Source organism: Sinohyriopsis cumingii, chromosome 6 (genome assembly GCF_028554795.1).
Source record: "Sinohyriopsis cumingii isolate HCF-2022 chromosome 6, ASM2855479v2, whole genome shotgun sequence".
Classification (NCBI taxonomy): Eukaryota; Metazoa; Mollusca; class Bivalvia; order Unionida; family Unionidae; genus Sinohyriopsis; species Sinohyriopsis cumingii.
In genome coordinates this window covers 43,811,649-43,883,737 of record NC_142966.1, presented here as the reverse complement: position 1 = coordinate 43,883,737, position 72,089 = coordinate 43,811,649, and the positions used below count along the sequence as shown (strand labels likewise).

Sequence of the window (72,089 nt, the reverse complement as noted above, 5' to 3'; positions counted from 1 at the left end):
CTTGTTGCATCAACATATAGCTTGTTGTACCCGTCACTCTGTGCATCAAAATATACTTTGTTGTACCCGCCATGCAGTGTACTGAAATATACTTTGTTGCACCTGTCGTTCAGTCTATTGAAATGTACACTCTTGTACCTGTCGTTCAGTCTATTGAAATGAACTTTGTTGTACCTGCCACTCAGTCTATTGAAATGTACACTCTTGTACCTGACACTTAGTCTATTGAAATGTACTTTGTTGTACCTGCCACTAAGTCTATTGAAATGTACACTGTTGTACCTGCCACTCAATCTATTGAAATGTACTTTGTTGTACCTGTCGTTCAGTCTATTGAAATGTACTTTGTTGTACCTGCCACTCAGTCTATTGAAATGTACACTCTTGTACCTGACACTTAGTCTATTGAAATGTACTTTGTTGTACCTGCCACTCAATCTATTGAAATGTACACTGTTGTACCTGCCACTCAATCTATTGAAATGTACATTGTTGTACCTGCCACTCAATCTATTGAAATGCACACTGTTGTACCTGACACTTAGTCTATTGAAATGTACTTTGTTGCACCTTTCACTCAATCTGTTGAAATGTACACTCTTGTACCTGACACTTAGTCTATTGAAATGTACTTTGTTGTACCTGACACTCAATCTATTGAAATGTACACTGTTGTACCTGCCACTCAATCTATTGAAATGTACACTGTTGTACCTGCCACTCAATCTATTGAAATGTACATTGTTGTACCTGCCACTCAATCTATTGAAATGCACACTGTTGTACCTGACACTTAGTCTATTGAAATGTACTTTGTTGCACCTTTCACTCAATCTGTTGAAATGTACACTCTTGTACCTGACACTTAGTCTATTGAAATGTACTTTGTTGTACCTGCCACTCAATCTATTGAAATGTACACTGTTGTACCTGCCACTCAATCTATTGAAATGTACACTGTTGTACCTGCCACTCAATCTATTGAAATGTACATTGTTGTACCTGCCACTCAATCTATTGAAATGTACACTGTTGTACCTGACACTTAGTCTATTGAAATGTACTTTGTTGTACCTTTCACTCAATCTGTTGAAATGTACCATGTTGTAAATTATGGAGGGGATTACCGCCATAGTTACATGCGTGTTTTTCCTAATCTTCCTCGATGCATTGTTGTAAATGGCTGCTTGCAAGTGCCACTTTCATAATTCTATCAATGTATATTGTATTTTCATTGATGCAAATTAGACGTGGCAGTTTGCAAGTGCTACTTTCCTTCTGCATTATTGTAAATGACTGCGTGTAAGTGCTACATTTATAAATCTAGTCATAAATTTTTTATTTTTCATTTATCCAAGCTGTAAATGGTTGCTTACAAGTTTTTCGATCTACTTTCCTTCTGCGTCATTGTATCTTGCGATTTGCCAACTACTGAATTGATTCTGTAGTTTGTCGTATGACAAATGCTATGTCAGTTATTACAGGTTTTGTATATTCTGTTTATAAACTTTACAATTACATCATTACAACTGCTGTTTTCATACAGATTTAGCATTGCAACAATGTAAATACTAAGTTTAATCAGTATCGTCTTTATTGTCCAACTCGTGTCGCCATCTTTTGTCATAATGTAAGACTAGAGATGAGCATGACATTATGACAACAGACGGCGCTCTAAATTTCTCAAGTTTTTCCTTTACCAGAAATAATGAATGCTCCCCACGGAGCTTTACGACATTCATTTTGTGTCGATAACTCTTTCAGTCCCTTTTTAAAGGTGTACGTTAGCAACACAGTTTTAATCATGTCTAAAACCATATGCTTTCTCGAAGATCTAAGTGATTTATAGCACCTTACGAAAACAAAAAAGGTTTACACTACAGCAGGGTGGTCCATCTTTTTCAACCCTGGTTTTGACGCACTTAAGTATTTACCGCCACCGTTTAAGAAATATACTTCTTAGAGATATCTCTCATTACTTTGGAAACATTATTTATTTTAGTAAGGATCAGAAATGACAATGATATATTCCCTCGTACTCTTCTTAACGAGCTTTCATCAGACGAACCCTGGTTGTAAGGATTGTATTGTACGTTACCCATTTTGAAGCACCTCACAGACGTCTATCTTTTCCTGTGATACTCTTGTACATAAGCTCCCGCGAAAATAATATACTTCAGAGCAACATCAAAAAGAAAAAGTTTATAGGTAAAATGACATTAAAAAAATTAAACATTCCTTAAAGGTGTTCTTATTCTTATCACAATCTTAATTTTGGAACATATTTTGCCGCAAAAACCGAAAAAATCAAACTGTGGAACATCATGATTGTATCATCATAATAATGTTTACTTGCGATTAGAAAGATTAGATTTAGTGTACAATTGTTTTCCAATACTTAATTTGCATTGTTAATGTACAGAACCTCAACCTTTGAATGTATTTATTAAAAAACAAACAAACAAAAAACCAGCTTTAAAACAGGTTTGCATTCTTTAAAACTTTTGTCTCTAAAAGTGGAAATAATCAAGACGTTTTAAAGAATGCAAACCTTAGATCTCTTCGGATATTGATTTCTACCATTTGACAAGTGTGACAAGATCTATGGTACTATAAAACATCAGTTTTAATTTTCGGCAAATAAAAATGATTCAGGATCTTGTGATAAGTCCTATTTACACCAAAATAACCAGCTTAAGAAGTTTTATGGGCTAAACTATGGATTTCCTGTCTATATGACTTAGGAACAACAATTTGATTGCTCACTGACCATTCATCACCAGCAGGTACATCAGATGTCTTCATTTTCTCATAATGATCCCAGCAGCAGAATGAGCGAACCGACCTTTTTGTAGGACGTCCCATTTTGAAAACTAAGACTTCGTACAAAAATGAAAACATAATGTTGATAACGCTAACCTAAAGCCTCTAGCTAACTGAAAGGCTTTTCTTATAGTTAGAATTTACCTGTTACTCTTATTATCATTGTTTTTTAACAAGTATGTATAAATATTTTCATTAGATACGTCTCCATGATGTATGTTCGCCCCTAATGCTGCTATTCACAAAAAATAATTAAATCATTATCAACCAAAGATTTTATAAAGATCTATACGATATCGCGATCGAGGATCATATAAATTTATTGTTATAAATCCGTGTGGGGTAGATTGCGTACGTGATAAGAAGTTTTTAAACTTATTTGTATCCTTTTCCCGGAACACCAGGTCTGATGAATATTTCTTCATGTATGTGTATCAACTCCGTTAAACACAGCAAGAATATTACAATTGTCCCTGATCACTTTAGGTATTTGTGTATACCGTTGATTAACATAAATTATAGCAGTATTTTTATGTCTACCTCGGGAAAATATTCTAGCTGGATTTGATTGCTTTTCTAGCATCATGTCGTCGTGCACAACTAAGTTATTAACAAATCCATCAAGGTCATATACGGACGGTGCTTCATTAATATCGGTAATAAAATCAATAATATCACTTCCATCTTCATTTAACAATTTTGCATTTTCATTAAAATCTTTAAGTACACTATAACATCGCTGGTCATCAACTGATGTTGCACCTAAATATAACTTATTCCATTTTAACCATGTCATTATTAAATTAACTAACAGTTGTGTCTTTCCATTTTCCAGATGGCCCTATTATTATCATTCTGATAGAATTTGGTAGCGCTGAAATATTTTTAACCTGTTCTCGCTTTTTTGTTTCCAAAAATCAATAATGTCCATATTATACAAATGATAAATAAATATGGATTTATATTGTGTAAAATGCATGGTGTCCACCCCTACAAGTGAAGTAACAACAATTATGACAAAAAACAAAACTTACGGGCAAATGTGAACGATGTGGCACAAAACATTTAAGTTTATTTCCTCTGACAAACCAACGGGTAAACCAACAGGCAGCGTTTCAAAGAAAGGGAGGTGATATTACCGCTTCGTTAACAAAGTTACCAGGAACTCCATAGGCTAAGTATCCTGGGGAAAAATACACTCCAGGATATAATTATTGCGGTCCTGGCACCAGACTTGATATCAGACTTGATAATCAAGATCAGCCAAGACCTGGTGAATATCCTGTAAATGCTATTGATCGAGCATGTCATGCTCATGATGTTGCGTATAAAAATAAAGATTTAGAACAGCGACATATTGCAGATGTGAAATTAATTCATGCATTAAATTCCATAAAAATTAAATCTTTCAAAGAATCACTTGCTAATTGGTTGGTAAAATCTGCAATGAAAGGTGAACTAGTTTTGGGAAACGGGGTTTCTCGAGCTGGTAATTAATCATCCGATTATTATAATGGAATCAATTTATTATAGCCCAAAGGGATATTGGAAAGGTAAAGCAGCAATTAGTAAACTTGCTGAAGCAGCAAATGTTACACGTTCTGTATACAATTTGATACATTTAATTTGTTTTGTGCTACTTTCAGGCCACCTCTCCTCCGAAAGTCAATACTCTGAGGCATCAGCTGCTGTAATTTAAATCGAATGATATTTTAAATAAGACGCCCAAACATGCCGTAAAGCGGTATAACCTCTTGTTGCTAGGGTCAGGGGAGTAGTCGTATTGTAAGAAATTGACGTGTCACAGCGCCATATGTTGTTATAATGAGGCATTATTTTATGCTAACTTCCTTAATTCTAACTTGCAATGTGCTTGATGCTACATTGTAGTCATGATTTTGGAAGGTGCAATTTGTGTAACTTGTGATATAGCAAGTTTATAAATGGAATGTTAAAACTTGTATTAGCTAACATAGCATTTGCCATACGACAAACTACATAATCAGTTCAGTAGGTGGCAAATTGCAAGATACAAAGATGCAGAAGGAAAATAGATCTAGGCACTTTCAGGCAGCCATTTACAGCTTGCATCAATGAAGAATAGAACATTCATGACTAGAATTATGAATGTAGCACTTGAAAGCAGCTATTGACAGTAATGCAGAAGAAAAGTAGCACTTGCAAACTGCCACGTACAATCTGCATCAATGAAGAATACAATATACACTGATAGAATTATGAAAGTAGCACTTGCAAGCAGCCATTTACAATAATGCATCAAGGAAGATCAGAAAATACATGCATATAATTATGGCGGTAATCCCTCTCCATAGTACCTGTCACTCAGACTATTCTTATGTTACGTGTTTAGGCTCTAATAAACACTAACAAAGAAAAAGTGAATACTAAAAGCTTTGTAAAATTTAACAAATAATTTATTTCTCTGAAAAAACAATGAAAAAATGAGGATAACAACTTACGGTTTTAAGAATTAAATTGAAAAATAATCCAACAATAATCCAAGAATTATTAAATTATTAGTCCTAGCAATAAAAAGTTCTAATGAATTTGAGTTCGAATCCCGCCGAAAATCAAAAATTGAAGCCGATGATGCATGATATATCTTGATTAGTGCTGTTGTGTCTATATGTTTTTTTTTGTTGTTGTTCCACAGACAATAATATTCTAATAAAGTTCTATTTTTAGGTGTTTTGGACTAAACTAATTTCTGGAAAATAACAAATTCCAGTAAAATAATTACGTTATTTTAACATCTAATGAAATAAAAAAATTAAACTTACAGAAATTAAATTAAATCAAATATAAACGAAATCAAATATACATAACACTAATGAAATATACTTTGTTATACCCATCACTCTATATACTGAAATTTAATTTGTGATACATGTCACATGTTATATCTCGAATCCTTCTGCTATGCCTCATCTGGTACTATGGTAACGGGCAAATGCTTTGTAATTCACTGTACACTAGCAGACATTGTTTGTACAATCTTGGCTTTATTGTAGAAAGTTTTGTGTGTTAAGTATACGGTGATACCATTGTACTGCTTAGTTTACTGTACTTGACATGTGGAACCTTCATCTGGTTGACTGAGGACAAGCGAGCTCCGGATTATACCAATGCAATAAGATCCTCAAAACAGTAAGAATTAATTTTGGTGCTTAATTAGATCCTGATGAAATTTGTGTATATAAACGAAACCTGTCCCTCTTGAAAATATATTCGATATTTATTCCTGACAGCTGTTAATAAAGGAAAGCAGCCATTAAATAACCAATGGTATTGTCCACCTTTGTGATATTAACATTTTTGGATTATTGGCAAGTTAGCAAGAACGCTGTTATCGCGCTCATGAAATATTCATCATAAATTGTGTTTTTGCATGCATTATGCATAAACTTCAATGATAAGAGATATAAAACTTGATTTGTATGCTGAACGTTTTACGAGTAATGTATATATTTCCATTAGCTGCGGCTGATTACCCCTAATACCTATTTTCGTTTCCATTTAAAACGCTTGCTGTCAAAATCTGTTTGCAACAATCACCCAAGATAAGACAATTTATGTGTTTCTTGACCATTTGTTTCATAAACCTACAGTGCACACACTTTGTAAATTAATAAAAACCGAATGTTGACACTGTTTGTAGAGAAGAATTTAAAATATTCAAAACATTAGGGACCAACACTGTTTTGATTGTTTCGGGGGAAACTTATTTTGTGTTGTAAATAATTCGAAAAAAAAAGAGAATTTTGAACAAGAGGAAGTGAGTCCGGCAATTACGATCTTAATTTACGATTTGAGTTGAAAATATCTAGCAGCTATGTTCGACCATCTCGCCCGATTTTCACGATCCACATACACATAAACATCAAATATCCTCAATTATATTCCAGTAAATGAACACTGCCGAGAATTAAAGGATTGACTATAAAGGGCTCCGTCGCCACCATTTTTTCTTGTTATGATCAATGACCATTCTATATAGCTTCTTTTTGTCTGCACCACCATCTCTCTCTCTCTGACACACACACACGCAAACACACACAAATACACATGGTAACGAGCGAATGATTTGTAATTATCAGCTTTATTACAGCGTAATAAGCCAAAAATGAGCTTGATAACGACAGCTATAAGCAACCCGTTGAAATAACTTTTAAAAAATTGCTTTCAGGGTTATTTTGAACTTAATTAAAATCTTTGGATAGATAATGGTTTCCGTTATTAATAAAATAATATGTGACACGAAAAAGAAAGACAGAAATAAAGAAGCAATAAAAGAGGAACAAACTATAATCATTGAGAGAGTAAAATAAAGAAAACTTATTTGTATTTAAAAAATCACTCCAAGATAGGATCAAACCACTGTCTTAATGTTTAATCGTGATATACAGCCAAGCTGTATATGCTTTTACAGCCAAGCTGTATATGCTTTTACAGCACTAAGCTATGTAATAATACGACAGGCGATTTTGTAGATATAGCTGGTATGTTGCTTTGGGGAACAACAATTATGCCCTAAAACTTTCTTTTGCCTTAAGAATTAATTTGTTCATACTTTAAACGTGTTTTTGCTTTCAAAGTAGAGTAAAATTCATAAGTGTACAACACAATCCCTTGACTCAATAAATACCTCTTCAAGAACTACTGTAATCAGTTTTATTTTTACGTTTTAATAGTCAGCTGTAGGCAGACATTCTCTTTTGCAGAGGAGACTGCGAAATTGTTTATTGAAGTAACCCATCATATATTGCATTTGACATTTGATTAATGCTGATTTCGGTACTTATATATCTTGCATGTGTATAAATTCGTATTATTATCTCATAGTCTGATTATGTTTGTCAGTTGATGATTATAAATTCAAACAAAAGTAGAATAAAGTTACAAAACTAATTAAAACAATAAATGATGTTTAAAATGATCAAAAAGTAATGAAAATTATACATGGTAACCATCATTTCTTTCATCATTTCTTATCATTCAGACACCGTTAGTAAAATAATACCATACATGTTTTGTTGTTGCTGTTGTGGGTCGGCTTCCATCGTGCTCAACAGTATTTTAGCTACCTTGAGCCTAATATTCAGAATGCAGCTAAAGAATATTCAAAAACGCGATGAGAACAAAAGGCAAAATAATGCAATTATCCATACCAATGACAGCTTATTTTATTAATGTCAGTTATATTTAAAGAAAATGGGGGAAAAACGACAGTTTTGTGAAACAACAACCTTGTCTTTCCATTTTACTATTCGTTTGGAATGAGCGCAAATGAAATCAGGTATAAAATATGCATATGTGTGATTGGTTTTTGTAAAAAAGTGGCTTCTGTCAAAACAGTTAAAATACTTTCGATTGCGCTGCTAGTTTTCACGGACGACGACATTCGGCAAACGTTCAGGTTTTTGACGAAGAAACGCCCGCCAAAAACGAAGTGCTTATTTCAGAGTTGAATTCTATCATATATATGTATGATACAGTGAAAATGCAGTCATTATGGTAAAAACAACTAATGCTCATGCTGAGATTTAAATTTATCGCTTATTCTGGGTTCCAAATAGGCTCTTATCCAACTTCGTCTATGATGACATAATCGTAAATAATGTAATAACAGTTGTCCCCATGCAATTCTAAACATGTCGAGGAAAATTCTTGTCTGTAAAAAATTCTTCATCTATAAGGCTGGTTATTTCATGAGAATGTTTCTATTTTAAATCAGAGTCATGTTATGTGTTCAACGTAGCGAAAACATCAGTACAGATGTAGTTAAAATACTGGATAGCGTAGATAAAGAACTGGTTTAACTGCTTCTTGACAGTAGATCCGACATTTTTGTAAACTGTAAAGACGAAATTTATTTCAAACGCAAAATCTAAATGTATAAGCAATAAGTTGTTTACCTGAGCTCCAAAACAAGTCTTAATCTTATAGACAGTATAAAATATGTGATCGAATTTTATTTCAATATATAGGTAGTTTTGATTCGATTGGTATTCTCGGTCATTTTTCTGTATCATAACCTATATCCAGCAAACATTAATGAAAGCTAGTCAAATGCATAGCTGATAGATAAATTTTGGATTTAGTTTGTTGCAGAAACGTATCTAAAATATACATTGTTCTTGGTTTAGTGTTACCTTCAGCAGGGAAATGTGAAGTTGCTAATGTCACTGTCATATATAATCATTGTAGCATTACGATTCGTCTTGCTTGGTACATTAGTCATGAAGTGCTATGCATCCATGTTGAGTGGTATATTAGTCATGAAGTGCTATGCATCCATGTTGAGTGGTACATTAGTCATGAAGTGCCATGCATCCATGTTGAGTGGTACATTAGTCATGAAGTGTTATGCATCCATGTTGAGTGGTACATTAGTCATGAAGTGCAATGCATCCATGTTGAGTGGTACATTAGGCATGAAGTGCTATGTATCCATGTTGAGTGGTACATTAGTCATGAAGTGCAATGCATCCATGTTGAGTGGTACATTAGTCATGAAGTGCAATGCATCCATGTTGAGTGGTACATTAGTAATAAAGTACTATGCTCATAAAGTACTATGCATCCATGTTGAGTGGTACATTAGTCATGAAGTGCAATGCATCCATGTTGAGTGGTACATTGGTCATAAAGTACTATGCTCATAAAGTACTATGCATCCATGTTGAGTGGTACATTAGTCATAAAGTACTATGCATCCACGTCGAGTGGTACATTAGTCATGAAGTACTATGCATCCATGTTGATTGGAACATTAGTCATAAAGTACTATGCATCTATGTTGAGTGGTACATTAGTCATGAAGTACTATGCATCCATGTTTAATTTTGTTGTTTTTATAGAACGTCTTTATTTATCGATATCCTCTTTGAATGTTCTAAATATATCAAACATTGCAATATTATTTACTCCCATCTCGGTGTTCAGTTCAGTTTCAAATGTCTCCTTTCTCTCTTTTTTTTTCTCGGGTTTAACCCTATAATGTTAACATTTAATTCATGAGTATTTTCACACGTATCACTTTAACTAAATATGTTTCCATTAGAAGCTTTTGTTAAAGAATTTAATTCATTTTGTATATGTTTTATCCTCTTGTTTCATTCGTTAACGCTAACTTGTAACACACCAATATATTAATTTCACATTAGCGTCGTTGTTTGCATGTCTTTTATTTCTCTCTATCTCGACATTTACCTTGACGTACATTTCTTGTAAGGTAACACCTTTCAACATCCTGATTTTGTCACTCGGATCCGTAATAGGTACAACATATTTTGTTAAAATAACTTTTATAATGATGTCGTTCACATTTATTTTGGTTTAATTGTCTCCTATCGTTTTAGGATATCTCAGATAAATTTCTTTCCTTCTCAGACAGTATGACCATGCAAAATTCTTGGAATTATCTTCTTATTGAAACTAGTATTACTGGTACGAAATTCAATAATTAGTTATTTATGCTCTTGGTTGTTTTGCTGGATTTCGTTTTAGAAATCGTTCTGCAATATTATCAAGAGTCGGGATCGGACGTATCACTTATTACATAGATACATTTTTGAATATCATCCTCTATGCATCTATTTCTGTGTTATCCTTGATTGAAAATGTTGCAATTAAGGGCTGTATGTTGGACATTTCTCTTATTATTCCTTTTACAACTTTATGATGATTCACATCATTAGACAGAGTATAAAATCGCTGTTCAGAGAAGTCCTTTGGTTAAAAAATCTTTTCCTATTGTCGTCAGTCAGTGTTTGCATCTATTGGACTTTGTTTATTCTTATGCTTCTACTCTTTCTACCAGCTGCTAAATTATCTTCTTCTTATTCTCTCAATGTTTTGATAGTTTTAAATTATTATCATATAAATGTTTTACACATTTTCGTATCATCGCTACTTTGTAAAATAATAAATTTAAAATTAAAATATAAATATACAGAATAACAAAATAGAATATTAGCTGCATCAGTTTCATTACTGGATCTCTCTAGTTGTAATGTTGTAGTTATTTAAGTCATTGTTCTTTGACAGATCTACTGATACATATGTTAACACAAGTTTCTATAATGATAAAAAGCTAAGTTCACTAGAATCCCTGAAATATGTTCCTCCCGTTTTTGAATGTGAAAAACATATGTTACAGGGCATATCAAAATATACTGATATGAAAATCAATTTCGTCTTTATTCTTTGTTTTGGTACACTGTCTGGTTATGATACATCGTTGTGATTGCTTACAATAGCCAACAACACTGCATTTGACAAAGTCACAATGATAACTATTAACATGTTTATGTTACAAACGTCTACACACTGTATTAGAATCAGTAGACATCTGAATATATTTATGGCTATTGGATCCTAACGTGGTATGGCTGCAGTTCATTATAATACCCTGTGTAATTATTATTCAGAGTGACGAGACGTTTCTACTTGTGTGTCAGGTACATGATATCAATGTTTTCTTCATTGCAATTAAAACAGTAACGAACTTTTTGACTTTGCACATGTGCATTTTGAGGTTAGTAGAAACCATCAGGATTTAAAACAGACTTTGTTTCAATCTTGTCGTTGATATGACAGAATTCGTGTGAAACATTGTAATAACCAACCACACAGATTTTCTCTGTGTTACTAGGATTAGTAAATATATTTCTTCTCAAGTTATACTTGTATATTAACATAAAGCAGCCAATCTGATTTATGGGTATCAGGAGAGGAGGGGCTGGGCCCTGTGGAGAAGAAAGGTTGACTGGGCCCAATAGTCATAGTAAAAAAGTTAACTTTAAAGTAACTAGTTAAACAAAAGATACCATCCCATGACAGACAACTATATTTATAAACAGCAAGGCTTTCCAAGCTCATAAATAGGTAACCCAGAGCCCTGTATTTCCTTATATTCTTATTTGTATATTCGTTTTACCCCCATCTCAAACAGCTCACATGGCTTCACTGACAAAGCATGCATGTATTTTCATCCTGATGAAAGAATAACTCTCTAAACATATTTCCCCTTACTTCTGAAAGAGTATCATACAAACTAACTTTGACCCTCAAAGAAAACTTATAAAATATAAGGCATTGCTGAGCCCAGATCATCTTGCCTAGCCGTACACTGCAGCAATGTTAGGAAAACTAAGAACTTCGTTAGATAACCCACTAAACTGACCCACACATAAATATGCTTATAAGGTTGTCCTAAGTCACGATCATCAGGACCACACTGCACAATGCGGTACTAAATTAACAAAAGTCCCCGAAACCTAAGAATAAGCATAGATACCATGTTGAAATCACTTCCAAATAAATTAAATTAGACAAACAATGGTGGTTATTAGACCAGTTCATTAGGAACAGATGCACATAGTAGCAACAATTGGATAAATTGTGAACACGTACATTGTTAAAAGGTACTTGTATTTAAAAATATTGGATATTTTCTCCTTGGAAAGACCTCGGTTACAAAAAAACTTCTAGTTTATTCCTAATCTTAACTAACAATAGCCAGAATCATATAATTTTTCCAAATTGATAATAATATATTAGGTAAAGTACAAGACCACATTCACTGTTGGCAAATAAAACCAAATATTTAATCCTGGACCATTTGGAGCCGTTCAGAGATGTCGAAATGCATGCTTCCTGTATCTTTTCCTCCTCTGCCTCTCACGGACATATACGACTGAGAAGCGTGCAGTGCACATATTAAAGCACCCATTCGGATAGTAATTAAATAGTATACCGTGTGTATATTTTCTCAGTTACCGCACACGTTGTAAATTCAAGACAAGTCATTAGTGCCATTAAATTCGACACGTACTTAAAAGGATAGTGGAAAACTAGCACTGTAAAGATGGAGGCTACCATCTTGATTGAAATAGTACAGAACCTCCTGTACCGGGATGAAGAATTTGAGCGTAACCTCTACAACAGAAACCGACCTGGGAAATCACCTCTCTGATAATTGTTAAAGAAGTTGTCAGGGATAACATACATCACATGGATGCGGATGTCTTCAAGATCAAGGGGGCATGCGAGGTGGAGACGAGAGAAAAGGAGATATTAAAGAAGGATAAGTAACTGAATAGGATAAATGTCAGCTTGATTAAAATCTAAGAGAACTTTAGAATAATGGGTCATCCACATTGGATGCGGAAAGACCAACGAAAATTGCGAGAAGGAGGCCATTGAGCCTAATATTAGGCTCGTGAGCTCTACAAAATCATTATGGTTGAAAAGATGTGCTGTGTGCGTTGTCTTACCCGGGTGGTGCAGTGGTCACAAAAGGAGACCGGTAACATAACACCCTACCGTCCTTTAATGTGCCAGCCATGTCACCAGATAAAAGGGATACTAACCCTAATTATCAAACATTTGACTTGTGCATGTATGTGTTTGTGTATGTTTTTTCGAGTATGCTCGTGTAAGTCTATGCTGTTTACAACTAAAACTTAAAATCCCATTTACTCCTTCTCTCGGCTTCGTGATAGTATGTTTGTATGTGTTAGGGTATTTTACTGTGGCTATAAACACTTCCTACCCTTGGGTGTGATATTATATTTGTACGCTTGTGTTTAGGAATGCGTATCATCACTTCTTACACTTATCATTTATATATTAATTAAAACGAAGGTGCTGGATAGTGGAGATGTGTTTGGATAGTGCATGTGATGTGTTGGATTGTAGGATGAGTGTTTGGATAGTAAAAGCGTGTGCTTTGGACAGAAATCGATAAAAGGGTGTTAGATAGAAAGATTAGTGTTTGGAATGTAATCAAAAACGGTTGCTTGATAGTATGTGTGCTGTATTGGACAGTGCGCTTTATTGGATAGTATATGCTGTGTGATGTTCCCGTATGATCCCCAATGTTAATATACAACTACAATTCTTGTTCTATTGCTCCTCAGTAGTGAATGTGGATCCCCTAGCGACATTGGAAATCCCAGTCAAAAAGGTCGTGGGACACTCTGGCGACAAGGAGAATTTAACATGGATATGACTATATCGCGACAAAAAAGAACGGAACTGTCTAGCGACAAGATAAATTGAACATGGGAATAGGGTGAATGTTTATGGACAAGGGGACTTATCATTAATAGAAGGACAAAGACAGATAACACAGACAACAGACATTATGCAAACAACTAGACAACTAACTAAAAAAATTGTTAGGGCAAGAAAAGCAAATCTTTTCGATGCATATGAGTCACTCTTGGGTTCTTCTTCTATTTTCTCCAGTTGTTCCACCAGCTCCTCACTTTCCCAACGATTCATTTCGTCTTCTTCTTCTTCTCATCCTCTGCTATCCAGTCAGTATGGCTAATGGCTCTAAACATTTCTTGCACCTTCATCCAATTCTTATTCAAGTTGTCAAACTCTACTTTCTTCTTTGTTTTCATTTTCATTTCTCTCTTTTCCCCAGGTATTTTTAATTTTCTTTACTTCTTCATCCATTACCTTTTTCTATATTTCTTCGGCTTTCTTTAGTCTGTCCAGTCCCCTTTTGACAAATGACCACTCTGTCAAACTGAAGATATCATCCAAAAACATCTCACTTTGATAACAATATCAAGGGTCTACTTCAACGTTCCGACTCTTACATATTTATAATTGATGAAACCTCTCAACTTCTCTACTTCCTCTTCTATCATCCCTTGTATGTGGTCCCTGGCTACTTTCAATCTGTTCGCAAAGTCCAGGCTGCCTGGGAAAATCCATTCTATTTCAAGTCTTTCTACTACATACTCCGCATCTACCATCCAATACCAACTATCCTTCAAATTGTTGAAGAAGTTTATTTGCCATCTTGGTTTATTCAAGGTTGAATGGCGCAAAGGACGAACGCTTTGACTTTATATTTGTCAAGCACGAACGTGAAGGAAAACATCCCTTACATTCACTTCACATATTATCTACTATCCACACACGGGAAGAAGCAAAAACAAACTACAAATTACTATCCACACAGAGGTGAGGAGCAAAAATAAGCCATAAATTACTAACCACACGGAGGTGAGGTGCAAAAACAAACCACAAATATACTATCCACACACGCGACGAAGACAAACAAATCACAAATATGCTATCTACACAAGCGAAGAAGAAAAACAAACCACAAATATACTATCCGCACACGAGAAGGAGCACACAAAAAAACCCACTAATATACTATCCACACACGGTAAGGAGCAAAGACAAACCCTAATATACTATCTACACAAACTTACGCGAACGCTTACAAACCCCAATAAACTACTATCCACACAAATGTACGTCAGCTCACACACACACACACACACACACACACACACACACACACACACAAAATCACAGTAGTAAAGGAGTGAGTGTTTATAATCACACTCACTTCAGTTGGCAACTTGAATAGTCTCTTTTCTAGAGATTTGAAGAAAAACTAATCACACTTAAACTATCTACACAAGCGAAGAAGAAAAAACTAACCACAAATATACTATCCATACACGAGAAGGGGCACAAAAAAACAAACAAACAAACAACACCCCACTAATATACTATCCACACAAGGGAAGGAGCAAAAACAAACCCTAATATATTATCCGCACAAACTTACGCGAACGCTTACAAGCCCCAATAATCAACTATCGACACAAATGTACGTCAGCTCATACACACACACACACACACACACACACACACACACACACACACACACACACTCACAGTAGTAAAGGAGTGAGTGTTTATCATCACACTCACTTCAATTGGCAACTTGAATAGGGCTGTGTTTTTAAAATTTCAGATATACCTGGTAGTGATTACCTCTCCCAGGCTGAGCCACCCTACCACCCAACATCGCCTGCTGCAGTCAATGTCCCAACTGATCTGAGTGACTGGGAGTGCAGAAGCAGGATGATTAGCCTCAACACCCCAATCTTCAGTTTCTGTGATTCTGATGATTTGTTCCCTCTGTCTTCTTCTTATATGCCATACACCGGGATGATGTTGTTTTTGTTGATGTGGTTGCACTTGCAACTCCTCCTCCCAGTTTTCTATTTGTGATATTGCAACTCTTGTTATTCCCTGTAAAGGCGGTAGTTGTGGTAGTGGATATGGCTGACGTGGCTGTGGTGGTGCTGCTGCCTGTGGATGTATCGTCACCTGAGGCTTGACCTCAAACATAGGTTTTAGCTTGAAGTGAGGTAGGATAATGTCTTCCTTCACTTTCTTCTTTTTCCTCTCCTCCTCTTCTTCTATTCTAGCTTCATCCTCAATTGCCGCAATGGCCAGCTCGTTCAGATGGCGCCTGACATATTCCAAGTACATCTAAAGTTCAAGCAATTTGGTAAGTCTGTTCATTTTCTTTACTTGATGGATCAATGACAGGTAGCCAGATTGTCTGTCTGTCTGTAATTGAATTAAAGTCAATTTCGCCCCTTAATGGCATGCTCGACGCTTTATTCCAGCACAGCTGGATTTTTAATTACTCCTGTGGGAAGGAATTAGTGCCTCATCCCCCAGGTTTTAATGTGTTCAAAGAACACTTTTTAATTATGGCCGTCAGATTGTAGGACTATTGGAGTTCCTAACAACCTGAATGTATGGCTGTCATGAGTGGGAATGAACCCAATACGCTCTCATGAATAAAGGTTGTAGTTAAGCTGCGACTGAACCCACCAGGTGTTAACCTAAGCAGTATGTAACATCCGCTACGATTGGTCGGCAGCGATGACGTCACATTAGGACACCTGTTTTTTTGTTTGTTTTTTTCTGACGGGTGGAAATGGTCCCACATTCCGTCAATGGTACGATGTCCGAGCTAGTTTCAGGAGGAAAAGGTGCTCGGCAAGCAAGCCATGGAAGTTGTGTACTCCCAAAAACGCCAGCCCGTACATATTTCAAATCGAGTCCAGTTGTATAATGGACAAAGAAATACCAATAATATGTAAGCCACCTGTGCAATTATTCAAATCAACAAATTTGAAAAAATGATTCATTCACAAGTTGGAATTTAGTGTACATAGTGTACATTAGATATACCAATTTAATACCAATCAGTAGAATCGAAATTACTCATAAAGTTTGTATCACGCATAAGTAAAATAAGGGAATACATTTTGATGGTGGTAGAAAAACGATCAAATTAGGTTTTTGTTATTAAATAGATATTATCAAATAGGTTCTCGAGCCAAAATGAGAACCAAGATTAATCGACGAAGCAATTGAAAGTAACTCGGAAAAACATCTGTCTCGAGCTCAGGGATGTCTCAGCATTGTCCGGATATGGTCTCCACTGGTACACGGCATGGCATGTCTTTCGCCCGTGGGGTTCAAGCAAAGTCTGACATCTATTCCCAGTCATGATAATTTTTAGTCGCAGTGTCAATACTGCGTCAATAACGCTATCCACCACATAAAGTCCCAGCTCTTATGTCTGTCTAGACCCAACGAGGTCAGTAGGCAGGTTATCGCGAGCGGCTTGCACATGTATATTAGCCACGATTTCTTTCGTTTCTATTTTGATGGTTAGTCATGGCCCACCTGTAGCACGCTTTATCGCTCCTATCTCTTCCTATATTCATATGGTGGTCAGCAGTCCGGACATTTCTTTTGACTTCTCTTCGGGTGTTCATGCAATTTTTCTGGCAGTCCCGGGCATACAATTAGTCCATGTATGGATGGTGGCTCATCATTATCACCTATCTTCGCAGTACATCTCATAGCCGCCACGCGGACGACAGGATAGAGTGCTCCACGATGTTGCCTGGTCGACGTACTCTTTCTGGCGAGCGTTTCCCTTTATAGTTGTAATGCGCAGACGTGAAGGAAAACATACCCTGTTACCAAAACTTACTTGGCCCATATCATTATCCAAAGAAACGTGGAACGCGCTGACTTAAAATAAACACTCATTCATGTTTTAAACTTACAAACATTAATAAAACATTTGATAAGCTAACGAAACTAAGTGCTTGCAGACACACTTCTAATTCTTTTAAAAACTTACTAATATACCATTGGCAATTGAATTGGTATCTCTTTTCTAGAGTATTGGGTAGCCATGAAAATAGCTGGTTTTGTGGACGAGGAGTGATGGCAATCTTGTATTGTCTAAAATTTCGTCCCCGTCTGGCGGTAGGCTTTCCCACAGGCTTCTTCAGAAAGAGAAGGAGAACTCTTTGGTGTCTGCACGGCAGTCAACAAAACTTCTGTCTGGTTACTGCTGCTCTTTCAGCTGTTTCTGAAGTCCGTACTTCTCCGTCCATTCTTCTTTCTCCTTGTTTTTTCCTCTCTGAAGAGCTCTTTTATCAGGTCTTCAGTCACTTTCAACATTCTGACATTCTCTATCTCTTCATTCTTCGGTATCAGGTTTGCCTGACACGATGTAAATTCACGTAAGCTTCGTTCCACTTTGCTAGTCTTGAGCACATTTTCATAGGATGACGAGTCAACAATGGATGGTCAGACTAGAGACTACCCAACTTTATATGGTTCAGCGCAGACGTGATCGAAAACATCCCTACACTGTTTAGAGTCGGAACGCTAGGATAGTTTGATTTGAGGGATAGAGAGAAGTCAAAGAGCATGGTTCATGATAAAAATAGAAAACAAACGACAGACGCAGTTTTCAAAACACAACACTTTTATTCAGAAAACTAACATCCAAAATTAACAATTAGCAATTTTTTAATAAACAATCCAATAAACTAACAAACATTTGTTCTAATAAACTATTTTGGACAAGGTTGACAACGTTGTGAATTGAAGCTAGACTTTCACTGTTGGAAGTCATTGGGTCATTAATGTACACCACGTTTCCTAGCTAAAGACAAAAGATAAACATAATGTTCACAAAAATATCGATCTACTTTCTCATCGTTTCTAGATGAGTGACGATCAAAATAAGTCACTAAATGTTCTAAAGAATATCCAAGACTGCGTTGGTGAAGAAAATACACACAATGTTGTCCATACACCATGGAACCTGTACCTTGTAAAGTCACATTTTTTAATCGTGTTGTCGGAGCATTTCTTTTCATAAAGTCGATGATATCGTCTTCCAAAGGGGGCAATCCATAAGAATCGAAACACTCCACACAACCTTCTTTAGGAAAGTAGACGGCTAGCCAGTGGGTTCCTGGGAGATGACTGACGTCCGTATTGATGACATAAGCTTGATGGTCTTAAGGTTTGCGATGAGGCAGATAATCTTTTGAACACACGACATGATTCCAAGAAGCAGGGTACGAACTGCGGTTCAAAAGGTAATAAGGTTCGTAGATATCCATTTTTGTATTGGTTTTTCTTGTTGTTTTTTTCTCTCACAGGTAATGATAAGTGATCAGTTCAATCCTGACTTTCTGTTTAAAAATGTCTGACAAGTAACCATTTCTTCGTTTTGTCTCTGAACTCTGAGCCAAGAGAGGTTCTATGCGATGGATCTCTAGAGTCACCAATGGAGGCGAGGTATGATCACGCAAGTCTTTATACCACTGATGCAACACGGTTTCGTCCGCGATGAGACTCCAAGCTTCGTCCAGATACTCGTCAAATTTTTCTTCTTGACTCAGCATCATACATTTATCGTGTTGAATTTGACAGGGATGATCGTTTTGACATCCGTAGAAATCTTTCTTATCAATTCCGTAATTGTTTTTGTCACTTGTTTGGCAAAACAGAAGATTTAATATTGTTCTTGTTCTGGCCATCTTGACTTCATGACTATGTCCTTTTCGTCTTTGTCTTGGGGTTCTGCTTCCACGGTCTCCTCCCAATCCAAAGATTCTCCACTATTAAAAGAGGCATAACATTCTTCCAGAGCTTCTAATAGTCTGGAATGACTTCTCTCAAACTGTTGATTTCTATGGTTTTGTCGAATTTAGCATACAAGAGTACATTCACTGTGTGGGGTAGAGGTTTAGCTTAGCAAACGGAAGTTCCACGCGAACCTGACCGGATTTTATAGGGTAGAAATGTCCCTAATCGCTGCCTTGGTCTGGAGTGAAATCAAAAGCCCACAAGGTGTAGCCTGTTGCATAATCTTTGTACGTAATGCCTTCGTATAGGGACAAGTAAGAACTCAAGCAATTCTTCTTGTCACCAAACTTAGGTTCAAAGGGTCTGGTACACAAGGTCTTGCCATCGCGACTAACGTCAATCTTGGATACGTTATAGTGATAAAAGTTGAATGGATTTTCATTCTTGACTCCGTTGAAACCTGTGTTGATCACGATGCCAAGGATTAAACGTTTGGGTAACTGCCCTTGAAACAGATGATATTCGATCATAGAGTGCTGCCCAGTGGGAATGGTGAAAGTTTTCACTTCCACGCGTCGTATCGGATACTTGGCAGTCATTCTGCTCAAAAGTGTGACTAAAGTCGTTTAAGCTTTAGGTAACACTTCAAGACGTCGTACGTAGAGTTTGGCTTCCTCGATTTTGGTTTTATAAGCGTCATCTGTTGCATCCATTAAATGGAAAGCGGTACTGCTGAGATTCAGTCTCATGCGGCCATCCACACCGTTCAGCAAATACTTTTCTTGTAACCACATGTCCAAATGCAAACGATCCATCAGTTCTATACTCTTGTTGTCTATGATTTTGTTTCGTTCTATAAATCCTTTATTGTGGTCTTTCTTTATATCCACTTCAGTGTTGTTAAATAGACCTGGTGTGTCAGGTTTCCATACCACGGAAGCATCCAGATGAGTGTTCTTGGCTTCTTTTCCGAACGTCATGAGATTTTCCAGGTTGGCACGATAATGGTAAATATCCATGCTGCTACTGACCAGTTTGTTATTCAAGTACAAATCCACTGAGCTGAATAAGGAATACATAAAATTGTTGACGGGAGCTACTGGCTCAGTGTCTATAGGATTTCCAGTCGGATCCTGAACTTTGACTTTCAAGTACAAGTAACTGCTATTCAGATCGATGTAATCTTCGGGCGGTCCTTTGATTTCAAGATCGATGGGAAATGATCCTTAGTCATTGACAGAGGCAACGGGATGATATTCGACCCATTGGGATTCTTGCATTGTCATCTTAGTTGGTGACATGGGAAACAGATCCAGTTCCGACTTGGAACAGGCGCAAGACTCTCGGTGCATCATTTTTTTGACTCTATTATTTAATAATCAAAAATGTCTAAGTCTCGGACGGTTCTTCTTTTCTTAGTCTTTCTAGCTTTATGAGTATGAAGGCTTCTGAAGGAGTGTTTTCTTCGTCGTCTCTTTCTGCATTGTCCTTGCTGTCGCGTCAGGGAAGCAGGAAGGCCTGAATCGGCAGCGTCCTGGCCATTTATAGGTGTTTCCCGTCGGCCCAAAATGTTTTTGCCCGTTTGCAGCAAGATATTTTTGCCAGCCTCTCAAGAATGCTTCTTTGAGGTTTTGTTTGTCGATGATGACATTTTGGAGAAATTCTTTGCCTTGCGTCAACGCGGCATCTTTCAATGCGTGCAATCATCGTGTCAACATTGGTTTCAACACCGGGGCCACCGAATGAAAGGCTGATTTCAGCATATCTCCCAAACCATGTCCAAGCTGTTGAGCGACGCCTCCATACACTGGATACGTGGCTTATGAGTCGTTAGAGAATCTTTTTCGAAAATGGAGTTGCAGCGTGACTTTAATTGGTGAAACTCCCTTTTGTCATACATCTCCTTTTATAGCAAAGTTGACATTGTCAAAATACGACTTGTTGACGGGTAAATAGTGAGGATGTACATATTCGCGGTGAACGTGATTGGTGTTTCCACCACCATCATCAGCGTTCATGGCAGAATCCACTTTGAAAGGAATGACACGCAGTAACGGTAAGGAGGTGTGTCCCACCACGTTGTACTCCACTACATCGGAGTACACAAAGATCAAATTCAGTCCTTTGTTCAGTTCTACTGGGGAACAAAAAAACTAAATATAATAATTGTTGTCAGAAAGGACTGTTAATTCTATTTTTCCTCTACTTTCTTACACATCTCCATGTTCCCCTCAGGAAATTACATCAGTAGGCGACGAGCCACTTTATGGTACTCAATAGTTACACTTTTCCTGGCACTGTCCAAAGCTTTAAAAACACGAGATTAAACCTGGTAGCAATCGTGCTCACCAAATTATAGCCTGAGGAAATTAGGATGTTATAGGTCCACTTTTGAGTTTGTGAGTCATATTCTTTATCAACATATTTTACATTGTTATTCAAGTACTTTTGCACTTGCTCGTCATAAACTTCGACCTTAATTTTCTTTGGTGATTTTCAACGATATTTTTGATTTGTGTCGGGTAAATGATTTCCACCAAAGTGACTTCCCAATGGGCTTCGTGATCCAATTGGATGGTTTTAGGCAATTTGGCCGTGTAACAACACAAATTATTGTGGGGAAACACCTCCATGGACCTATCACTGGGTGAGGTTAAATAAAATTGGTTGTTATTGTTCATAATTCCAGAGTTCTGCTGTCCGAGGGGTCACTGGAAGTCAGAGGAATGTCTCCGCCCAAAATGTTGTTGTTGTTGGAGTGGTGACTGCTGGGGTGGGGTGACTGATGTTGGACGCAAGGCTCCCTTTGTTCCCGTTTGAGGAGTATTCAGGGAAGGATTGGGAAGAAGGTAACCGATGCAACTGCTCAGTAGAATGGTCCGCAATTGTTTATCTCCTTGTCGCAAAATAAAATTGGCAACGACATCACCGATGACGCAATACACCACAAAGATTTGGCAGAAAAAGACGATTTGCATTTCACGCACACGTTCTCCACACCACATACACAAGGGTTTCTTTTATAGATCTTGCAGAGAAGAACTGGGTGAAGGAGTAGTGACTGCGGTGGTAGCGGTCGATGTGTTCCGTCAATAATTTCCGGTCCCTGCAGGAAAGCGACAATATTTGCACACGTAAGAACACGTGTCCAAGTATTTTATTTCTTCCCCTTTCTCATTGTCAGCGTGGTACAGTAAACAGGTGGCATTCGTCCGTCCTCCATACAAACTATCCCGCTGGTTCAGTGGGTCCGCCAACTTGTAACTTTCCACTATGCGTTTAAACTCGGGATAGGTTTTCAAACGGTGATCTTATTCGTGTTCCCACATTTCCAATACTTGGTATCCTTGCAGTTCTACCTTTAGCTGTCTTTTACAGGTGGCCTGGTACAAGTTGTCCTTGGTCCGTTGTAAAAACTGATTTTTAGTGCCACCTTGAGGGTAGCAAAGGGGACATCCATGAAATAAGCAACAGTTAAACTCGTACACGATCTGAGGGTTTTATAAGTCTCAGCCATCCACGGAATATGTTCCGATAGTCTTTTCGCCTCCTCCATTGCGGAAGTCCTGAATCCATTTGTCTTCCTTATCGCACAAGTAATGTAGCCAGGGTAGGGCTTTGACTGAGTATTGACGTTTGACAAAGATCGTCGTTTGAGGGCTAATGACAGCCAGTGTTTTTGGGCATGAATCGTTGACGGTACACTAAGGAACACGCTTTGGTAATGGTGCAGGCGTCTTTCAAAGGATCGATCCCTTCATATTCCATGAACAATTCTCGAAATTTTCCACAGCAACGTCGCAAAATGTCCACGTGGGAACGACAATGCTTTAACATTTCTCCCTGAAAGTCGAAGGGGTCCGAGGTGTGAGCCTGGTACCAAACGTAGAAAACTTCTCGTTGTTCGGTACGCATGTTGTCGGGGTCGTAGTAGTGAGCGTCAGGCAAATGGGGGAGAACGGCATAATGGTTGGCATTAGTATTGAAAAAGAGGGAAATAACCTTTGGTCATTTCTGTCGTTCCAAACGTTTTAGGCATTCGACTCAAAGGCATGGCCAAGTACCTCATTGAATCTTTAAACTGTACTTGTCCCACTTGCATGGAAATGATTTTGGCTAAGTCCAAAGTCACTTTAGGACGTTTGGTACTTTGTTCTGTATATTATATGAGAAGAAACTGTCCATCGTATCCCGAGAAATTGTGAGCCATCACCGTGGCATGGCGATGACAATCTCCGTAACGTTCGATGACCTCTTTGTTCCACGTCTCGTGGATGGGGTCTAAGATCCATCGGGCTAAAATGGCTAGCGTGTTTGGTCCCATGAAATATATTTTCACGTCCTCCAGGATTCTTACTGCAGTGAGGCCAATGACTAAAGATAGGCTCTTGGGTGCACTTCTCGCACGCTCGATGAGCCACGGATAAATTAGGAATGCGAATGCCGGTCTCTTGCGTGCATTCGAAATCGATAAAGATGAAATCCTCTTTCTTCCGGTCATCTTTGTTTGGAATGGTATTTTTGAATGTAGCATTGGTGCTCCAAGTCCACCATTTAGTGACAAATGTGACATCGTTTTTTCCCCCGAACATACGTGTGCCTTTGGCACTGTTGGTACTTATACCTTGTCCACAAGTAGGGCACAATCTTAGCAGTTGACAAGCACTTTTCAGCTGTAAACCTCGCGTATTCAGATGCTGTTGGTAACAGGTAGGGTTGACAAAAGTGCTCTGACAAGCAGGGCAAAGCACTCGTTGTTGGCCTTCGTCAAGACATGGGTTAGAGGCCAAACATCTCTCACATTTCGATCCACAACGCTTGTGTTGCTCTCAGTTGTTATAGCCATAGTCACATTACTCACAATAATAACCGTATCCAAAGAATGCAGTGATACTGGTGATGGTATCGAAATGTTCATCGTGATGATAGACCTGAATGTATTTTACGTCTTTGAAATTTTTGCCTCGAAACAATAGAGGACCGCGCACTTCTTGAGGGTGTACTTTCAGTGTGTATCGTGGAGCTATGACATCTTGCAATTTTTGCATTTCAGGAATGCCACAAGGTGTCTTTTTGGATAGCTTCGCTTGCTGTAAGAGGAGTTCTGCTTCACTTCGTTGTTTGGCTCAGTCCGATCGTTGAATAGTTTTCCACGCTCTTTTCCATTCTACCGTGTCGTTCTTGTTGGCATACGTTCGTCCCACCACAATGGCCCTGGCTAAAGATATTTTGTCTTGAGGGTTGTTAAGGTCTTCGATCAATAACACCTTTTCGCGTCCTATCCCTTGGGGAAGGGACACGTGGGTCATGAACATTGTTGCCTTTCCATCGGTGATATGAAACTTGTCGTTGGATTGTTGCACGTGTTGAATCGTGTTGATGACTTTGGAAGGTGTCAATTCTGTAGGGCTACTCATCTCGATCCAAACGGGGGACTTCTGACTGTTATGATGAATGGAAAGTCTCAAGCGATCGTCTTCTTTGGCTTGACATTGCTGTTTCAGTGTGGTTAACAAAGAATCCAACACCTCGGTGATGAAGCCATTTGCCTTCTCCAGTGGTACGTTGGACTTGAAATCTTTAAACGTCTCTGTCTCTCGAATGTGATAGTACTTTTCAAGGTTTACTAATGGTGCTGAACTATGGCTGGGTGTAGACTATCTGGGTCTGGATTCTGGCTCACTCATTTCATCTTCAAAATTAGTGGCATGAATTTGTGCCAAGACTTCAGCTACTGTACGAGGCGATAAATCACGTTTCTGCATCTTACTTTCTTCTCCTTTCTCCACGAATTTACGCGATCGTTTCATCTTAACTGTGAAAAGTCAAATGACTAAACATTACACGCCATGGGTCACTTTGTATCCACGTCAGACCAGCGTATATATAAAGAGTGTTTGACTTCCCTTCCAATATTCATTTCACTCTCAAACCGAGCAGAACGATGGAAGAGCCCACACAGATAGAATTTTTGATTTAAACTTTGCTAGGTGTCATAAGAAAATTTTCTTCAGACAAGCCAACAGCCTCATTTCGAAATAAGTCAAGATACTTGCTATATCTGTAAGAAGAAAGGGCATTGGTCTTCAGAGTGTCCAGACCGTCAAAAAAGGAAGACAGGTGTCAGAAAAGACAAAAGTCAAGATACCTGTTATCATTGTGATGACAAAGAACATTGGTCTTCAGAATGCCCTAAGAAACTACAGAAGCAAGAAGAAGATCGGGGTTCCGAACAAGAAGAAGAAGAGGTACCCTTCCCAAAGGAATAACCCAGACACGTGCAGAAAGAGAAAAAAAGAGAAGACAAAAAAGAGAAGAAAAGAAGACGGGGAGAAAGTGTGGACGAAGAGGAGGAAAACATGTGAACGTGAAGAAATTTAAAAAAACAGAGAGAGTGAACATAGACACAGAAGAAGCATATGAATTTTTTAAAGTCATGTGATGTGAATTGGACTGTAAACTTTGTACCAGAATAGACCAGGCATAGAACATAAGTGTCTCTTGGTTTTGATTTTAATAATCATAATAAGAACATACGCTCAAGAACTCACTCACACACGTACATCATGGGCAAAATAGGGATTTTGAGTTTTAATTGATTTTGGCAAAATGAATACTATCTATTTTCGAGAGATTGGTGGGTGGCCCTGAAAAGGACTGTTGGGTATGTATTTGTTGCAAATACAAACCCAGGAACGGGTCGTAATCATCCTTAACTGCCTTAAGCCTTTGCCACGGCCTAGGCCTACTTCTGGACTGGCTACTGTCGATGATGATTTGGTAGAAACCACTAGGGGTGGTGTCGCAGGTTTGTTTGGCTCGGGAAGGTCTTTTTCTCTTGGGTCGTAGAAAAGAAGTCTGATACATTTGTTTCAGACTCCTTATCTCTGCTAAAATGTCTAAGAGTACCGTCACCGTTTGGCTTTCGTTATTCTCCTTCTCTACTAGAACTTGTTTCTTTTCTGTTGCTTCATCCTGTTGTTTCCTTCTTGCCTCTTCTTCTTCTCGCTGTTGCCGTTGAAGGAGAAAAGCTTGTTCTGCTTCTTTCTGTTGTTGTAAACATTTCTCCAATTCTTCTTTCTGTCTCTGTTTAAAATCGTCGAAGTGTGGTAAAGAAGGAGAAGTTGCGAAGGTACTGGTATCTGGACAAATTCTTGAGAAGAAAGAAAATCGACTAAATGCCAGTTAAAATCGACCTCTTCTGGAAGTAAGCCTGTGTTGACTTTGATAGCCACTGCTATATCATCGCTTCTCGTCTCCATGACTGGTGCACCCCAATTCATTGTCTTCTTTGTTTCCGTCATGTTTGAAAACTGTGTTGCATGGATTGATTGCGCACAGACACTAGCGCATCTATATAGGGAATGTGACGTCACATGTTGCTCCTTTCGGATTGGAAGACTGGTTCCGTGTTGTGACTGAATCTTGTAGCGCATGTTTGGATTGGTGAATAAACTCAATCCGTTTCGATCCGCCCTTCCCCATAAATAAAGGTAGCTCACTAAATTCCCATCACCTGTTCTCGTCACAAGATGTGGATCAACGTAGAAACGTCTACTCTCGTATCGTCAATGCTGTTCCGTACGGACTTACCCATGTATGTGAAAGAATCTTGGACAATTATCCGGATCACCGATACTAGTGTTTGGAAAAGAAGAATGTATGTGAAGAGACAAGGCTGTTTGAAGAGAGTCCTTATCTAAGGACCAGCAGTCAGAATAAGTTTGAGGAAAAGAAGAAGACCTATGCGATGCCCTCTATGTTAAGGGAATAAAGTTAACAAAAACCCAAAGGCCCATTTCATGGCCACTCATATGCCTCGAAAAGATTTGCTTTCTTGCCTCAACAATTGCTTTAGTTAGTTGTCTAGTTGTTTGTATAATGTATGTTGTCTATGTTATCTCTGTCTTTGTCCCTCTATTAATGGTAAGTCCCCTTGTCCATAAGTAGTGAATGGGGATAGCCTAGCCTCAATGGGAATTATCATTACAGGACCCCCTGGGACAATCTAGCCTCAATGGAAATTTAACATGGAGAAAAATCGTGGGACAATCTAGCCTCAAAGGGAATTTAACATGGGAAAAAGTCTTGGGTCACTCTAGCCTCAAGGGGAATTGAACATGGTGAAAAATCGTGGGTCACTCTACGTACAAGGGGGAATTTTAGTTTGTCTAGGGACAAGGGGAATTGAATATGGGATTTTTTTAAAAAAAATTTTTAAATTTAAATTTAAATTTAAATTTAAATTTAAAAAAGGGGTAGGCAATTGAAAGGCTATCTCTTTTCGAGAAATATGGCTGGCCCTGAAAAGGGCCTTTGGGTTTATGTTAATGTATTCATTAACATAAATGGTACCGCATTGGTCTTCTTCTTGTCCTTAGGCTACGTCTTACTGTTGGTCCGTAAATCAGCACTCTTTTCAGGCATCCTTGTCTTTCAACGTAGATCCTACGTATCCACAGGCTGGTGTTTGTCCTGTGGACAACGGTCCACTTGGATCGGACATACATGAGCATGTCCGTCCGGAACATCATGGAAGACACAAGCGCAGAAGATTGCACATCGGTCCACATCTTGAAGCGACGAGAACAAGTGAATCAATGCAGTGAACTGCGCTTATTTATAGGTACAGGAAGGATTGAAACGGATTGAATTCATTCACCAATCCGAACACGCGTTACAAAATTCAGTCAGCTCGCATCCAATCCGAAGAGAGCAGTCTGTGACGTCACGTGGTCTAGATAGATTCGTTAGCGCTTGTGTGCAGTCAATCTATGCGACAGTGATTCAACATGACGGAAACTCAGAAAACGATCCATTGGGGTGCACCAGCAGGGGAGACTGCCCAAGGGAACCCGGACTTACTTTCAGAAGAGGTACATTGGGATTTTGTGGATTTTCTTACCTCGCAAGAATTTGTTCCGGAACCTTCGTTACCTTCTTCATTACCGCAAGTGGAGAATTTTAGACAGAGACAGAAAGAAGAATTGGAGAAATTTATGCAACGACAAAAGGAAGCGGAACAAGCTTTTCTCCTACAGCAACAGCAACAGCAACAAGAAGAGGTAAGAAAAAAACAACAGCAACAACAGCAAGAAGAAGTAGCAGCAAAGAAACAAGAGGGTGAAAATCAAACGGCTACGGTACTGTTGGACATTTTAGCGGGGGTAAGAAGTCTGAAACAAATGTATCAGACTTCTTTATCACGACCGAAGAGAATACGACCTTCCCGAGCTAAACACGCCAACCCTGTGACTAAGCCTGTCGTACCACCCTTAGTGATTTCAACCCAATCATCAGAAGTAGGCCTTGGCCGTGGCAAAGGCTTAAGGCAGTTAAAGTTGATTGGTTAAACTCACCCCTACACCAAAATAAAAAGGCCCATTTCAGGGCCACCCACATTTCTCGAAAAGAAATACAATATCAATTTGCCAATAACTCAAAAATAAACCCCACCCATTTTACCCTTATAGTACGTGTCTGCGTATGAGTGCGTGAGTGTAGCTTCTTATTTTAAAATCAAAACTCAAAGACACTTACCTTATATCATTCATGTATTCTTTTATCCATTTTTTACAATCCAATTCACAGCACAACACTTTGATTAAAAGTTCATTGACTTCTTCTTTCTCCTTGTTTAGTCTCTCTGTTTTTTGAATTTCTTCACCGTTTTTTCCTCATTTTCTTCCCTTCTTCTTTTCTTCTCCTGTTTCTTTGCTTCTTTTAAATAGAATTGTCTTCTTTCTTCCTCTGAAGAATCCCTCTCTTCTTTCGAAGAATCCCTCTCTACTTCTGAAGAATCCTTCTTTTCTTCTGACTCCTCTTGTTTCTTTTTTGGGCAATCTGGAGACCAATGTCCTTTTTCTTTACAATAATAACAGGTATCTTGACTTTTGTCTTTTTTAGCCCCTGTTTTTTTTCTTTTTTGACGGTCTGGACACTCTGAAGACCAATGCCCTTTCTTCTGACAGATATAGCAAGTATCCTGACTCTTATCTCGAAAGGAAGGAGAGTAGTCTGTCCGCTAGTCTGAAGAGAATTTTCTAATGACCCCTCGCAAAGCTCTGACGAAACGTTCGATTTGGCTAGTCTCTTCCATCGTTCTCCTCGGTTTGAGAGTGAAATGAATAGTGAAAGGACAAGACACACCCTTTTTATATACGCTGGTTTGCCATGACTATAAATTAGTCTATGGTGTTTGAACTTGAGTCATTTGACGTTTTGCACTCAAGATGAAACGATCCTATTCATTCGAGAAGAAAGAAGAAGAAGAAAGTAAGAGGCAGAAACGTGATCGAAGAACCAGTGCCTTGTTCAACTTGTCTGCGCACGTTTGTCAGCCCTACCTGTTACCAGCAACATTTGAAAACACAAGGTTCACAGAAGAAATGTGCTTGTCAACTCCTGAGATTCTGCCCTACGTGTGGACAAGGCATACGTACCAATAGTACCAAGGCACACGTATGTCGAGGAAAGAAAAAATGTCACATTTGTCACCACATCGTGGACTTGGAACACGAATGTTACGTGCAAAAATACCAACCCCCACCAGAGGAAGAGGACGGTCACAAGAAGAAAGGCAATTTCATCTTTTTCGATTTCGAATGCATGCAAGAGACCAGCATTCACATTCCTAATTTCTGCGTGGCTCATCGAGCGTGCGAGAAGTGCATTCAAGAACCTATCTTCAGTCATTGCCCTCACTGCAGCAAGATTCCTGGAGGACGTGAAAAAATCTTTCGAGGACCAAACACGTTAGCCGATTTTGCCCAATGGGTCTTAGACCCCATCGACAAGACATGGAGCAAAGAGGACATCGAACGTTACGGAGATTGTCATCGTCATGCCACGGTGATGGCTCACAATTTCTCCGGATACGATGGACAGTTTCTTCTCAGATACTATACGGAACAAGGCACCGAACGTCCTAAGGTCACTTTGAACGGAGCCAAAATCATTTTCATGCAAGTGGGACAAGTACAGTTTAAAGATTCGATGAGTTACTTGGCCATGCCTTTGAGTCGAATGCCTAAAACGTTTGGAATGACAGAAATGGCTAAAGGGTACTTTCCACACTTTTTCAATACGGAAGCCAATCAACATGCCGTTCTACCCCATTTACCTGAGACTCACTATTACGACCCCGACAACATGCGTACCGAACAACGAGAAGCTTTCTACGCTTGGTACCAGGCTCATGCCTCTGACCCCTTCGACTTTCAGGAAGAAATGTTAAAGTATTGTCGTTCCGACGTGGACATTTTACGACGTTGCTGTGGAAAATTTCGAGAACTGTTCATGGAACGCGGAGGGGTCGATCCTTTGAAAGAATCTTGCACCATTGCCAAAGCGTGTTCCTTAGTGTACCGGCAACGATTCATGCCTGAAAACACCGTGGCTGTCATCAGTCCTCAAACGACCCACTATGTCAAGCGTCAATACTCGGTCAAAGCCCTACGTTGGTTACATTACTTGTGCGACAATGAAGACAAATGGATTCAGCATGCCCGCAACGGAGGAGGCGAAAAGACCATCGGAACGTATTCGGTAGATGGCTGGGACTTAGAAAACCCCAAGATCGTGTACGAGTTTAACGGTTGCTTATTTCACGGATGTCCCATCTGTTACCCTGACCGTGACACTAAAAATCAGTTTTTACAACGAACCATGGAAGACTTGTACCAGGACACTTGCCAGCGATGCCTAAAGTTAGAACAGCAAGGATACCAAGTGGTGGAAATTTGGGAACACGAGTACGATCACCGTTTGAAAACCGATCCCGAGTTTAAACGCCTCGTGGAAAGTTACCAGTTCATGGACCCGCTGAACCCGAGGGATAGTTTGTACGATGGTTCACGGTGACGGCACGTCAATTACTCCAAGGAATCATTCAGATTCCTCATCAAACCAAACGCTTTTTTGATCGAAACAAAGTCGCTTTGGTCCAACTGGCCGATCCCCGCATCGACACTCAAACCAAAAAACAAATCATTTTGAAACCTGGAGGGAGCGGTCATCATTCGCTCACTCTTAAGATGGGATCCTATTGCCCCTAAAGTTATACCCAAGACAAAAGTCCAACGAAGCCCCAAGAAGAAAAAGACCAGGTCCCCAAGGAGAACTTCTCCAGTGGCAGGACCCTAATCTGACCTGACACCACCACCACCCGGAAAAAGAAAAGAAGCCCCCAGAAAAAGAAAAAGAAAAGTCCACAGAAAACTAGTCGCAAGAGAGGCACTTCGGCCAGGACGCAACCTTACACTCGCAAACCACGACCTGCCACGGCGGTGACTGCGTCTCCGGCAGCTTCACGTTTGTCCACTTCTCCGTTAATGACACCCAGAACTGAAGAGTACTTGGAGACGTTGATCACACCAAGAACTTCTCCGTTGATGACCCCCAAAAGAACTTCCCCAGTGGCAGGACCTTCCAATTTAGTGGCAGTGGCTGCTGCTCACAAAGTACCTTCTCCCAAAATCAAAGTTCAAGAAAGATCCGGCATGTTACAAAGTTTACTGGATTTGTCCAAGCAAGAACTGGCTCGATTTAGTCCGTTACGTACCCCTGCACGACGTGTCATGCCTGTCCTCAGACTAATACGACGTCAAGACAATCAGTGGCGACGCGTTCCAGTATAAAAAAGGCCTGTGACCAAGTCGGGTATCAGTGTTTTTTTGGTGCTCCTGACGACTCAAAGATGTCACCCTCCAGAAAACCCCAAGGAAAGAAAAGGAAAGGATTGCCACCACGTTTAGCCAAACATGGGGACATGTTATCTGTCCTGTCCAAAGCTTCTCCACCCCTACGAAAAAAACTCATTCAAACAGCCTCCAAAGAGGTCATCGATACCGTGTGCGAATGTTGTTTGAACGTTTTGAAAGGCACGATCCCTTTGTCCAAACACCAGAAACAATGCTTAGGCAAACATCGTCACGTTCTTCGCCAAATGGTTCAAAAGAAAATTCCCATTCGTCAAAAAAAGAAGATGTTAGTGCAACGTGGAGGTATTTTACCTCTCTTGTTAGGCCCCATACTGAAAGGAGTCTTGGGAACCATGTTGGGAGGACTGGTGGGAGCAAGATAAAAAGGCCTCGGAAGTTCCAAGATCTCAGAATCGACCCCTGACAACCCCATGGAAGGACGAAAACTAGCTTTAGTGCCTTGCAAAAGATGGATGGAATACCATCGGTGGCAAGAACAACACACCCCGCATTTACCTCCCAATCCCCATTTGAGCGAGATGTCCCAGTTACAACACGAATTGCAGTCCTTGATGGATCGCCAAGATTTGTCCGAAACAGAAAAATCGCAAAAGTACGGTCAACTCTTGCAACGACTGCAACTCTTTCACCAGAAAGCTTTAGACGAAACAGCTCTACCCACTCTGAAAGATTTTAAGACCTTGATGAAAAGTCCAGCACCATCACCAGTACCACCAGTACCCGTGACCAAGACAGAAAAAGGAGAACAAGAGGAAGGGTTTCAAACTCCACCAGTAAAAGTACGCAAGTTAACAACACCACCTACCTCCAGAATTGGATGGATTAAAAAGATGATGGCCACCCCTTCTTCCTCACAAGAGAAAAAGAAAGTGAAGACAGAAGTGAAGACAGAAGTGAAACAAGAACCGATATCCCCCGCTCAGACATCCTTCTCCTCTTCGACACCTATTGCTGGCCGCACACGCAAAGCATTGCAATCCAAGAAAATACCCCAAGAGAAAAAGAGTAGCATCCTCCAAGAGTGGGTGTCTTATTAACACACCAACCAACACAAAAAAATGGAAAAAGTCTTAGCCAGCATTTACTACGATCCCTCCCATCCTGCAGGTTACGCAGGAGTTCAAAAATTGTATCGTACTGCCAAAACGCGACTGAAAAGTCTCCGTTTACCTCAAGTGCAACGATGGTTACAAGAACACGCTACCTACACTTTACACAAACCCATTCGACGCAAGTTTGCCAGAAGTCGCACCCGAGTGGAAGGCATCGATCATCAATGGCAAGCCGATTTAGCCGATGTCTCTCATTTGGCCAGCTACAATCGTGGCTACAAATATTTGTTTTGTGTCATCGACGTCTTTTCCAAATTTGCCTGGGTGTTGCCCTTGACTTCCAAATCGAGCAGCGAGTTAGTGCGAGCCCTGCAACGGGTGTTGAAACAAAGCGGTCGTCACCCTCTTCGATGGCAAACGGACAAAGGCACCGAATTTCTGAACCAAGCTTTCCAAAAAGAATTAAAGAAACGTGACATTCATTTTTTTACCACCGAGAATCCCGAAACCAAAGCCAGCATCGTGGAACGTTTTCAACGCACTTTGAAAGAACGCATGTGGAAATATTTTACGCATCACCACACTCTGAAGTACATCGACATCTTACCGCACCTGGTGCAAGCGTACAACCAATCTTACCATCGAAGCATCGGACGTGCCCCGCAAGACGTGACTCCCGACAACGAAGTGTTGGTGTTTGAGCGCCTGTTTGGTAGGTCCCCGACGAGGGCTGTCCCCAAGAAAAGTGGAGAGTTGGCCGTAGGAGATTGGGTGCGCATTGGCAAAACCAAACGCACTTTCGACAAAGGTTACTTACCTAACTGGACGACCGAATTGTTTCGTGTCACTGGACGAGTGCATGGCCGTCATCCTGCCGTCTATAAATTGGAAAACATGAACGGAGAAGTGGTCAAAGGAACGTTTTATTTGCCCGAGTTACAACGTGTCACCAAAAAAGAAGACGACGTGTACGACATCGAAAGCATTCTCGAACGCAGAACCCGTAAAGTGGGCAAACGACGTGTCAAAGAAGTCAAAGTACGTTGGAAAGGATATCCACCCAGTTTTGATTCTTGGATCGACGCTTCGCAAGTCATCGACTATAAAAAGAAGTGACCATCATGCCCTTTCACACAGCAGACGCAGCTACGTCGACCACTCCTCCTTCACCTAGTTCTTCTGTGCAAGATTTACAAAAACAACCCTTGTGGGTGTGGTGTGGAGAACGTGTGCCTAAAACGCAAATCGTCTTTTTCTGCCAAATCTTCGTGGTGTATTGTGTCATCGGGGCAGCCATCGCCAATTTGAGTTTGCAACAAGGAGACAAACAATTGTGGACGATTTTATTGAGCAGTTGCATCGGTTACCTGCTTCCTAATCCCTCCCTGAAATTCACCTCGAACGGGAACCCCGGGAACCTTGTGTCCAGTGCCAGTGCCAGTCACCACTTCAATCACAACCAGAACCCCATTTTAGACGGAGACACGCCTCTGACGTCCAGTAACCCCTCGGACAGCCACAGAACTCTGGAATTATGAGTCACCAAAACCAATTTTACTTAACTTTACCCAGTGACAGTTCCATGGAGGTGTTTCCCAAGAACACGTTGTGCTGTTACACGGCCAAATTACCTCAGGCCATCCAGTTAGATCACGAAGCCCATTGGGAAGTGGCTTTAGTAGAAATGATTCACCCGACCCAAGTCTTCAATGTCCTTCGCAATCAAAATTTTTTTGATGTGGAAGTTCATGACGAGCAAATGCAACAGTGGATGGATAGCAATGTCAAATATGACAAGAAAACCCGTACACAAAAGTACACCACCTATCACTTGTTCATTCCCCCAGGCTATTATTTTAGTGGTCAACATTTGGTCAGCACCATAACCTCCAGGTTTAATGTCGTGTTTCTGAAAGCTTTGGAGCATGTCAACAAAAATGTCACCATGGAGTACCACAAAGCAGCTCGTCGCTTCTTGATGAAATTTGAACGGAGTAAAATCCTGTCCATTTTATTTGGTCCTGAATTGTATGACATGTTGGGCGGAGACATGGACATGAGAAAGACCATGATGAAGAAAAACGAATTACCCATCGTTTACGACAACGAGTCTTTTAGCAAGTTATTTCGTGCCCCGGTAGAACTGAACCAAGGACTGAATTTGATGTTCGTGTATTCCGATGTGGTGGAGTACAACGTGGTGGGACACACCTCCGTACCGTTACTGCGTGTCATTCCTTTCAAAGTGGATTCTGCCACGAACACTGACGAGGAAGGTGGAAACACTTACCACGTCCACCGCGAATTTGTCCATCCTCACTATTTGCCTGTCAGTAAGTCGTATTTGGACACGGTCAACATTGCTATAAAAGGAGATCTGGGACAAAATATTCCATTCACCAAAGGAAAAGTCACGGTGAAACTCCATTTTCGAAAACGGTTCTCTCACGACTCTTAAGTCATGTATCCAGTGTACCGAGGGGTTGCTCAACAGCGAGGACACGGCTTAGGAGATATGTTAAAATCGGCCTTTCGTTCGGTGGCCCCGGTGTTGAAACCGATGGTGACACGCGGATTGCACGCCTTGAAAGATGCGGCACTGACGCAAGGCAAAGAATTTCTCCAAAATGTCATCATCGACAAACAAAACCCTAAAGAAGCCTTCATGAGGGCAGGCAAAAATGTCTTGCTGCAAACGGGCAAAGACATTTTAGGCCAACGAGAAACACCTATAAATGCCCTGCACGCTACCGAGTCAGGCATTCAGCAAGGACAAGGTAGAAAGAGACGACGAAGAAAACACCCTTTCACCAGACTTCAAGCTAGAAAGGCCAAGAAAAGAAGAACCGTTCGAGACTTAGACGTTTTCGATTATTGAGAAAAGAGACAAAAAAATGATGCACCGAGAATCTTGCGCTTGTTCCAAGACGGAACTGGATCTGTTTGCCATGCCCCCCACGATGATGACGATGCAAGAATCCCAGTGGGTGGAATTTCACCCCGTCTCCTCACTGACCGATTCCGCTCCCATCGAGTTTGAAATCAAAGGACAACCCGAAGATTACATCGATCTGAATAGCAGTTACTTGTACCTGAAAGTCAAAATTCTAGATAAGACTGGAGGTGCTATAGACGATGAAGCAGTAGCTCCCGTCAACAATTTCATGCATTCCTTGTTCAGTGGAGTGGACTTGTATTTGAATAACAAACTGGTCAGTAGCAGCATGGATACTTACCCTTATCGTGCCTACCTGGAAAATCTCTTGACGTACGGAATAGATGCCAAGAACACTCATCTCAATGCCTGTGTGGTATGGGAAGCTGACGAACCTACCAAGTTTGAAATATTGGAAACTGATGAAAAGAAAGACAACAATGATGGATTTGTAGAACGAAGAAAGAGAATCACGGGAGCCGACACAAGTTTAGAACTGATGGATCGTTTGCATTTGGACATGTGGTTGCAAGAAAAGTATTTGCTGAACGGGGTGGATGTCCGCCTGAGACTGAATCGTAGCAGTGCCGCTTTCCATTTGATGGCTGATAGTGACGGTTACAAAACCAAAATCCTAGAAGCCAGACTCTACGTACGCCGTGTGGAAGTGTTACCTAAAGTGGGAAACGACATCAGTCAGACGTTGAGCAGAACGACCGCCAAGTATCCCATACGACGCGTGGAAGTGAAAACCTTCACCATTCCCAAGGGACAGCGATCCATGATCGAAGATCATCTGTTCCAAGGACAGTTACCCAAACGTTTGATCGTTGGTATCGTCGAGAATACAGCCTTCAACGGAGCTGCCGAAAAAAATCCTTTCTACTTTCAACACTTTGGCGTGTCCAAAATCGAAGTCAGTCGCGATGGCAAGACCTTGTGTACCCGACCTTTCGAACCTGACTTTAAAAAGAAGAATTACTTGAGATCGTACTTGTCCTTGTACGAAGCCACCGGACAGTTAGGAACCAATACCAGTCACGGTATTACGTACGAGGATTATGCAGGAGGCTACGCTTTGTGGGCTTTCGATTTCACTCCAGACCAAGGCAGCGACGAGGGACATTTCCACCCTATAAAATCCGGCCAGATTCGTGTGGAAATTCAGTTTAAAGACCGAGACCCTGATGAAACGGTGAACGTCATCCTGTATGCAGAATTCGATAATACCATAGAAATCAACAGTTTGAGAGAAGTCATCCTAGATTACTAGAAACCATGGAAGACTGTTATCCCTCTTTACCTAGTGGAGAAACTTTTAGTGTTGCATTGTTGTTAAAAAATGGTAGAGTTGTTGTTGTTTAGTGTTAAGTGATTTTTGAATAAAAAATGTTGTGTTTTGAAAAAATTGTTTGATGTTATATTGTTGGATTATTGTTAAAAATGTTAGAGTTGTTGTTTAGTGTTAAGTGATTTTTGAATAAAAAATGTTGTGTTTTGAAAAAAATGCCTTTGTCTTTTGTTTAGCTATAAGAATGTTGGATTGATGCTCTTTCATTTCTTACTATCCCTCTCATGACACTCACTGAACGTTGCGACTCAAAAACCGTGTGGGGGATGTTTTCCTTCACGTCCGCGCTTTGACTTTAAGAACCGGGTTGTTTCCAGTCTAACCATCCATTGTCGACTCATCCTCCTAAGAAGATGTGCTCCAAACTAGCTAAACTCAACGAAGCCTACGTGAATTTGCATAGGGTCAGACACAGTCTGGTACCGAAGCCAGAAGAAATAGAGAATGTGAGAATGTTAAAAATCACTGAAGACCTGATAGAAGAGCTCTTCAGAGAAGAAATGAACAGGGAAAAAGAAGAATGTACAGAGAAGTACAGACTTCAGAGACAGCAGCAACAACAACAACAAGAGCAGCATCAGCAACCTGAAGCTGACAGAGGCTTTGTCGATTGTCGTATCGACACCAAAGAGTTCTTCTTCTCTTTCCGAAGAAGCAGACCTATCGCCAGAAAGTCTATCCTCAGAGGACATCGCATTCTTAGAAACTAAAAAGAATGCCATAGCAAAGAAAAAAAACAGCCCTTTTCAGGGCTACCCAATACTCTAGAAAAGAAATAACAATCGATTTGCCAATGTGTGTAGGTAGAGTAGTGTGAAAATAAACACTAACTCTTTTTTAAAAAAAATGTGAGGGTATGTGTTTGTGTGTTTGTGTTTGTAAGTGGTTAAGTAAGTTGGTATGGATAGTAGATTAAAATGATGTCTTTTTGTTTTGGTGTTTGAGGTGTAAATTTGGGGTTAGATTGGATTGCTTTGCGTATGTGGATAGTCTATTGAAGTGATTTATAAAAAATTTTAAAATAGTGATGGGTAGCATAAAAAGTGAGTGAGTGTTTCTTTTAGGTCGGCGCGTTGTTGTTTTTTGGTCATGATGTAGGTAAGATCAATTTTATGTTTTTAGGGGATGTTTTCCTTCACGTCCGCACTTTCACTATAAATTGAAACTCATTCGGCAATCCAGCTACCCTTGTTGATTGATCAACACCAAAAATGAACACGAGACTGGAGAAACTGTTGGAACTTCATGTGCATCTGGAATATGCCAGGCGCATATTAAATGAACTGGCCGCGGAAGCCATTGTGGAGGAGGGAAGGATAAGAGAGGGGGAGGAAAGAATAAACAAAGAAGAGGAGGAGAGAAGATATAAAGAAGAAGAGGAAAGAAGATACAAAGAAGAGGAGGAGGAGGAAAAGGAGAGAAGAAGAAGAAATTTCAGAATCCCAGAGAGCGAAAATTGGGATTCTGAAGCGACATATCCTGCCTCTGCTCTCTCCCCCAAAAAGGTAAAAAGTAACTGGGGGACAAGATGTGTATGTGGCGCTTGGCCTGGAAGGTGCCACCATTAACCAGGTGTCCATGAAGTTCCAAAAAAAAAAAAAAAAACAGCCCTTTTCAGGGCTACCCAATACTCTAGAAAAGAAATAACGATCGATTTGCCAATGTGTGTAGGTAGAGTAGTGTGATTATAAACACTAACTCTTTTTTAAGATAGTGTGAGGGTATGTGTTTGTGTGTTGGTGCTTGTAAGAGCTCAGGTATGTTTGTGGGAATAGTAGATTATGGGTTTCTTTATTGTTTCTTAGCGTAGGTGAAGAGTATAGTTAGGGTTCTGTAAGCGCTCACGTACGATTGTGTGGATAGTAGATTATGGATTAGTTTATTGTTCTTAGCGTATGTGTTTGTGTGTTTGTGTTTGTGTGTTTGTGTTTGTGTGTTTGTGTTTGTGTTTGTACCCCCTCACGTACGATTGTGTGAATAGTAGATTATGGATTTGTTTATTGTTCTTAGCGTATGTGCAGAGTATAGTTTGGGTTTTGTAAGCGCTCACGTAAGATTGTGTGGATAGTAGATTATGGATTTTGTTTATTGTTTCTTAGCGTATGTGGAGAGTATAGTTTGGGTTTTTATTATATGAAATGAGAAAGTATAGTTTGGGTTTTATTATATGAAATGAAAAAGTAGGGGGATGTTTTCCTTCACGTTCGCGCGTTGTTTGGTCATGATCTAGGTAAGATCAATTTTACGTTTTAGGGGGATGTTTTCCTTCACGTACGCGCTTTAAGTATAAGAATCCACAGTATTCGTCGTTCAAACCATTCTGCAAAGAATAAAAAAAGAAGATGGCTTCTAACCAAATGGACAAAATACAAACATTACAAGACGTTTTAGACAACTTAGGAATGATGGAGCAGATGTTAATAAGACTGGTTGAAGACCATTATTCCTATAGTCCCTTTCGTGTAAAGATGGAAATTAATAACTTAAAAAAGGTAAAGGACAAGATTAGTGGTGTCATGAAAGAGATAAAGGAGGAGAAGGAGGATGAAGAGGAAAGAATAAGAATAAGCAAATGGAACGAAAAGATTGAAAAAGAAGAAGAAAATGAGAAGAGGAAGAAAGAAGAGGAGGAAGAGAAGAAGAAGAAAGAAGAGCAGGAGAAAAAGAAAGAGAAGAAGAGAAAGAGTGTTGGAGATAAAATAAGAACTTGGTGGAGAAAAAGAAGAAATTAGAAGCAGAAGAAGAAGAAAACCCAAAAGGCCCTTTTCAGGGCCAGCCATATTTCTCGAAAAGAGATAGCCTTTCCATTGCCTACCCCTTTTTTAAAATTTAAATTTAAATTTAAATTTTAAAAAAAATCCCATATTCAATTCCCCTTGTCCCTAGACAAACCCAAACTCTATTCCCATGTTAATTTCCCATTGTCGCTAGACAGACCCACACTATAGTTCCATGTTAAATTCCCCTTGTCGCTAGAGTGACCCACGATTTTTCTCCATGTTAATTTCCCTTGTCGCCAGATTGTCCCACGATTTTTCTCCATGTTAATTTTCCATTGTCGCTAGAGTTGCCCAAGGGGTCTTGTAATGCTAATTGCCATTGTCGCTAGGGTGCCCCCATTTACTACTCAGGTATAATCAATGTATACTTAGTTCATCTATAAATAAAATCTCAAAAGAAAGTTACTGACGAGTTAAAAAAAAAAACACAACAAAGAATTGCTTTGTTTCTTCCATTTTTTTCTGACGGCTGTTGATAGGAAGTCTAAAAAGAAACATTAAAAAAAGCAGCAGGGTACACTACGAAAGATGGTAGAGCTCTTTCATAAAAAGTAATGAATTCAAGGAATATGAAATACAAAACTACATACTAATCGAAATTCGTCTATAATATTATCTCCCAGGACTAATAACACTAATGGTTGTCATTTCTGCATTCCACATGTCCTCCACCCCCCGCCATACAACATAAACAACCACAACAAAACTGCGCGGAAAAACATTTTGATAGACACACGCACTTTAAAATAAAATGGTTTAGTTTGTTATGATTGTGTGCTTTATGTTAGTCATTTTATCAAGGAAGTATATATTTTGACAGGGTACTGCCCCCAATCAATGTATAGTAACAAAATTATTGAAACATAATTAGAAATGTAAAAGTCAATACTAAAAGCTGTCTAATTTTTTAACAATGCCCCCCCCTTCAACCCTCTTTTATAAAAGTCTGACCAATTTATACATCTACTAAAAATAAATAAGTTCCAAGAAACAGTTTTTAAAAAATGATAATTAACTCTCTTTATTTTTTAAATCTATAACCCCTCGATGTTCTAGAAGCAGAAATGCGTGCTCTGGTTTGGGTACTCCAACATCACATAGCATAGGAGAAAACGAGTAGAAATAAACAGGTATATGGACATTAAAGAAATATGATAAATATTTGGATAACTATTTAAGAAAACGCAACCGAATTATACGATTAGGTTCGATAAATACGATAGGAATTGTTTCAGGAGAAGTAACGCAGAAAAAAAATGCAAATATTACCGATCAAGTTATTTCCCTTGCAAAGTTCGTTCTAAGCTGTTGCTGTTAAAGTTTTATTAAAAACAGTGATAAATATATTTCCCACGTTATTTCTCTAAGTTAAGATTTTTGTTGTTTTTCAGTTTTCTCGTCCAATCTCTGACAAATTAAACTTGTCACAGACTCAGTCCATTAATATTCGTTTCGGAAGAAAATATTTCTCAACGTAGATTAGTCTATTAGTTCCGGGTCAAACATGTTCGTTACAAGCCGAAAAACAACAACACTGACGCGGTGTAATGTCTCCAGTGATATGCAATTTTTATAGTTTCACAGAAGTCATTGGATCTACAAACAAGAATCGCTAAATGTAACAAAGAGAGAGAAGATAGGATCCAGAGAGCGAGTGTCGAAAGACATTGCTGCGGAATAGCCATTTCAGTGTAAACTGAGCGGAAGCGACCTTGGCCGCCAGGTAGAAACTCATTGAACTTTGTCCTTACTTTCTTAACATTTAAGGCAGAATTTACTTCTTGGTTTGTTTTCAGAAGACAATTATATAATTTAAAAACTTAGGATGTTGCTAAAATACTAAGATCAGGGTCGTGTAATCTGTAGAAAGTTTGTTGAGTAGGTAGGAGTGACGTGATCAAAATGGCATCTCCCCTTTTTACCGGAAAATAGTTCAAGGTCGGGTCAAGGTGAACTTTGTTCATTTGTCGATATAATGATCGCAGTACAAACATAAACATCAATGTCAGATTACGGAATAAAGTTAAAAAGAATATTGTTGATCATTTTCTTCTGTTACGAAATTTCGATCTTCTTGGTTGGTATAGAAAGACAAGAAACTAATTACAATGCTTTTAGTGAAAGTTTAATCTTTTACGCATTATGTACGACGGTCACGTCAAAAGTAATTCAGAATAAAGTCTGAATAGCAGAAGGAGAATAAGTGTTGACATTGGAGCTCTTTTCTCAAATTTATCAAAACTTATATTATTTCCAACCTTTTAGTAATTAAAATTTATCAAAACTTATATTTTTTTACAACCCTTTAGTAATTAAAGTTGTATTTAAACATCCTTATTCTTTTATTGTGAAATCTAATGAAAGATGTTTGAAATTTTGCCTCTTTCATAACAAATGTTTGGTGGTGTTGATAACTGCTACCATCCAAAGCTTTAAATCAGTCATGCAAGCTCCAATAGTTCTGGCTAGGAATTAAGATGTGATTCAGTTAAAGTTTTCTCATTCTCAAAAGCAGCCCACATTGACAGTAGGAGGACACTTTCAGTTTGGGATGGGGTAATGCCTACTGGGCTCACTTAAGGTGCAATTCTGTTTGCTCACATGAAATTCTGTTCTGACATAAGAAAATATTTTCCATAAACTGTACACCTTTCTCTCAGTAACTCGCAAACTCATAACTCTGGGTCCAGCAAGGATCCATTACACCGATAAACAGTTTCATCAGTGCTGCCATTTGCTTAGCCCAGATGTACGACTAACCTTTGCATTATTATTATTATTATTATTATTATCATTATTATCATTATTATTATTATCATTATTATTATTATTATTATTATTATTATTATTATCAATGCCAGTAAACAAGAACATGTTATCTTGCAGTTAGTTCTAAATGAAAACAAACAACTTCATGATGAATGAAAGTAATTTTTAATTTTTGGTTTTAAATACTAGTAAGAAAAGCTATTTAGACAAACTAGTATTTAAAAAAAATTGCTTCTAAAATAAAATATTGTTTTTGACTGAAAAAAGCTGTGATGTGTGTTTCCTATTTCACTGATTTTAAAATTAGGTTAGGTGTTTTTTTTTTTCTTTCATTCGTTTTTTAGGATATAAATCAAATAATATTTCCAGCACTTCAAAGTATTGGGCAAAACCAGCTCAATTATAGTCAGACTATACCAACCCGTTTGTTTGTTTGGAGAGTCTGTTAAGCATGAAAGGTGCAGGGGATGCGAGTATTAATGCCATTCTGGTCACAGTCAGGTTAGAAATTATAAATCAGTGATTCAGTTGACCTAATTCTGTGCAGACTTTTATCACATTAAACGTTTTCGTTATTGAAACTGGTGGGTTTTTTTTATACAAACAAACGGAGATGTATAGTCAGACTATAGATACACAAATCAATTTCGGCAATGTGATTTTGTTCTAAAAACAAATTTTATTTCATTGGGGAAAAAGTTGAGGGTCGGCAATGAGAAACAGACATTTCACCAACTGGAAACACATTGTTTTATTATTTTTTTGTATTTGCCTAATCATATGACTTGACTTCCAACAGTTAAGCTTCACAGCACACATTAATGCGATTTTTTAAAACTCACAATTCATTAACAACTCTTGCGTAACTCTACAGTGTATGCATGCGCACTTTGAAACCGTTTATCTATGTATTGTTTTATCTAGAAAATACCCACAGAATTGGCCCTTATTTGTTGAATCGGAAGTAAATTATGATTAAAACATAAATTAAACTCATGTATCATTAAAAATGGCAGTTAATGCACTAAACTGGTAATCAATTTAATAAAATTAGCAACTTTTAATAACGAATCATATATTTTGTTTAATTGTCTTGACAATATTCTATGAAATTTTGATTGTTGAAAATGTTAGTGGTGCGTACTGTTTGCAGCATTTTAAGAAATACAAATTAAGTAAGCACTGTGAAGTTAAATTCCTGTTTTAGTTCTGTCATTAAATTCATTTTCAGTTTAATTATAAATGCTACATGTTGTGTTGTATTAAAATGTGAAATCTTGTTTTTGATGTGCAGGCTTATCAAATTCTATAGCTCAGTGTAATTTTTGAAGTCAGACAAGTAAATTTTTCAAAAATGCTACTTTGGGACAAGTGCATTTTTCATGCACACACACACACACACACACACATAACCGCTCTGGTGGCCTAATAGTTAGAGCATCTGCATCAGATGCGGGAGGTCGTGGGTTCTATCCATGACTGAGTCATGCCAAAGACTTACAAAAATGATACTAACAGCTGCCTTGCTTGGCACTCAGGATTAAGGGGTTAGTGTTAGGACTGGTCGGCCTGGTGTCAGGATAATGTGACTGGGTGGGATATCATGCTACATGTCTGCGGCATGCTGCCCCAGTGCTTAACATCACTATAAAATTGCCACATTGCAGACCTTGTAGCGATATGACTGAAAAATTGTTAAAGCTATGTTGAAAATCCAGATCACATTTACATGCATACATACATACATGTTTTTGTTTTTTTGTGAACCTATTAAATGAGGAATGTATTTTTTTATTGCTTATATGGAATATCAACTTCAGCGTTTGATTTTGTGCTAATTTAAGATCAGCTTCGGTTTGCATTTAAATGACAAAATATTGTTATGATCAGCATTTACAAGTAGCTATCAGGTGAGGTGGTCTTTTCTATTTGGACAAAATGTGTTTACTATATTACTTCTGCAAGGAAGAATCAGAGAAGGAAGATTCAAATTAAAGTAGCGGTATAACATGTAAGGCTGCCATATAAAAAAAAGTCAGGTTTTAATCAAGCAAGACTTGTGCAGGTTTGAATTTTGTATGGATGACCCCAGCCAGCCTGTGTAGAAAATCCCATAAGTTAGAGTTGCTAACACTTCACTAAGAAAGGGTATTTTAAAACTAAATGAGATGAAATAACAAAAAATAAAATGAGTTATTTTTAACACAGGCTAGTTAGTTTAGACAGGAAGGTGAACAGCTTCATTATATTAATAATTATTGCCAACGTGATTTTAAAATGAGTATCAAATCATTAAGCCAGCAGCTTCTCGTGGGTTGGTGGTTTGTTCTGGAATTTTCCCGGGTTCTTCCTCCACCATTGATACTGGCCGCCATGTATAGCCTATCATGTGCTGAAAATGGCATTAAACCCTACAACAACAACAATCAATTTTTGTACCCCATTCTGTGTAAGTTATTGAGACATAGGTGTAAGTGGAATTCTTAATCATGCATTTGAAGCAAGTTAAGTTATTTGCTACATAAATTTCACATATGTTAAAGAAGCTCTTTTAACATAAATAAAATACTGATCTCACATATGTGAAAACTATTTTATATGTATGTATAAAATAAGGGTTACATTTAAAAATGTTGATATTTCAAGAAATAGTCAACAAAGTTAAGCTGGTGCTCAGATCATCAACAGACAACAACAGATGCAAAATTTATATCGTTTAATTGCTAATAAGTACAGTTAATTTACACATTAAATTTTTTTTAAAGAAAATGTGAAGGTCATTCCCATATTATGTCCACACTCAGTGTGTCATGATTAATTTTAGTCAAAACACCCAGTACTTGATTAGCATTCAAATTACTGAGAAAGCAGAACTATGCTGTTTGAAATCATGTTGAGATTTGTAGTAGAAAATACAAATATCATATTATTTTTCAAAATGTATGGATGTGATTGATATTCATGTTGTAGGTGGTATGTCCCAAAATCTGACAAATTGTATGCCTATTTCGTAAGATTCTGATCATGTTTGAGCATGCAAGGAAAGTGGATTCATTGACCTAATTTATGTCTTGCCTCGTTCACAGATAAAACATAAAATTTCTAGCACATTAGTGTGAATTGGTATTTATCAGAATGTTATGTCTTGGATTCTTGTAAAATATTTGCTGCAACTGGAGAAATCACTGACATTATCCAAATCAAGTAGTGTACAGTATTGATATGCTGCCCATTTATAATAGTCTAATATCATACATGTCACATTGTTTTGTGCTAATTGACAGATAAAAGACTGCTATGAACTTGTGTAGAAGCTTATTAAATTCTGGCTCATTTATATATATCGTTCATTTTCATAATATAAAAATGAATCTATGTCGTTATTCTTTTGCTGCTCAAGTGCTTAAACAGGACACATTCTCTCAGTCCAACCACTCGCTTTCAGCCATTAAAAAATTCTTTCCTAGCAAAGCATTGAAGTTTGTCACAATTATTCGTTAGGATATTTTACGCCACATAAAAATCGCATATCTTTATGATACATGTGTATCTTCATGCGTATGTCATCTTGATTTAATCAGCAACTGCTCAGTGTTTACAACACATCTTTGCAGCCAAAGGTACAGTTTGAAAAATGTACAATTAAAATTGCACAAATTCTTTATGAAGATAAACATTTCCAAATAACATGCAGTACGAAAGAAAATATAAAATGTAACGGTGTTTGAATTTTAAAATGTGTTTTGCTGGTGTTTGAAAATCATAACTCATAAGAATATGGGCTACCTATTACATTGTATTGTCTGATTGGAATAATAATTACCAAAGGTTAAACTAAATTTCTTTATCCATATATTACAGTATTACAGCTAGGATCTTCTTACATAGGGGAGGGAAAGATGGTAATTTTTATTAAAAGGGTTACTTTTATTTAAAGAAGGCCCAATTTTTGGAACAAAGGGGCAGTTTTATGAGCTAAATGACTTGATGCAGGTGACAACATTTCAAAATTTCATATTGTTTTGGCATACAAACAAGAAAAAAAGTTTTAAGTTGATATTATGTCTGGTCTAAAGAGAGGCATAGAGGATGACTTTTGAAGGACAGGAGACAGGGTCTAGGAGGGTTCTAAGGGCAGTAGGGAGGATTCTTGAAAGGCAGGAGACAGTGTCAAGGATAAATCTGAGGGTAGAGGGCACAATATTGTTCTTTCATTTATTTACTTTTTTAGACTGGTGAAAAGACCGCTCTGGTGGCCTAGTGGTTAGAGCGTCCACCTCGGAAGCGGGAGGTCGTGGGTTCAAAGCCCGGCCGAATCATACCAAAGACTTACAAAAATGGTCCTAATAGCTTCCTCGCTAGATTCTCAGCATTAAGAGGTTAGTGTTAGGAATGGTTGGCCTGGTGTCAGGATAATGTGACTGGGTGGGACATCATGCTTCATGTCTGCAGCATGATGCCCTAGTTCTAAACATCACACTGCAGACATCGTAGTGATATGACTGAATTTTTTTAAAAGCTTTGTTAAAATTCCTAATCACACACACACAGACACATACACAGACTGGTGAAAGTATACATACAAATTTAACACTTTCATGCTTGCAGTATGTTATTGAAAAATACAAATTGAGATTTTAGGCTCTTGTTTCTTGTTGCAAGTGGTAAATTTTGCAATGACAGAGTAAATCATTGATAAAACCATTTCTGTATGTATTTTTTTGCATATTTAGCAATGCTTAATTTCTCAAATAGAAAACAAACCATGCTTAAAATCAGAAGTTCATTGATTGGCCCTTGCATTAGATGCATCATTATCTTTGATTTCATAAACAGTTTTTTCTCAACCAAACATGGAAATACTTCCCCAATATCATCCATATTTTTATCCTACTCTTATGACTTGTGATGCTTGTGTTGTTTTGCAGAAGGGTTGATTTTCATTTATTTGTTTCAGAGATGACCCCCCCACTTTCTTTCTACTATTGTGCCACCTCATGAATGTACGTTGTAAACTTCTTTTGAAGCTTTTAAATTCCAATTCCGCTTCCCTTTTTATGAGACTACTCCGGTTGCCTAGTGGTTAGAGTGTCTGCCGTGGATGCAGGAGGTGATGGGTTTGAACCCCGGCTGCCATTGACTTATAAAATGATACTAACAGCTCACTGAGGCGCTCAGCATTAAGAAGTTAGTGTTAGGACTAGTCGGCCTGTTGTCAGGATAATGTAGCTAGCTGGGACATCATGCTATATGTCATGCTAGACATCACTATAAACTGCCACACTGCAGACATCATAGCAATATGACTGAAAAATTGTTAAAGCTGTGTTAAAAATCCGTATCACACACACACACTTTTTTTATGAAATAAGTCAACACAAATATTGGAAGTGCCTTTAGAACCATGCAGTTCCTTTTCCTAGGACACACTTTGATTTGAGTCAGACTCACTTGTCTGTACTCTTACCAAATTCTAAGCACCCAGAAATCTTAATAAAATTTTCCTATACAAATGATGCCTGTAACTTAGTCTGTTCCCACTTAAATTTTAGACCATGTCCCCATTCTGTTGGAGCCCTCTAGTCAACTATATTTTATTGGTTTACCATCATCTTTTGAATTTATTCTGGTGCCAGCCTTCGCACATTTGGTGGTTTACTGGGTGAAGTATATAGGCTGACTATGCCTATGGTAATAATCAGTGGACTGTGTTCCTTTGAAATAGTCATGGTAGTTCTGGATTGTGTACCTCCTTGGCAGGACATTTTTATTCTCATGTATGTGTGAATGAAAATTCTGCCATAAACAAAGTTTGTTACAGTATATTTAATGTGATTTTTTTATGGGGGGAAGAAAGTGTTATAATTGGCAGTGAGAAATGGGGATGGTCAGCCAACCAGAGACTCACATATTTTGTGGGAAGGCTGATTAAGGAGTTTTGGTCTATATGACTAATGTCATGTAAATTCACCATGCTTACTTATTTTGAGTTCTAGATACAGCCTTGATTCTGACCCTAGAAGATTCCATAATCACATTTTGTTTATAGTTTGATGGAAATTTCCATTAAAATGACCATTATCCTGGTCCTTTTATTGTGATTTAGGTTTTTATATTAGAGTTATTTATATTAAAATTGCTCATTCCTATGTTAACATCAAAGGTCGAACCATCTTTTTTACTGTGTACATTTGTTAACTTGAGAGGATTTATTTATTTAAATTATTTACTAGAATCCTGTTTTTTGTCTCACCCATTTTACTGGGTGCCATGTATAGCCTATCTTGTGCTGAAAAATAGCTTTAAACCTTACAACAACAACAACAACCAGATGATGTTTACAGCTTTACTCTTTAATATCCTCATCTAGTTTAAGCAGTTTGCATGCCTTGCAGAAAGTTCCAAATCTTGCCACTTTGCACAATGTTTTATAGCAGCAGTAATTTAAAAGTCACTGGAGTGTATCTATTGGAAAGGCACTTAAATCTCATTTCCTTGGCATGATATAAATGATACAGTGCTGAAATTGCCATTAAAAACCAGCCAACCAATCACAAAATAAATGTTTTTACTTCTACAGGTCATGGGGGGCCCCGAGTGGCCGAGTGGTCTAAAGCGCTCTTCGTTACGGATCACTGCCATCTCACCTCTGTCTGCGTGGGTTCGAGTCCAGGATTCGGCCAATGTGGGTATGTGAGAAAGCTTGCCAGTAGCTTCTCGTGGGTCGGTGGTTCTTCTCTGGGTTTTCCTGGGTTCTTCCTCCACCATTAATACTGGCCGCCATGCATAGCTTGTCGTGTGCTGAAAAATGGCGTTAAATCACACAACAACAACAATCTACAGGTCATGGGCCAGAAGAACATTTAGGATGTACTGTTATCTGAAATCTATCCATCTGTTAGAATAAGTTCATTATCACTGCTTCTCTGATAATTTTAGTCTTTGTACACACATTCATCCCATGGTATAGCTGGACCCAAATTAAAATGATGCTGGTCAAATATCAGATATGGTTGTCACATCTTGAAAATCTTGTTGCTGCTCATCCTGAATAGAAAATTATATCAACATTACACTAAAGGACTTCTTGTTATGTCTAGTTGGGTTTTCACCAGAAGACTTCTTATGTTACACTAAAGGACTTCTTGTTATGTCTAGTTGGGTTTTCACCAGAAGACTTCTTATGTTACACTAAAGGACTTCTTATGTCTAGTTGGGTTTTCACCAGAAGACTTCTTATGTTACACTAAAGGACTTCTTGTTATGTCTAGATGGGTTTTCACCAGAAGACTTCTTATGTTACACTAAAAGACTTCTTGTTATGTTTAGTTGGGTTTTCACCAGAAGACTTCTTATGTTACACTAAAGGACTTCTTGTTATGTCTAGTTGGGTTTTCACCAGAAAACTACTTATATCTGGTTCGTCTCAAATGAAAATGTCACTTCAGGAAAATCCCTATGGTCATCGCAGGGCTCCAGGTAGGTCTGATGTGTTGGTTGCAGAATGGCTACCAGCTTAACAAATAAAGTTGCTTTTTGCAAACATTTGGTCCCCAAATTATATATTGCAAAATGTAGTTTGAAATAACAGTATTGATTCTTAAATGGGTCCCGTAAGAAGTGTCCTACCTTGTGGTTTTTTTTATAGTAATGTATGTATACATGCCAAGCTTAAGAGAGGTATAAACATAATTTTTGCTAATATAAGTGACAAAAAAAAGCATAATCTGAGAATAAAAAGTGTAATCTATATATTACATGCCATAGTTACAGTGTACTATTTGAAAATATACATTTATTTTTGCTACTAACCTGGTTCTGCAGCAGGCCAGATATGGGCAAAGTCTTACTGAATTAGAAGCAGAATACAAACAAAAAACATTACTGACAAATCATTTATGTTCAACACTCACTTTATCTAGTCTTCAGGTCAAACTTTAGCTGAATGAGTGTACATGTCTAACTTAAGTCGAAGTCCACAAATTGTGCAGTGACCATGACTGTCATCAATCTCATTAATTTTTCCCAAATTGTAAAGCAGTGTTGATTGATCATATTTCTGTTCAAAAACCCATCTGCTCTAAGAAATTTCATCCAAAAGTCAAACTCTAAAAGCTTGTTTCACTTAATGTCTGGAACCATTTTCTTTAAAAGTACAGACTCATCCACTAACTTGATTATCAATGAATTGGATAGTTTAAAATTAAAGTTGTTATTGTTGTGGGTTTTAATGCCATTTTTCAGCACACTATAGGCTATACATGGCGGCCAGTATTAATGGTGGAGGAAGAACCCGGAAAACCCCGGAAAGAACCACTGACCCAGGAGAAGCTACTGGCAAGCTTTCTCACATACCCACATTGGCTGAATCCGAGACTTGAACTGCCGCAGACAGAGGTGAGATGGCAGTGATCTGTAACAGAGAGCGCTTTAGACCACTCAGCCACTCGGGGCCCCTTCATGTTTTCTTGGAAATGGGTCATATAGAGTTGCCATAAATAGAAAATTAGGAAAGTGCATGTAGGTCGACACAGGGCTGCAAGTCGTGAGTAAATTACTTGAAATTATGTTTTTGTCTTATTTAATCAAAATTTCAATTGTTTATTTTCTCAATGTGTAAAGCCTAATCGCTGATGACAAACTTTCCTTACTGACAAATTTCACTTGTCCACTAAATTTTTTTTTCTTTCACCCCTCTCCCCGTACATATGTTGTCAGTATTACATTGGGCCCAAGGATTTCAAGATAAATGGGTAGGATTGTAAATGTATAACTGATAAGTAAATTGTAAGCAATGATACAAGACCCTGTGATTGATATCAATGATACAAGCTCCTGTGATTGCTATAAATAATACAAGCCCCGTGATTGATATCAGTGATACAAGTCCCTGTGATTGATATCAATGATACAAGGCCCTGTGATTGATATCAGTGATACAAGCCCCTGTGATTGATATCAATGATACAAGCCCCTGTGATTGATATCAATGATACAAGACCCTTTGATTGATATCAATGATACAAGCCCCTGTGATTGGTATCAATGATACAAGCCCCTGTGATTGATATCAGTGATACAAGCCCCTGTGATTGATATCAATGATACAAGCCCCTGTGATTGATATCAATGATACAAGACCCTGTGATTGATATTAATGATACAAGACCCTGTGATTGGTATCTGTGATACAAGAGCCTGTGATTGATATTAATGATACAAGACCCTTTGATTGGTATCAATCATACAAGACCCTGTGATTGATATTAATGGTACAAGACCCTTTGATTGGTATCAATGATACAAGCCCCTGTGATTGGTATCAATGATACAAGACCCTGTGATTGATATCAATGAGCTTGAGCCCCTTTTTGTAGTTGTTTCAATCTAGCAACTAACTGTTCTGTAAAATTTACTCACAAACTGGAACTTGTGTTGATGTTTCAAGTAATTTACTCGCAACTTGGAGCCCTGCATCACAATGGCTTTCTTGAATATTATTCTACTTATCCTGAATAAAAAAGGTCATATTGACATGAGGTTTTCACTCAAACAATTCTTATGATGTCCCAAATGAAATAGTGCTGATCTCATGTCCTTTATGGTCACCCCCAGATCCATCTTGAAAATCTTATTACTCTTCCTTCCCAATGGAAAATCACTATAAAATGAGGTTTTCACCAGAATGTTTACATGTACGATGTTAGTTGATCTGAAACAAAAATGGCTGAACTTGGACTTCAAGTATGACCACCGAGGCTGAGCTGTCTTGAAAATCTTTTGTTCTTCCTCCTGAATGGAAGGCCATATCAGTATGAGGTTTTCACTGAAAGATTTTTTTATGAAGTATACTTGATAAATAAATTTGGTGCTGATCTAACCTCCAGTCTGGTCACCATTGTCGCCTTCTTGAAAATGTTACCCCTACTCCTCATAAACAGATCTAAATGAGTTTTTCACCAGAAGGCCTCTTGTGATTTATAGTTGGTCGTAAACTGAATATCCAGTACATGTGTGAACAGTGGCCATCTTGAAAATCTTATTATAGATACTCCATCAGAATTGAAAGTCATATTGCAATGAGTTTTCACAGGAAGAATTCTTCTGGTGTCCCAATGAAAATTGTGTTGTTCTCATTTCAAGTTTTGGTCACCGTAGTGGCCATTTTGAAACCAATTTTGTCTTGAATTCCAGGATTATTTTTTTTATAGACGCAGGGGTGTAGTACTGTCTCCACCTCCTCCTCAAGTAACATGCTTTTCCTTGCTTCTTTATTGCATTCTTTATTTAGCACTATACCACTGGATAGGGGCCACAGATGGTTGAGTGGTATAAGGCACATGTCACTTGCACATTTCATCTCTGTCCAGTGTCTTGGCTCAACAAGTTTGGGTACATGCAAAAGCTTGAGTACCTTCCCTAGGGTCGGTGGTTCTTCCTGGTTTCAGTCTTGTTAGGCCAATAAAAAAATGTGTTTCCTGTTGCACAGGTTTTAAAATTAGCATAGGCAGGTCAATTTTTCCCGTTTTACTTTTTAGACAAATATATTTAATGTGATATTTTGTGGGGGGGATCGCCAGATTCATCAGTGAGAAAGAGGGATGGTTGGGTGATCAGAAACACATTTTTTGGGAAGTGGTATATGCCTTATTGCTAATTTTAAATGGAACATTATTTTGACAAGGGGTTTTCTTGAGATAGTTTTTCAGGTGTGTGTCCTAAATGAAAATTTTATATACCAACCTTTATTATGGCCACCATGGTGGTCATCTTCAGAGTATTGTTATCTCTACTGGTCCCAAATGGGTGACCATGTCAACATGGAGTTTTCACCAGTAGTTTCCTGATTAAAATTGTGCCAATCATGCAGTTTATAAACAATATGGCTGCCATGATGGTCGTTTTACAAATCTTGTTGTCACTACTCCCTTGAATGGACGGGCATATTGACATTTGTTTCTCACCAAAAGACTTCCAATAATGTCTTCTTGGTCCTAAATGAAACTGGACATTCAGCATCACAGCTAACTTGAAACTCTTGTTATCGCCAAACAACATGAGAGATACTGCTAAAACTCGGCAGTGAGGAGGAAAAAATGGTCTTGTATGAAAGAGCATCAGTCACTTCAAGGGACTCTTGGTTTCCATAAAATTAATAACTTCGCAATAATTAAACTGATTTGGTTTATATTTTTATTGTTTGACTATCAAATAAGGCCAGGCAGAGTTTCCTCCTGATGACACTAGAAGCATGATTGGAAAAGTCAGATTACACTGACTGCTTTTAATTGTCTATTTACATGTATCTAAAATGGGATTAGAAAGGACAAAAGGAAAGCCACCCAGTCAGGCCCATGATTGCGAGAACCGTAGCTAACCACCTGGCTATTGTCTTAGCCAGTTCATCCACTGCATTTTATGAGACAATGTACTATACATGCAGTGTGCAGTTTGTAACTTTTTCCATGAGAATAGATTTTGTAATTTATACAGTGCTAATGGTCTGTTTATGTTTAACTGTGAAGTACAGCACTCCCTTACATCCAGCACAAGTCCCTTCATTATAACACAGTTTCTGTTAGGCAGATAGGGTACTCAGGAAGTTTTTGGTACATTCAGCATAAGGTAGAGCATAATGTGTTATGATATCCATCGGTCTTGTAAATAATTATGTTTCACAGTAACTGGAGTAATCCACCATCTGTGGCCATTGACAATGATAACACCATCAGAATGGACTTGATGTTTTGCTATTCTTTGCGTGTGAGGAAAGGAAAGGAGAATACATTTTGAAAACTTGTTGTGTTGAGCCAATAACTGTAGGTGCTATATATATATATATATATATATATATATATATATATATATATATATATATATATATATATATATATATATATATATATATATATACAGACATACACACACAGGGATTAAAATCAGGGTTTCTTTCTATACTTATCTGCAGGATTACCATAATAAATTGTTTACTGAACTTGCATAAGTTTCAGTGACAAACAAAAGCCAGGGCCCTGTTTTGTGGAGTGGTCTTAAACCACTTGCCTTTACATATCACTGACATCTCACTGCAGTCCTAATGAGTGAGTGGTTCTTCTGGGGGCTCTTCCCTGGCTCTTCCACCATCAGATGAAAATGGCATTATACTTTCAAAACAAACAGAAGCCAGTTTAGTTTCTAATTCAACATTTATTGTTTTTGCATCAATGCAAAACAATAACACCTATATTTCACCAGCAGGTTAAAGATTGTATCCAAGCTTCTGTAAGATGCTTTTATGAAAAAAATGCCACAATTTGCTCAGTTTCTAAGTGACCAACTTTCAGTTTTTATTTCATATATCCATCTGCCATTATGTGTAGGGAGCTTGGTAGGTACTATTTATATTTATGAAAATTAAATTTTATGCCCATCAACTGCTGAAGCACCCAGTGCACTTTCATATTTCTCCTATTACTTATGACTGCTCTGGGGGGGCCCTGAGTGGCCGAGTGGTCTAAAGCGCTGTCCGTTACAGATCACTGCCATCTCATCTCTGTCTGCATGGGTTCGAGTCAAGGATTCGGCCACTGTGGGTATGTGAGAAAGCTTGCTAGTAGCTTTCATGGGTCGGTGGTTCTTCCCGGGGTTCTTCCTCCACCATTAATACTGGCTGCCATGCATAGCCTATCGTGTGCTGAAAAATGGCATTAAACTCCACAACAACACCGACTGCTTTGGTGGTCTAAGTGGTTATAGCATCCTCCTTGGATGTGGGAGGTTGCAGTTTCAAACCCCAGCCAAGGCATTCCAAAGACTTATAAAAATGGTACTAGTAGTAGTAGCTGCATCATGTGACACTTATCATTAAGAGGTTAGTGTTAGGACTAGTGAGCCTGGTGTTAGGATAATGTGACAGGGAGTACCTGATGCTACATGTCTACAGCATGATGCCCCAGTGCTAGTTATCACTATAAACTGCCACACTGCAGACATCATAGCAATATGGCTGAAAAAGTTTTAAAGCTATGTTAAAAATCCCTTCCCCCACACACACACCTAGTACAGTAAAATCTGTCTTGAAAGACTACTGCTATGTGAGACCACCTGACTTGAAAAACCAGATTCTTGGTGCATGGATATTTTCATTTTATAGTGTTATGACCTGTTATGTGAGACCACCTGTCTTGAGAGACCAATATTGTTTGGCAGAAAAGGTGGTCTTTCAAGACAGGTTCTACTGTACTTGCTTACTTGCAGCAGGAGCATCTTGATTTGAGTCCATATGTACATTCACCTGTCTATCCTCCTTGATCAGCTCATTTGCATAATTGCACCAAAAAATACTTTAGCATACATTTCAAGTGAATTTAGTTAGGAAAGAAATTTTTGATAAAGTTGTATGTACAGTTATTTAAAGAAAGTATATGATAGAAGCATGTTGACCTCTACCTAGAATGTTTATGAAATGCATCATTGGGGATATAAGTAGTCACCAGTGAATCAATAGCATTTTGTACTTAGTATCAACAGAAAGCATGTGTGGTTCAGGTAACTACACCTACCCAATTTTAATGGACTTTCATCACATATGCAACAAAAATAAATATGGATCAGATGTGCTCACCAAAACAGTAAATTTCAGCTGAAAAGTGTGGCATGAACTACAAGCAGGATAAAAAAATGAATGATTTTTTTTATCACAGACCTGCCTATTACTTTTTTAATCACACTTTTACCAGGAACCACGCTGTAGTCCTAATGATCTACTACCAGTAAATGAGAACAGATGGAGCCATAAAATGTTACTTCAAGGAATGCATTGACTGCTGTTTTATTTTAAAATCTCTTACAGGTGGTAGAAATTAATGTTATGTACATTATATAACACAGTAGGCACAATTATAGACTTAGAAAAATACATATTTTGACTTTTATAAAAATTGCTTTATCCATGCTGCTATCAATCATGGACCTAGCATAGTGGTCATGATTGATGTACATGTCATGATTTGTCCTGGCCAGGTTAGGTTTTATTGTGTCAATCAGAAATGTGCAGCAACATAATTATGTAATGATAGACTAACCCTGTAATTCATATTGGAATAAAAGGACCAACTTTATTTTGCATGTTTTGAGATGTTCAAGCATGCATCTCTTTTAATTAGATAGATTAAAACTTCCTCCAAACATTTGTTTTGACTGTCAAGAATTTGATACAATTTCATTTCTCTTACATCTTAAAATTAAACATTCACTGAAATTTAATGATGCTAACTTTATTGTGCTTTGCGATATATTGCCATGGTAATTGATTAGATTTAAATAAATTTTTGGCATTTTTGGATGTCTGTAGTTTTTTTTCGTGAAAATTGTGTTAGCATGATTGTTCAAAAACAACCAATGAAGTTGATAGACATGTTTAAATTAGTGCAATATATATATATATATATATATATATATATATATATATATATATATATATATATGACCTAATTAATTTGCCATGTCATACAACTGAAGCATTGTTTGCACTTTAATAAATATTTGAATACTCTGGACTTTATTTTAGTGTAGTGGCGGCATCCTGTTTTACAAATACAATATTAGTCTACTTTAAAGTTTTCCATTTTATTACTGAATGAAGTACCGCCATGTATAGCCTATCTTGTGCTGAAAAATGGCATTAAGCCCCACAACAACAAACAAACAAACTCAATGAAGTTGAATGTTTTAGAAGCATTTTTGGTTATCAAAGAACATCAGAAGTGGTTTTTTTTAATTTTATTATTGGCTATGCTTTAAGTCTAAAATTTTCCATGTAACAATTCATCGTGGCTTAGATTTTTCTTAGGAAACAGTTCTTGTGGTAAAAAATTATATTTTTCTTATGAACAACCATCATTTCAGTAGGTACATCTTATAGTCCTTCTTGAGGAAGAATAAGGGAAGTATTGTTTATAGATATTTATGTGACATCAAAAAATATTTCCTTTTGCAGATTCTCCTTACGTGAAAAGATGGAGGGTCAGTGGAAAAGAATCAATCCAGAGCTGTCCAAAATGCTTCACCAGGCCATCCTGAATTTGTGTTGCAATATGTATACTTCAGAAGCTGGACTTGAGGTTGATGGGATCATCTGTGTTTCTGCTGTAGATTCCTCAGAGCAACAGGTAGTTAAAATCCATGAAATCCTAAAAAAGGATGATTCATCTGCGGACATACTCAAGGAGAAAGGTACAATGGGTGTATATGTTTCATCAAAAGAGCAAGTAAAGAGTAACAAAGTGATATTAACAGAGTCTGAATGCAGAGTTGCTTCTCCTAAGGATTCTTCAGCTTTAAAAGAGAAGAAAAGAAAGAGGAAACTATCTGAGAATGATGTGCAGAGTCATGTGATTAATACCCCTTCTAAAATGTATGTTGACAGTCCACTTGAAATGACAGTAGATTTAGTGGATCAGAATGACTCGTCAGCAGACCAGTCAAAGGACAGTTACACTCAGGGACATCTATCCATTGAAACTGGAGAAAATTTTTCAAGAGTGACTTTCAGTGGTTGTGATGAAACATATGGAACAAAATCAGGCAAAGAGAGAGTTGTGTCCCCTACATTATCAACATCACTGAGACAGAAGGGGAGGAGGAAAAAGGCATTGCCAAGACATGTTACAGTCAAAAGTACCATAGCCAACAAAACAGACAATCCGGATCATCATACACCAGCAGACACTTCAGAGACTGATACTGGCAGGTTTAATGTTAAGGTATCCCAGATTAAACAAGGAATAGATGGTGGTTCACAGTCTCAGCTCATTAATACACAATCTTCTTTACCGTTTTCTTCTAGTTCAAATCGTACTTCAGCTACAGGATCATGGACGGGATCAGCTGAAAAGAATGAGAAGGTAGGCTCAAGAATGAAAGCATCTCATCAGGAAATTCTTTTAATACAAAGTGAAAGTGAAACTAAAACACAAGAAGCTCAAACTGCATTTTCTGAATCAGATCAGGAAGGTGAGCATGGCATCATTGTCACAAAGACACGACCGATTAGTAGTGAAGAGAATTCTTTGCGTCATGATTTACCAGCACATGCTTTTGATCAATTGGAGACCGATACCAGTAGTACCTATGCACAGAAGGTCCAAATCAAACAAGAAATAAATGATGAATCCTACAATCTGGCCCTTGATAATAATGTGCAGTCTTCTCCTTTAAATTCTGCTTTGACTTGTAATTCAGGTAAGGAATTATGGACAGGCTCAGGTAACAGACCATCAGATGAAGAAATGCATTTGACACGAAATAAGTCCACCAGTGGAACTAAAAGACAAGATGCTCAAAAGGTATCTTCAGAATCAGATCAGGAAGTGGAACATGACACCATTATCATAAAAACAGAGAGAGTTGATAGTGAGGAGGATTTTCAGCAGCAGGAACTTGACAATAAAAATCCGAAGGACAATGATTGTCCACATTTAGCTAGTCTTTTGAGTAGAGGGACTCGTTCAGTGCACAAGTCGGTTGGGAATACAGTGGTGCAATCAAGGTCCAGTTCAGAGGATTCAAGGGAAGGTTCCTCACCAAGGACGTTAATTCAGAGCAACAGTGATCAAGAGTGGCTTATGAAAGTCACAGCCAATGCATATCGATATCAGAATTCATTAATGAAAAAGGGGACTGTTCCTGTGTCTCCGCATGTTGGCATTTCAAGTACTATGGACAAGGGTAGTGGCACATCTTCACCAGACAATAAAGAGGTTCTTGCAAGGTTGGCAGGTACTCGTTCCTCATCTAACTCACCTCTTCCAAGTAGTAGCAGTTCAGAAAAAAAGGAATCAACAAGACTGGAATCTAGATACCCTGCATTATATAACCAACTACAGAAAGCCAAATCTCCAGAGAATAGGAAATCAGGTACTTCAATAACACATGAGTCCTCATCCCTCTTGAGCCGTCTGCCATTTATATCTTTTCAAGAACTTTTCCCTCATACACCCAATCCTTCATCTTCGCTTTCTGATACCAGAACTCAATTCAGCTCTTCATCCACAAGGATAAAAAGAAAAGGCCACATGAAATACACCATGCCATCGGAGTCCAGAGACTCGGACTGGACTCCTAATGAGGATGAAGAAAATGACATAGAGTGGAAGGCATCCACAAAGGTCAGGAAGCAGTTCAATCAAGGCCAGCAGGCCCAATCGGTGTCGGTGAGGACACGTTTGTCAACAGGCACTAAGGCTCGTCAGACTTACACTGAAGAAGAAGATGATGTGGATGATGCAGAAGAGGTGGAGGAGATGGAGGATTTTGATGATTATGATCATGGTGGTCGGGACCAGATAATCGTGGCCAGTGCACCAATTCCAGTGCAAGAAGACAGCTTTACGTGTGGTCTCTGTGGACTTCAGTTCAATCAAGAGTATAGATGGCAGTTTCACATGACCAAGGTTCATGGTCTCAAAACTGAGGATAGAGGAGGAATTTGAAGTCAAGATTAATAGATTATTCATTTATTGGTAATATGGACACTGCATGCAGCAAGATGTTCTCTGAACAAATCTGAAAAGTCTGACCTAATTACCAAGCAACTTTGAAATATATCATTAGTATAAACAAACCATATATACTTGCTTATAAGTCAAGTCAAACTGTAAAAAGCAAAGCTCCTGATGTGTCTTAGCATAATGCACTTGAAGATCTGGGTCTGTGCAGTTTGCAGTTGGACTCAAATTATAAGTGAGTACATATGAGTACATTTGGTAGTTGTAACATTTTACAGAAAATGCAACTGTTGAGCTTGTTATACCATATGGTATTAATGGTCTAAAATTCACTGCTGGTAGACCGCTTACGTGTGAAATTGAGTCACAACTTTAGGTGAGAGTTTCACATAACATTTATTTACTTAAATCTTAGACAAGGAAGAGACTGAAACATTGTAACACCTATTTATAAAGTACCGTGTCCTCACGTGTGTTGTATTGCATTTGATTTGATTGTATTGGAATTCGATAGTGTCAAAGTAGTGATAAATAAAATCAAAATACATCGTAAAGTGTCGATGAATAAGACCAATACTCTTTTGAAAGTAATTTTAATTTCCAAGCCATTAATGACATTTATTGAGACCTCAGTTTCTTGTGTTGCTTTCGATTTTAGTTTTAAGATGCAGACCTCATAAAAAGGTTTCCATTTCTGTCATTACCGTACAGACTCCATATGTTTTTAATTGTACACGATCTAAGGTTTTATTCATAGTTCCAAACATGCGTTTTAGTTTGTAAAACTCTTTGGAAACTTGGCAGATTATGAGATTTAAAACATAGTGTCACACTCTTTTGTGAGAAAATGTGTCATCTGAAACAATTAACAAATAAGGGTATTTTATTTTAGGTCTATATAGATCACAATGTTTGACTCCCTTTCCAGTTTTTTTACTAACAAGAAGCTCCAACTTAACCTTTTCCCCCCAAGTCAGTGAACTTCATCAATCAGTCTTTGCTGTTGCAAAATCACATGATTGGGACATACTTTTTAACTTGAGGAATAGTTTTCTGTTTTGAAGGTTTTACTTATGAGTGAAGTGCCCAAAACTGATACAGAACTAGGAGACCCATTGTACATGCACCTCATCTAAAGAATTAATGTGTGGTGTCGGAGTTCCATTTCCACGCAGGTTATTCTCAGGTTGACTGATTTTGAGATCTAATATCGGTTATGTTAGATTGATGTATATTTTGAATCTTGTGTCTTTGTAGATATGCAAAATATAAGAGATAATGTCAGAGAGTTCTCGTCTTCAGGACCACTTCTTTGACACAGGAGTTTTATTCTTGATGTTTATTTTTTGGGGAGTGATACAGGTTTCTGATTACAGGACCACTTCTTTCACACAGAGAGGAGTTTTATTTTTGATGTTTATTTTTTGGGGAGTGATACAGGTTTCTGATTACAGGACCACTTCTTTCACACAGAGAGAAGTTTTATTTTTGATGTTGGAGAAGAGTTTTTGTTTTTCTGGGAATGAACATTCATTGCTGGTATATATTTCAAGGGACCACTTAAAAAAAAAACCTCACATCATACCTGTACATGCTTTTATTGAATCATTGTTCAAGTTTTTTTTTCTGTTCAAAAAGTATTGTAAATAGAAGAAAGATTAATACGGATTGAATGGATTTGTTGTTACTGCTATATGTTTTAGTATAATTGTGAATATTAACATTTATTGTCCCCCCCCCCCCCCCAAGTTGGGGATGTGGAGTAGGCCTGATGCACCCTTCTGCATGTCAAAAAAATTGACAGTTTTGCCCTGTGGTGATGTTCCAGCAGAGAAACCTTGTACATTTGAAAACATGGTTTTTATCAAAACTTGGGCCTGGTGTTGAGGATTTCATGCTCTTTGCAATTGTATTCATTTTTTTAAATGCTATTTAGGGATACCTAAATGTATATGGCACTGTATACCAGTAGTGAAGATTGTGCTGATGGTCATTCAACTCTTTGTATACAATACATACGTTCCGTAAAAGGTACAATGAAACCTGTCTAAATAGGACACTCAGTGGACCACACAATTAGTTCTGTCCTAATGGGACACTCATTGGACCAAAGAATTAGTCCTTTGCATCCTTTGTATAAAAACAGATGAGGTTAAAACTACAAGGGAGCCATAAACACTGCCCATCATGAACATATATTCATTATTTGTAAGTGTCTAGGAAGGCAATTTGCACTGTATATCATAGTTTGAAATGGTTTATGTTTTAAAAAGTCTAAAAAGGTCTGTATTTATCTTTGTATACTGATAGTTATGACTTTCATTTACAAATATTACCTGTGATTGTAGGAAAAAAAAGAAAACCAGTTTTATTTATAGCAGTCATAATAGTAGTTTCTGTTAGTGGCATAGCAAATGCTTATGCCAATATTTGCCAAATTTTTAAATGTGTACATGGATTGAAATAAGTGAAATGACACCATTTAATCAAAATGATTATAAAGTAAATCTTCCCTTCAATCTTAACCTTAGATTTACAGCTGACTATAGTTTGTATGTAAACCAGTCACAGTTTGTGTACCATACCTTAATGAAATTGCATATTTGCTATGTTTTTTCATACTTAATACAACAGAATTCAGTTTGCAAGACATATCCTCTTTGAATATATCTGACAATTTAGGTGTAACATCCTTGAATATATCTGACAGATTAGGTGTAGCATCATTGAATATATGACAATTTGAGTGTAACATCCTTGAATATATCTGACAGATTAGGTGTAGCATAATTTAATATATGACAGTTTGGGTGTAACATCCTTGAAAATAACTGACAGTTTGCTTGTAACATCCTTGAATATATCTGACAGTTCAGGTGTAGCAGCCTTGAATATATCTGACAATTTGGGTGTAACATCCTTGAATATAACTGACATTTTAGGTGTATTAAAACTATCATCCTTGAATATATCTGACAGATTAGGTGTAACATCCTTGAATATATCTGACAGATTAGGTGTAACAGCCTTGAATATATCTGACAGATTAGGTGTAACATCCTTGAATATATCTGACAAATTAGGTGTAACATCCTTGAATATATCTGACAAATTAGGTGTAATATCCTTGAATATATCTGACAAATTAGGTGTAAACATCCTTGAATATATCTGACAAATTAGGTGTAATATCCTTGAATATATCTGACAAATTAGGTGTAACATCCTTGAATATATCTGACAAATTAGGTGTAAACATCCTTGAATATATCAGACAGATTAGGTGTAACATCCTTGAATATATCTGACAAATTAGGTGTAATATCCTTGAATATATCTCACAGATTAGGTGTAACATCCTTGAATATATCTGACAAATTAGGTGTAATATCCTTGAATATATCTGACAAATTAGGTGTAAACATCCTTGAATATATCTGACAATTTAGGTATGACAAACTTGAATACAGTATATTTGACAGTTTAGGTATGACAATCTTCAACACATTATATTTGACCATTTAGGTATGACAACCTTGAATACAATGTATTTGACAATTTAGCCTGGTAATGTAAGCAGATATGCTGCCTGGTATTGTAACCAGGTATGGTGTCTGGTAATTTAAGAAGACACGGTGCCTGGTAATGTAACCAGACATGCAGGGAGGCATATACTAGGATGCTTTTGTAGGATCAGCAAAGTCTAATAGGCTGTGCAGTGGCTTGTAAACTTTGAACAGTGTTTCTGTAAAATGAAATGCTACTTCCTGAAAGTTCTGGTAAGGAATATGTTCATGTTTTCCAAAGAATTTGTTGTCACAAAGATCTTTTGTGATTCAACCGAATATGTAATGTGTGGTATAACCAGTCCTCATCAACTTTGTCTTTTCCTAGCAATGCTGTATTTGATGTGAAAATTGTCCATTTTTAAGACAACAATTAATGGATAAACACAGATTTTGTAAACATTTACTGGCAGTAAACTTAACTAGAATGTTTATACATGCAAACTGGTGCAGCCTTGCTATGCCACTGGCTTTTGTGTCTTGAGTTGGTAAACTGGACAATATATTTAATTTTGCAGACAACATTTTAGACCAGTCTATATAGATATATACACACACACACATAAACACACATTGTATCTTAAATATACCACAAGATGTATAAATTCATCATTAAAAAGAAACTAAAGCTTGCCAAATTTCCTTTTAATGAAAACATTATACTAGTTGGTAACAGAGCAGGTATTACCATCATGCTGTATCCTTTTATTATCTTGGTAATTGTCTTTGATACAGTATGTGTCACGATATTATCGTTTGCAAATATAAATCTGCAAGCATATCTATTGCAGAATAGCTGAATTACCAGAATTAACAGAAACATTTTTTCTTTTCTTTTCATCTTTTTTACATGTACGTCCAGATAGAATGAATTAAAAACACTACTATTATGTATTTTTAGATGAGTCAGAGTAATAACTCCATGAGGTAAATTGCAGTCAGAGTAATAACTCCATGAGGTAAATTGCAGTCAGAGTAAAAACTCCATGAGGTAAACTGCAAACAGAACTCTAGGAGGGAGGACATTGAAACAAATCAAAACATGTACATTATTCTTTTGAATAATTCTTTGAAGCCTCTATAGGATTAGAGTACTGTCTCTTGTTTGAATAATATTCTTTGTAAATGTTGTTTTTTGTACAAGGTTGTGTATCTGTAACTTTTGTAAATATACTATTTTAAGCATGTTTTAGCTCTACTGGTCACAGACCAGAAGAGCACATGTGATGCATTTTTTTGTCCAGCATCAAGTTGTTTATTGCTACTCCTAAACTACCAGGAGAATTGCAACCAAATTTTACAGACACATTCATCCCAAGGTATTGTTGGTAAGAAATGGAAATGTTGCTTCTTGAACATCCAGTACCGTCACAGCCATTTTGGTAATGTTTTTATTGCTGTTACTCCAAAAAGCTTGGTCCTATCATTACTGGGTTTACTTGTTATGTCTAGTTGAGTCTTAAATGAAAATGGTACCAGTCTGACATGAAGTATGGCTGCCATGGTGGCCATTTTGGAAATCTTGTTGCTACTCTTTCTGAATGGATGTTCAAATTGACATTGTTTTTTAATCAGTAAAAGACTTCTTATGATGTCTAGTCTGTCTGAATTGAAATATTGCAATCTGACATCCAGTATGGCTGCAATATTATTATAGTACACTTCAGTATAAAAATTGGTTCACTTGAAGGTAACGATTTTTTATTCCTGTTTTGACCACCTGGTCCAACATTTTTCCTGTTATGATTTCTGGTAACTTTTTCAGGACTCCAGTTTTAGTGCCCTATAGACACATCTTACATAGGTACTGCAGTTTATCATTTTAATTTGTAACTCATTAAATGAATGTGTAGGATCCAGAATTGTGCTTTTATGTAGTTTTGGCAGCTGATGATAAAGATAACAATTATTTTTGTTATTGTTTTGTCCATGAATGTCAAGACATGGTATGTACTGACTAGAATCTGTGTTAAAAATGTTGCAAATCCTAAATTAAGTTTGTATTTCCTTTAGTATTACTCTGTCAAAAGCTTGTAACTAGATATACTAGGATTCCAAATGTCTTTAGTCCAAGGGAGGTAAGTCACACACAGGCTAAACTCTTATTACATGCAAACAGGGAACATGTTGATTATAAATAAAGCAACAAATAATCACAGTGAACTTGATCCTTGCTGTTGAGCCACATCAGAAACAGAAAGGTGTCTTGAATCTTACATGTACAATATATATATATATATATATATATATATATATATATATATATATATATATATATATATAATTCCATGAGTCTGTCAGTCATGTTGATATTCTGTTTTCTTCATCGACACTTGGTGTCATTAATGAATTCCAGTTGGCCAGTTAAGCGATAATCTGGTTCATCTGTGAAATCATCTGGTTCATCTGTACAGTCTGGTTCATCTTTGAAATCATCTGGTTCATCTGTACACTGATAATGACTTGAAAGTGAAGGTATATCTGTACATTACACATAGACATCGAAGTTCATATTCCTCCAACATACAAATTAAGTCCCTGAATCTTTTTTTCTAAATATGGTATACTATAAAAATGCAAATATTTCAAACATCATAAAAGGATTTAAAATGCCATGGATTATAAGTGTACTGCTTGATTCATATCAAATGAAGATGAAAAAAATACAAGCATCTGTAATTGGTGATAAGGTTAATGATAAGTGCTAGCAATAGATTAGCATGTGTCTTAATCTCCTTCTGTGCTAAGATCTATGTGAGTTGACCTAATCCATCTACAGTCACTTGAACTTTGCTTTATAACCACTACTTGATTGATACTTGTTTTGTAGAAACAGATCAAATAAAAGCAAAGTTCACTGAAAAAAATGTGTGTACTCAGGACTGTTGAAATTTCATGCATCCAGAATGAAACATCTGCATATTCTTGTGCAAATTTCAGCATCCCAGAGAACCCTGGGAAAGACATGCATACAGTTAATGTCAGCATATGAATTTCAGCATCCCAGAGGTGTCAGTTGGAATTGGAATGTGCAAAGTCGATATATTTCTGCATTTATTTAGTCTGTCACAAACTTCTTGGCTCAGTTTAAGAATCCACTGGGGAAAAAAGAAACAGGTAAATATTTGCGTTAAATGGGCTTACTTTATTTTACACAGTATTTTCTTAAGCAAAAAATCCCCACAAAACAATGTGATAATGTGTGGTTTCATGTAGTTGAACTTTAATAACTTGCAGGCAATAACTTTAGAAATCAAATTAGCAATCTTAAGTATTAGACAATCAAAGGACTAATTTATGCCATATAGTATTTTGATAGAAAGGATGTAAAATGTTTTTCTTTTAGTCTTGTGTAGTTAGTGTCCTTTAAAATGTGTAGCTTTTTGTTGTTGTCAGCAAGGAAATTCAAATGATTGTTCAATTAAGTGATATCCTTATAAAACTTGTTGGTCAAATTTAGCATGTTTTGCTTCTTGGTGCAAGCAAAGGAAAGATTGTTACTGTTGTTTATTTTTGTGTATGCATGTGTGATTTTTAGTTCTGCTGGGTATATGCCTGATGTCTAGATGGGTGAGTGGGATTTGGATGCTTTTTATTCTACAAGTGCTTAGTTGGTCCTAAACGAAAAGGGTGCTGATATGATGGCCAGTATGATCACAATTGTGGTCAGCTTGGAAATTCTTATTATCACATTTCCTGAATGGAATGTCATATTGACATGAGGTTTTCACCAGATGATTTTAACTTAAAGAAAGCTGCCACAGTGAACATATATTAAAAATCAGGTCACTATTATCAACATGATGTTTTCACCAAAAATCATCGAATAGTGTCTGGTTTGTCCTAAATGAAAATGGCGTTGATCTAGCATCCATTATGGTGGCCATGGTGTTTAATTTGGAAAACTTGTTGCTTAAGATTCTCAGATGGTTTCAGCACACAGCTGTTGAAAAGAAGAAATGTTTTTGTTTTGAAATCCTGGAAATTGTTTTCTAACATTAGATTGTCAGTCCCATCGATGCACGTTTGTTTAATTGCATGTTTGTATATGTCTGTCTGTCTGTTTATTTCTCTGCATTTCTTTGGACAGTTCATTTCATATTTGGAACATAAACATCATCACTTACTTCCCTTTCTTCATTACCACTCCTGCTCTTTTGAACGTGTTTCTGGGTGGGTTCTAATAGGGGTTGGGGGTTGGATTTGGAGTAGGATGAATTGGATCTCAGGTTTTTTCATTCTATATACAAGCACACACTAATATTTCCAGTAAACACCTGTAGGGTCAAAGTTTCTTCCATTTGATACACATGTAGGTGCAGCTCGGGCTGGGCGTGGGGGGGGGGGGGGAGGAGAGGGGGGCATGTGATACATTTCTTAAATACTGCTGCTCTCCTTTTTTATTTTCAGTTTGCATCAGTATTGTCATCAGTCTTTGAACAAAATGACATTCTTGCAAATCCATTGATATTTTTATCCCACCATGATGCCAGAAGGGAGCATCTTGTTTTGATGCTTTCTGTCTATGCATCTATCTGTACAATATCTGAATCTTTTATACAGAAAACAGAGATAAATGGCACATGAACACATTTACATGTAAAATGTAGAAGGCTATATGAGATTTTTGTGCAGTTTTAGCAGTTTGTGGTATTGTCATTATTTTTTTAAAAAATTCACCTTAGAATTTTATACTTGTCACTTTAGAAAACTAGTTTTGCACACTGATAAGCCAAATCTTTGATTTCAGGCATTTTAAGGGAAACCTTGCAGTCACACTTTTATAGAAAGTGCCAGATATAGGTCAGTGAAATTTGGAAAGATTGTTAATTTGCATATGTACTGATTAGAATTTTAGGTCACAAGGTTACGTGTGCCGTTTTGAGTGTAACATATTTCAAACCCCATGTCTGTGACAGTGTGTGCCTTCTCTTTTATTAGATATTATTTGCATTGTTAATAATATTGATTGCAATAAATTGTCTTGTGAAAAGTAGTGTAAAAACACAATACAGATCTACCAGACATGCAGGTAAATTTTGTGTCAAGGGAAGCAACTGAAATTTATGTAAATGATTAGACCCTACAGTAACTATCTACAAAGATATTTTATACCAATCGAAATATTTGAAATAATAATATAAAAATGCTTTGAAAGAGAAATCAGCACATTAATTCCTCAAATAATGTGTTACATATTAATATAAATTCTTGAGTAACATGTAAAGAAAAGAAAATTAATATTTAGAGATACTAAAATGGACCTGTTTATTTCTATTGATGCTATGTATTTTCCTTCAAGCCACATTTGTTTTCAGTTCCTTGATTACTTATTTAATTATTTATTTGTTACCCGTTTAAATATGGCTTTGTAGTTCACACATTTATAGTACCATTATTTTAGAAACTACTTGCCGATTTCTTGTAGTTTTGTTAGCACCGTTCGTGTATGTTATTTACATGACCCTGTTATCAGTTATACCGTTAGAATGGATTATGCAAGCGGTGTCTATGTTCTTTTTTTTATAAAACCAGTTGATCTTTGACATTTTCATCTACAATTTATTTTACAATCACTTAAATATTGCCTTTCTGTGCATGTGGCAGACAATCAACTACATTTTGCAGTATCGTTGCAAAGAAAGCAAAATGAACATTTTATGAATTAGTAATCATTAGCATCCATTAACAACACATAGAAAGACCATATACTTTATATTATCATAATATTTGATTAAACCAGCTAATTAAGTTCGATTTCTGTCGCTACAGTGATCATTGTTTTAGCTGGATTTGTCGGGAAAGCAATCTTTGGACCTGACATGCAACAATTTCTTAATATAAATATATTTTAGACAAGATGTAGTTGCTACTGTTTATTTTCTTTGAAAATGTTTTGTATCAAGTATTGCGAATACTACTACAATGTTTGTGTTTTATTTGTAAAATGTTGATTCATAATGAATGAAATATGATAAAATGTGGTACTTCTTTTTGAAAAGACTTCTTTGGCTTGATTGCAAAACAACTCCAACTTATACCGTCTGTCGATCCGTTGTCAACACATAGGGTAGGTTTTGTTTTTAGCCGGTTTTTTCAGACATTTTTATGCAGTGTCAGATCAATTAGTATGGATTGCTGTCTGCTGAGAAATAATTATATAATTGCGTTCACATTTAAATTTGGTTTGCAGTCAGTTCGTTTTCAAACGTTGTTGCCCGGAGACGTGGAACTTTTAGACATATCACGAGTATTAAATGCTCGTTTAAAACAATGTCATTATGCCCTGTAATTCAAGACCCATAAATCTGCATCGGTTTGCGCATGTAGAGTTTGTCAGACTAAGCCTGAACCCAGGTGTCCGATAGATATGTTCGCCTTTACATATCAATTACAGCCCACTTCCGTCCGCGTTGGTTCGTGTCCCGGGCTTGGACAACATGCGTATGACAGAAAGTTTGTCATTAACTTCCGGCACAGGGGCTCATTACAAAGAAAATTAAGAGTATCCGTCAGTGAAAAGAGGCTGGATGGGGGAGGATGGGGTATGGGTAATTTTTAACCTCCCAGTCCTCAATTCATTGACGAATACTCCTAATTTTCGTTGTAAAGAGCCCCAGTGGCTTGCGGTGGGTCAGCGGTTCTTCTGCCCCCCCCCCCCTCCACCATGTATAGCCAGCCCATCATGTGTTGGAAAATGATGTTAAGTCCACAACAGGCAACAACGATACACCCGTTTTCGGTTTCTCGTTGCTTTAGGTCGACTGAGAAAAATCTGCAGTGTGGTCATGTAAATTTAAGACATGATGATATGATTGAAGCAAGGGGGAAGTAGGGTGTATTTATTTCTTCAAAGTAACAAGTTAACATTGGAAATTATTAAATTATTGTAGATGTCAGACTCCAGACACCTGACCTGTCTATTTCCATCAACTCATCTGCGACGATACATTTTGAATGAATTGCCATATATTTACTACATTAGCTTATTTATTAAAAACAATAATAAACCCACATGTTCAAAAGATCGACTCCACCTCGTGTGATATTGCAGATTTATCTCCCGTGAACTATATGTAACTACTGGCATATGATCTTGTACGATGCTTTTTTTGTTTAAAGCCAACGTGCCACCATGTGCAAAAGTCGTATATACCATATAAGTTGAATAATACTGAATCTTGAAATGTATTGGTCCGAAACATCGTTGTTGCCTTTAAAACTTGGTAATATCAACGCTTCATCGAATTATGAGCCATTTAATTTCTCCCACGAGCTGAGAAATGCAGGCATTTTACACATGCATGTGGATTCATAATGTTGATTGGAAAAATCCGTGGGTCAAATGATTTCAGTCGACAGCTGGAACACAAGATTTGACGACGTCACCGTTGCAAACAGAAATGTCAACAACCCGCTATGTCAGATATGGTAGTTGATCCTTATGTAATATTATACTTGATTACTTTATTCCAAATGTAAATATTATAAATTAATGTTTACGAAATAAAAGAAAAAGGTCAAGCATATCGTTTATGATCCGTTTAAAAAAGCGGGCCTACCTCTCCTTTCCTGTCGAATAAATTTGTCCACCATATGCGAATGTTGTTACTTGATTAGTCACTAGCAGAATTTATCGAATGTATGACGTTGTTGCTTTTGAAGCAAAGAACTGAATTACGGGCAACTTCCTCGATTGAATTAAGAGGTCGCACACTAAACTGAATATTTAAACGTCGTTTAGACTTAACCATCTTCATTTTTTTCGAGAATGGTTAATGTCGGATAGTTATCTTTTTCTCTCCAAA

At 37.6% G+C, this 72,089-nt stretch overlaps 1 protein-coding gene across 3 annotated transcripts; it reads left to right on the top strand.

Annotated features, from left to right (window-relative positions):
- The first annotated feature begins 41,948 nt into the window (after nucleotides 1-41,948).
- Nucleotides 41,949-70,282, top strand: LOC149796820 (uncharacterized). Of its 3 annotated transcripts, XR_016421736.1 has the most exons (3): nucleotides 41,949-42,162; nucleotides 58,207-65,208; nucleotides 65,241-70,282. XR_016421736.1 is itself a non-coding variant. In XM_089961462.1 (2 exons), exon 2 carries the CDS (start codon nucleotides 58,226-58,228, stop codon nucleotides 60,698-60,700), a length of 2,475 nt encoding a protein of 824 aa, XP_089817588.1. In that variant the 5' UTR covers nucleotides 41,949-42,162; nucleotides 58,207-58,225; the 3' UTR covers nucleotides 60,701-70,282. The 3 variants fall into 3 exon arrangements, 2 of the variants coding, with proteins under 2 accessions (XP_089817588.1, XP_089817589.1); XM_089961462.1 differs by having other exon boundaries at nucleotides 58,207-70,282; XM_089961463.1 differs by lacking the exon at nucleotides 41,949-42,162 and adding an exon at nucleotides 47,554-47,587 and having other exon boundaries at nucleotides 58,207-70,282.
- The last annotated feature ends 1,807 nt before the right edge of the window (nucleotides 70,283-72,089 follow it).

Coding starts and splice junctions, on each gene's coding strand:
- LOC149796820 (XM_089961462.1), top strand. CDS start 58,226: ATGGAGGGTCAGTGGAAAAGAATCAATCCAGAGCTGTCCAAAATGCTT.